At 39.8% G+C, this 72,089-nt stretch overlaps 2 protein-coding genes across 3 annotated transcripts in view; one reads left to right on the top strand and one right to left on the bottom strand.

The window, feature by feature from the left end:
* Positions 1-8,597, bottom strand: part of Ldh (Lactate dehydrogenase) — a 213,609-nt gene extending 205,012 nt beyond the window's left edge. Inside the window, exon 1 of the mRNA XM_069302632.1 lies at positions 8,473-8,597. The gene's annotated coding sequence lies outside the window, so the exon portion shown is untranslated. The remainder of the gene's footprint in view (positions 1-8,472) is intronic.
* A 12,663-nt stretch (positions 8,598-21,260) lies between these two features.
* Positions 21,261-51,476, top strand: LOC138349567 (ADAM 17-like protease). 2 transcript variants are annotated; one of them, XM_069302630.1, is made up of 13 exons: positions 21,261-21,377; positions 22,293-22,446; positions 25,426-25,526; positions 26,551-26,672; positions 26,782-26,911; positions 28,562-28,797; positions 29,607-29,801; positions 33,385-33,523; positions 36,104-36,339; positions 36,630-37,071; positions 38,117-38,232; positions 38,868-39,064; positions 45,479-51,476. In XM_069302630.1, exons 1-13 carry the CDS (start codon positions 21,311-21,313, stop codon positions 45,618-45,620), a joined length of 2,277 nt encoding a protein of 758 aa, XP_069158731.1. In that variant the 5' UTR covers positions 21,261-21,310; the 3' UTR covers positions 45,621-51,476. The 2 variants fall into 2 exon arrangements, with proteins under 2 accessions (XP_069158731.1, XP_069158730.1); XM_069302629.1 differs by lacking the exon at positions 45,479-51,476 and having other exon boundaries at positions 38,868-39,819.
* Positions 51,477-72,089: the final 20,613 nt, after the last annotated feature.

Below are 72,089 nucleotides of genomic sequence, written 5' to 3'. Positions count from 1 at the left end.
CCGACATAAAGGGGTTAGCAAAGAAGACTTGCGACAGAGGCAAGGGGCTTCAGATCTCCACTGGTAATATCCCAGGATCATGAAGAAGACTTTTGGGACTTTAGACCATGTAATGGAAACAAATTGCACCTCATACGCTATGGAGAAACAATAGCGAAATGAAAACCACATAATGAACGCAATCATGTCACATTGTAACATGAAAAAGCAATATAACAAGATTTGCATCATAAGAATGAAGATAACTGCAGGACTATTGGCCCATACGAGGCAGCTGCTATTTATATCCACCCACTCAACATTAATCATGTTAAGAAGACAATAAAGTGGTTTCACAACTGCCAGAAAAATAAGAGATTGGATAACGAGAACATTTTAAACAAGAGATGCCAGACCAATGATGATACTTTTTAAGACATTAGTGATCTCTAGTGTGGATTATTATTGTAAACTGACAGCCCCCATCCAAAGCTGGAGAAAATGCTGACCTGGAGAACATGCAAAGACCTTATACTGCCAGAATCATTTTTATAAAACGTCTAAATTATTGGGAGTACTTAAATAATTTAAATGTATTCCATAGAGCGCAGGCGAGATACATAGTAATTTACACAGGAAATATTAGTGGGCCAGGTGCCAAATCTGCACAAGGAAATAACATCACATAAGACCAGGAGGCATTACAGGATGTCCATAACAGCCGCTTTGAAATGCAGAGGTGCAAGCAGTACGCTGTGCACCTCTTTAGTTTAGTATAAGAGATCATTATATCTAACAACTTTTCAAACTTCTAGCCGACCTTCCATTTTTTCACAAGGGAACTTGATAAACACCTTATAATAATGTTTATTTATGGAAAAGTGCATACATACATATACATAATGATTTACAAAGGGTATCTGATACGTCAGACTGCGAGCAGCTGCATCTAACAACCTGACTGACCAGATCATCAACCAGGAGGGCTTGTCAAGAGACCGAACCGTGAGGCTATTGGTCCTCGGAACCAACAAAAGGTAAAAGGCATGGGTGTATGCCAAGGAAAAGGTACGCGGCGCATACCATCTCTGTGGTTAAGTTTACTGCGGCCCCTATAGGTATCCCGTGGGCAGTGGAGGAGAGGCTACAGTTATATATGGTGGTGGGGTTGTGAACTGGACCCCAATGTTCTGATGGGCGAGTTTCGACTTTACTGATTGATCGAAAGATATATGGTTGCTCTCGCATCGTAGTATGATGATATATGCTTCTAGAAGATTGGATCCTATACCATAAACCGTTGGGGCTCACATTCGAATGGTCCCAGACTCGATTCCTTTGAAGAGAGAAACATTTGGGCACTTTTCCTTGCGCATAACGCCTCTAGACCTTAAGCTATTTAAAATTTAAAATGACGCCTCTCTTCACTTAGTAAATCGGTACCTGGAAGTTAGGCCTAGAGGAGACCTTGACAAGCCTAACGGCGTTCCCTGTTACCGACACAGGGAAACCTTTCCTGCCACAGGAAGAGAGGCGAGGATTTGAGGGAGGCTTGGGGGGGGGAGTAGAGACGAGGAGCGAGACTGAGATCGAGATGAGGAATTTTTTTAACCCTGTTCTTGACGAGTACGGCAACATGTTAAGTTTCATAATTATTCATTTGTTTCTTTGTCTAATTATTAAATTGGAATTAATGGTGTTTGAGTTAGCCAATCCTTCAATCGTTCAATCCCGGACTGTCCAAGTGGTTGGGCACAATTCCTCCCCCCCCCGTTCCATAAACCGTATCTTTACCCCTTCCAAGTGCTATATAGTCGTAACGGCTTGGCGCTTTCCCCCCCTCATAGTTCCCTTCAAGTGAAAATTCACCTACACATGATGCCTCTTTCCCTGGGAGCAAATTGGTACCTGGGAGTTAGGCCCAAGGGGAACCTCGATACGCCTAACGCGGTTCCAGACCCCCAGCAATGGGAAACCGTTTCTACCTTTATTTTTTTTCTATCAGTGGGGGGGGGGGGCAGGGGATTAGTCTTTGTATGGGGATGGGGGAGGGGAGGGGGGGGAGAGACAAGAGCGAGAAGCGGTTTTTTTTTCAATCTTGTTCAAAATTATGTCAACAATTTTAGTAGTTTCATAGATATATTAATTGTCTAATCGTCTAATCTTTAATCAATTTAAATTTAGTCAATTTAAATTATGTAATACGAATTAATGGTGTCCGAGTTAGCCAAGTGCCATAATAATGTGATATTTTGAGAAAGATTCCCCTGGCTGCTGGAACAACAGTTGAGTACACTGTGGTAGAGGGAATGTTCTCGAGTTGATCATTATGTCCTACACACAGACTGCCTGTAGTCACAGTCTGTGTCGTCCGCTCTGTAAGCCCTGGTAATGGCTGTACTGTATGTAGCTTAGTGCTCTGTACCCTGACATATTTCTGATCCAAGCAGGTGATGGGGGGAGGGGGGGAAGGGACGAGTTACAGAGAACTTTTGTGGTCTCTCAGGAAGTTTTGACTGGGATGAGAGAGGTCAGCTGGGAGGGCGCGACCTAGTTACATCTGGGATCAATAACCCAGTTTCTCGCAGAGATCACAAGCCACACACACACACACACACAGCCTACTAACCAAAGACGTCTGTGTTAAGCTGCCACATTCTGTCTCTCCTGTCACTCTGTGTTTACTCTCTGGTCATCCTGTCACTTGTACCCAGACACAGCTGAGACTTGCTCTACTGTCTCAAGTGAACACCTTACCAAACAACAAGACTAAAATTTTCAACTCCTAAAATCTATGTTATCTTCCATTTACGTTATCAAAAAGGGGGGGGGGAAATATTCTTAAAAGATTCCCCCATTTTGCACCCGTAAGATAACGCAAATTTTAATTGACAAATATTATTTTTTTGAGGAGCTGTTCACTTGAGGGAGTTAAGCAAGTCCCAGTTGTGTCTGGGTACAAGTAACAGGACGAACAACCCAGGGGGGGGGGGGTTTCTTCCTATTGGGGGGTGTTGTACACGCTGCTGTGACAGTAGTTCACTCTCAGGGACAACCTGTTCTAACAGATCGTCGCATTTTGACGGGTAATTTACCCAAGTCAAAACTGGAAGCGGTTCGCGAAATTGACACACTCCCGTTTTCTGTTTTGGGTCCTCTGGTAGGTTAGGAAAAGTTAGGCATAATAAATTAAAAAGTGCACGAAAAAATTACCAAAAGAAGGTACCTGGGAGGACTACCATAGGCCTATCGCGCTTCCTGTCCCCGACAATGGGAACCTTTCCCACCAGAGGGAGGAAAGCGAGGAGCCGGTAGAGGTTGGGGGGTGGATAGGGGCGTGGAAGGGGGATGAGGGACGAGGCTGAGAGACGAGCATGTGAGGGATCACCTGGGTCCGCTGGACCTAGTCAGAACACCGATCAATAATCCAGCTTTCCCTAGAAATCAGTCCTCCTCTGTCTTTATCCTTATAGTTTTAGTATCAGCAAACATTGAGAGGAATGAGTCTATGCCTTTTGGAAGATCATTCACGTTTATCAGAAACCAGATGGGGCCGAGTACAGAACCCTGTGGAACTCCACTGGTGACATATCATGCTAGTCTGAGGTCTCACCCCTCACAGTAAATCTGTTTCCTCTTGTTTAGATACTCCATTATCCATTGGAGCACCTTATCACTTATTCCAGCTTGTTTCTGCAACTTATGCAAGTCTCTTGGGTACTGTGTCAAACGCTTCCCGACAGTCCAAGAAAAAGCAGTCTACCCATCCTTCTCTTTCTTGCTTAACGCTTGGTCATAGAATTCTATTAAACCTGTAAGACACGACTTGCCTTCCCTGAACTCATGCCGGTGACGTGTTACGAAGTCCCTTCTCTCCAGATGGGGTACCAGCCTTTTTCTTCTCCATCACCTAGCATGGTATACAAGTTAAGGACACCGGCTTATAGTTTAGGGCCTCCTGCCTATCTCCTATAAAATTTGTGTGAAATTTAGTGTACACCGACGATACCCAACTCACACATTTGTTCTTTTTTTACTGAAGAAACTACAATGTTTCGGTCCGTCCTGGACCATCAAGTGCAATAGAAAGAACATAGAAAAGCCAGTCAATAGGGAAATAAAGCGAGATGAAAAATAGTTCTACTCTTTAGCCACGTTATTGTGACTCATCGTTTGTTTAGTATACATGACTAGCCGAGGTAAAAATGGTTGGGAAAGGTTAAAGAGCGAGGCAGACCACCACCGTCCACACCCGCGTATGTTACACTGAGGACACCTATACTAGCCAGTGTAAGTAATATGGGATCAGTGCCCGAGCTCAACACATCTTGTAACACCTTCCACCGTCGTCACCTGGATGGTCGTATGTATGGCGTTTGATATACAAACTGTATATAAAATATATATGATTCTGTATATCAAATGTATATGATTCTGTAGCATATTAGACTACGTTAATACAGTAGTCTAGGTCCTCCACTCGCAATCTAGGATCCCGGGTTCGTTCCCCAGGCGGAACAGAAATTAGTTGTTCAGTTACCTTTCACCTGATGGGCCCGTTTGCCTAGCAGTATATAGATGCCCAGGAGTTAGACAACCGTTACGGGCTCACCATAGCCCGTGCTACATGGACACTTCGTTCTCAGTAGCTAAATCTGAAACAACAACAACAGACAACCGTGTCCGGGCTATTCATGCCCGTACCACCTCTTGGGTGGCTTAATCTTCATCAATCAATCAGACAACCGTGCTACATGGACATTTCGTTCTGAGTAGCTAAATCTAAAACAATATAGACAACTATTGTGGGTTGTATCATGAGGAAGGTCATGTTCGGAAGTCAGACCGGTTCTATAGTTATTCTGTGAACACTTTCCGCTACTTATCAAGACTTCCAAACTCATTCTGTGGACAAGTTAGGCTAAAGTGCCCACTAAACTAAAACTTCAATGATCTGTACTCTCATAAACCCAATGTACCTTCTTGTATATAAGTAATGAAAAACAATACATGATAAGGGTGCGAGTTTCATATTAACTTGAATATAATAATTTGCGGATGTAGATTTTATCAAATATGAACTAGAAAATTATTTACACACCCCTACACCACTATGTGAAAGAATATGTGCGAAACAAATTATTATGCTTTCCAAAACCAAGCATAATGTCATTTTTACAATTTCTACGATGTCAAGAGTGTTGCAAGCCTAGGACCAGCTCACCGTGACATTGACAATGGAAGGAGTTATTTATTCCTCCCTGCCACACCATGCAGGATAACACTTTTCTTAACTTTGTTTCTTAATATGAACTTGTAAAGAAAGTGGTCACCGTGTAGAGGCGTGAAGATATAGCAAACGAGAATTTAAACTCTCGGGCAAAACCTAACAATTGCTTGCTAGATGTTGGCACCGCCTTGGCAACCTCTCTTGGCCAGAGTTGCCAATGCCAGGAGCAATGGCATTGCAGCACCTGCCGAAGCCAATATTGTATATCTTGCATAAAACGTACAAGTTTGGAACGTGCTCGTATGGCAAATGTAAAATTAGACGATATATAAAATACAAAATAAGCTACAGGTCATTCATTTCACATACATACTCGAACTGTAACCTGCAATCCAAATATTGTCCTTGTTGCCTCTTTAAACCTTTATGACGTCACGCTGCGGGATCAAACGACACAACGTTCGAACTGTCTACAGCATCAGCTAAGAATAATGATCTTCATCCCTGTTTCTAGTGTTGCCAATGACGGGGATGCTGCTGCATGCAGCGTTCGTTTATTGTTGTGACAATCTTTCTTTATCCTACCTCGATATTCCCCGATGCAGATCATTATTTATAAACTGACACTAGGAATAAAACGAACACCATCCATTCCCCTCCACAGGTGGTCTGCTGGCTGGATGTCCATGTATTCCTGGCTCAAAAATATTAACATTTTTGTATTAAGTTAACAGAGGCTTTGCAAGATAAATCATTTGCACGCCAGCACTGATTTATGACCCATTGTTATATCTATACAATTAATAGAAATAATACATAAATTGTCGAAAGCCTTAGCTTATCAATTGTATTTAAACTGGTTAAGTGACTACCTGAAGGACCCAACCCGTCCTCACACTAGGCTGTTTAAAGCAGCGGCCGTGATTCCCAGACGCATTCATTAATTTTAACATACTGTATATTAAAAATTGGTTTGTTCCCTAATAAATTAATATTATTATGCATAAAAACTATGCATAGTTATACGTAGGTTAGGCTTTTAGCTTCTGTTGGCGATTATTTGTATTTGTAGTATAAAAAGTGATTCCACGCACCCACCAAACCCCCTGTTTATGAATGAAAAATGGTTTACACACGACTCTACTGATTTCGTTCGAACACTTCCAGAACAAGTGCTTCACTGACGAATTTTGTTCGAACCACAACGCTGTAAATGTTGCACCTACGTACTACAAATAATCGCCAACAGAACCTAAACACCTAACCTAACCTATGCCTATATATGCACAATATTCAAATATCTTATAATATTAATTTAAATTTGAGAAAATTCCCGTTTTGAAGGAACAGCATGTTAAAATTTATGAATACGTCTGTGGGGTTGACTGCTTGATGTAAGGGACTGAGTCGAGGACGGGTTATGAACCTACCCAAGGGCGCGAGCTCCTACATGTCAATGTTTGCGCAGAGGCACACAAACATGGTAACATCGGTATACAAGACGCTGGCAAACATTACAACGTTGTTTAGAAACTTCAACCAGGACTTTCAAGGCAATCTACACAGCCTTGGTTAGACCAATATTGGAATATGCAGTACCGGCCTGGAATGTGTAACTTGTGAAGTATAAAACTAAAAATGAAAAAGTGCAAAGGATTGCAACAAGATTATTGTCAGAGTTAAGAAGATTATGAGGCTATGTTAAGGGACTTAGACCTCAACTGTGAGGAGAGAAGAAACAGTGGATATGATTGCAACAAGCAGGATAGAAAGGAAAACATTTTTAAAGTATAGAACAAGAGGATATAGGTGGAAAAAAGGGAAAAGCAAAAAGTCAATTAAATATATGGAGATACTCATACTCAGTACGGACGGTCAACAAGTGAAATCCACTGAAAGCTGTGGAATCACCTCTATCGATTAGGTGGCCTGCCCATAACATGCACTCGCAATATAATTAAGAGTGATCTTGCAAATTTTAATGAGGCTAGCCTCATGTGTAATATTATTATATATAAATAAAATTAGTGTGTATTGCTAACCACAATAAACATGGATAATAACACGTCATTCACTTGAGCCTTCAGGGGCCTCAAACCTCAGCCCACAAGGCTGATAAATGCATTTATAATAAGGCTGATACATAATAAACCCGCAGCTCTAACCACTACACTACTGAACACCCACTATATAAAGGAGGATCTCCGAGACACACCACTGGTGTCCAACTGAGTTTAAGACTTCCCTTTGAGTGCCACTTGAGTACGGAGATCTTAGGTCACGTCATATAAATTGCTAACCACACAACAGATTGGGACGTGGATCACCTAATACCTTAATACTCAAATGGCACCTGATTAAATGTAAACTTACAAAGTCATCACATACCTAGCAGGAAGCCTTTTATGCTTACCTTAGTTCCCCTGGCCGACGAATGACCATTCCACGGGATGCAACCCCACAAGTCGACTAACTCCAATTGCAAGTACCTATTCAATTGCAGTAATTTGTTGGCTTTAAACGTGTACGAGTTAGCGATGAACCACGTATGATAACGAGCATTTGTTACCCAAGTAATTATTATATAATTACAGAAGGAAAGTTAAATTATACTTCCAATAAAGTTTTTCATACTTAGTTATCAATGACCTAACACTTGGCATAGCTGTGTACAACCGCTATTCCCTCATTCAATTAGCTATAAAAAACTTTATATATTAGACTGTATATCTATAGCTTATCGAAAAAGTAACTTGCACAGCTAAATGAAACTTTGGGGGTCAGTTCCAGAGCCCATTATGTATTTATGTAACCTTTACATAACCTTATATGTAACCGCGGCCATAGGATATAGGTATATGGGTCCACTGCCACCCACGGCATGGGTATATGGGCTACATAATAAGCACAACCAAAATCAAATAAATTCATTAGAAACCGCTTACTAATAAACTGTGGTAGAGCCGGGTGGTGGGAGAGGAGGCTATAGTAGGCTATATATAAATTAATTCCCATATATATGTTCGTTAATGATTTAAGCCAATTAAATTAACAAATTACATTTATGCTGAACTAGTTACAGAAATGAAATGTAACATATCAAGTGTGTGTGTGTAACGAGCGCTTGTATGACACTAGCTAAGTGTCACGTTTCTTATGATTCACAAACGTCCACAAATGTTTCTGCCCCGCGCGTTTATTTTCGTATTCTTACGTCATGATCGACCTAGCTAGCGGAGGACCAAGTATTTATTTAGTCTTACCTGGTTTGCAGGAGGAGGAGAGAGAGAGAGAGAGGGACACGTCCACCCGTTAACACAGCCGACGTACGTCTGTGCTTGAGAACGAGGGCGTCGGGAGGATGGCGGCCAAGGTCACGCCCAAGGTGACTTTGAACGTTGTGTGTTTGTGTGTTTGTGTGTGTGGCGGTACGACACTCTGGGCTTCCCGCTGTTGGCCCCCTCCTGCCACACACACACTGGACATTTCATATATGTATATTTTAGGGCACGAATTCATTTAATTGCTACTTAATTATTCCACCTTAGAACACTTTGTTGTTGCAAGTCGTAATTGTGAGAGGGTTTGATGAAACGGTGAAACTGAGTCACTGGCCTTGCCACACCCACTTTAATTATAAACCCCGATAAAATGCATATTTGTTTCATTACGAATTAAAATTTTGCCTGTTCATAGACCAACATTATCCTTCGTTAACACTCAGTACATAACCATATGCCTATAAGGAAAACATATATATAATGAAGACAAGTATACCATGCAGAAAATCGATAAGGTGCGCGGTGGTGATGCGCGGCAGCACTTGCGTCAGCTGGGTAGACGATGCCGTCAGCCACCCCGGTATATGCCTCGTGGAGCAGCAGTCTGGCTGACATTTAATCTGTAATGTCCTTGGTGTTGGGCCTAACACCTCTATCAACCCTATATCACCCTCTGGAAAGTCATTTAGGCCAATACAACAGCTTACTGTCTAACCAGAACATATTATTTAGTCCTTAATATATAGATAGAGGAAATAATTTGGTTCATGTACCCCCATGAGTAAAACAGCCTAAATAAAGTTGTATGAGCTATAAGGAGGCGACAGTCTCGATGAACTACTTACATAGTTTGTTAACACACACACACATATATGAGGGGTAACACCTCTGGTGCCATTGTGGGGGACTCATTTCCTCAATAGGAAATAACAGCAGCATTCCCAGAAAATCTTGTCAGAATTCGTATGAGCATTTGCTTGCACCTCATCGTTTTTTATGATATAATTTTCCTCATTATATACTTTTTTGTACAAAGTTACATGGTTACAAAATTTATTGATTAAAAGATAGGAAAATTAATCAGAACAAGTTTATTTTTAAAAAGAAATCTGTAGATTTCTTCGAACTCCTAGGATGCTGGGCAAACACCTCGAAGGCAATGGGTATTTCCCCTTTGGATCGCCACATACTGTTTCCCTGAACGTTGTTAATCATTTGATTGTTCCCTGTATGTGGCAGTGACACCTGCTCGGCCAATAGAGAGGGTAATGTATGTGACTGTAAGGTAATACACAAGCTCACCACAGATGCAAATTGCTCAGTTTATATCTGGAGTGGATTCATACATGGAATGGGTTCTGGGAAAGGAAGGGAACTTTCAGGATAAAAGCACCAAGCCAATACGACTATATAGCTCTATGAAAGAATCAAGATAAGGATTTGGGATGGGATTGGAGGAAAGGTGTGGTTACCAACCACCTGGACCGTTGGGGACTGAACGAGGACCTGCATGGAGTGAGACCGTCGATTTACGTCCAGTCCCAGTGGCTAGGCTCTGGGAGTTCCTCAACTCCCCATCCCCAGCCTAGGCACGGGACCTAAGTCTACCAGTCTACAAGTCTGCCGATCTTGTATTGAATGACCCATAGATGTATATATATATAGTTGCTCTTCCTACATAGCAGTATGATGATAGAATATATGGACAAACCAATTTAAATTTAATTGTATATTATTTAATAAAGATAAAAAAAATTGCCCATCAGGCTACTTAAAGGCCATCCTAGATGGTAATCACTCTTTATAGAAGAGCATTTGCAAAGATTATTCTGTTAATTCTATTTACAATGACGATTAAATTAATCCGTCAACGGAACACACTGCAGAAGCCTATAGTTGTAAGTTTTACAGAAACATCATATTATTCAAACAGACTGTAAGTTGCGGACTAAACTGTCTCACTCAATTCATGTAGAAGGCCCACAAAACAAGCCTAAACTTTTACCTGAATTTACCTGATGGCCACTAACACACTAGTGGCCTCGACGAGTACAGGAAGCCGACGACTTGTCAAAGGTTTCCCCTCCCCTCATTTGCCTTTTCTCATTCCTTCTTCTCTTTTGTGAAATAAAATCTCATAATCACCAGAAATTCTATAGCAGAATCTTGCCAGCAGCCGATGTTGCCAGTGTACAGGTCCTTGAGGACAGCCGTCAAACTCTCCTCTTGAGAATGTGAAAAATGCACACACACACACACACACATAATATACCCATATACTACGCGTGGTTTTGTGTGCGCGTATGTACCTGTGAGTGGGAATATGAAATGTTGCTTCAGTATTCCCCATAACCAGATGTGTTCACAGCCAAGCACTGGTTGGCATTAAATATGTGGTGTGGAGTCGTGATGAAACAGAAGTGTGGCACTGGGCCAAGTAGGCAGGGTGAGCCCTGTGCCAGGGAGGGTATAGCAACACGGTGCAAGGATAACACGGTGCAAGAATAGCAATATGGTTCACGGTGCACAGATTGCAACACATAGGAGCAAGGATAGTACCAACGGTGCAAAGATAGCAACACGGTGCAAAGATGGTAACACGGTACACGGAGCAAGGATAGCAATGCGGTACACGGGATAGCGGAAGGATAGCAATACATTCAGTATACCTTTATATATATATATATATATATATATATATATATATATATATATATATAAATATATATATATATATATATATATATATATATATATATATATATATATATATATATATATATATATATATATATATATATATATATATATATATATATATATATATATATACACACAAGAGTTCTTAAATTCTTGTAAGAATGTAAGTTATACATTTATATACATAAGTATACAACTGTATACTTATACAGTTTGTTGGGTAGCAATATACAGTTCCCGGTGGAAGGGCGGCCGTATACATTGGGCTACAAGTAGCGAATTGGGCTACTTTTGAGAGCCGCCGCGCTCCCAAATTGTTAATTTCGCTACTTGCTACTTTTTGGGCTAATTTAAAAGTAAGATGGGCTAATTTTGGTTATTAATGTTAAGAAACTCGATGATGATTATTTATGGTCAGATGCAACGCAAATAAACACCCCGCGATAGCAGCCACAGACTGACGATTTAAATGCGAGCACAGCACGCAGTATATCCTTTCACGACCAAAGATCACATTCACTCCACAAGAAATCTTCCACTTACGGGCTATTGATGCCCGTGCCACCTCTTGGGTGGCTTAATCTTCATCAATCAATCACAAATAAGCAGGTGTGATTGATTGACCGCTCCTGTGCCAAGTCCACTACGGGCTCACAATAGCTCGTGCTGCTTGGAACTTTTTGTTCAGTGTAGCTGAATCTAAAATAACAACAACACAAACTAGGTTACGGGCTGTTTATGCCCGTAACCTAGTTTAAGTTCTACTGAACTTACTGGGTCCCGTAGCCTCTCCGAGGTACAAACCAGGATTTTACACAACTCCCCCCCTGCACCCGAGCTATGTCAATAGGCCGTTCTCCCTCTTCGCCCTTACATCATTACACACACAGATCACACTACCGTGATGCATCAAATGAACAAATCCACAAGGGCCGTGACTAGGATTTGAACCTGAATCAGGGAGCATCCCAGACAATCGACTGAGCTACGACAGGGTAAAAGATACATCACGTTAGTGTGATCTCTGTGTGTAATGATATAAGGGCGAAGAGGGAGAACGGTTTATTGACAGTTCGGGTGCAGGGGGGAGTCGTGTAAAATCCTGGTTTGTGCCTCTGAGAGGCTACGGGATCCAGTAAGTTCAGTAGAACTTCGGTTTCAACTCTTTTTACTCTATCGTAGCTCAGTCGATTAAGGCAGTGTCTGGGATGCTCCCGGACGTAGGTTCGAATCCTCGTCACGGTCCTTGTGGATATCAGTTCCTTCCTCATGTTTAATAATTTAGTTGTACGGGGACATCCGAGGATAATCCTCATGGCTTCGTTTTGCATCCTTTCCAACCCTCCAAGCATTCTCTCAGGCACTAGAGCAAGCATGGGTGCAGCATAATCAGAGACCTAATATATGAGAGATACATCATTTTGACAATTCTCACATTTGCACCATAGCTTGGATGGTAGCCTGCCACAGCTTTGAGAGCACGGAGCCTCTCTCTACATTGGCGACCCAGTCTGGCTACAACATTGGGGTACAGTGGAACCACAAGACCAAGGTATTTGTATCTGGTTACATAGTCGAGCAGAGAGCCATCATGCAACTGCATTTTGCGAGGCCCCACGCCGTCTGGGTGGGCGTCGGTTCAGGATCTTTGTTTTCTCTACTGAGATGACCAAGCCTAGTTCCTGACATGTGCAATACTGAGTTCAGAACATTTCGGGTGTTGGTATATCCATTGTGACTTTGTGTGACTAATAGTGACAACAGTTGGTTGCCGTTACGATTACTGAACTGCGAATTACCAATATTCCTATGCCTAGCGTTATAATCACCTATAATGATGGTAGGCTCAGTCTGAATACAGATAGGAAGGTCAGCATAATTAAACTTATCACTAGGAGCATACAGGTTAAAGATATTGAGTGCAGAGTTCCCCACGTAGATCCTCCGATTCGGCTAAACTCATTTTCTGTTTTAAAACCGGATGTATTGTTATGCTAGGCTGTATTAGGATATGTTATTAATGTTAGGCTACATTGGGCTCGGTTGGATTAGATTGGTTTGATTTGGGTTACGTTAGGTTGGGTTGAGCTAGGTTAGTCAGGTTTCAAAATACAAAATTCCACTACGCCACACTAGAGCAGTCTCTGTGGCGCAGTGGTAAAGCGCGCGCCCAGTTCTTCGCCAGCGCTTTGACCTGCCGGCCGCGAAGGAATGACCGAACGACAATCCTTAACTGTTCATCCAGCAGAGAATTGGTTGTTTGGCCTATTTGGCGGGTCGTATTCCGGGCAAAAAAAATAGGATTAAGGACTTGCCCAAAACGCTATGCATGCTAGTGGCTTTACAAGAATTTAAGAACTCTTTATATATATATATATATATATATATATATATATATATATATATATATATATATATATATATATATATATATATATATATATATATATATATATATATATATATATATATATATATATAAATAAAAAAAATATAAAAAATCGCTGACGAATCTTCTTAATTGTGTGCGATGAGACTTAATTGTATCTGGCATAATTAAAATATTAACTTAAATAATTCGTTTGTTAGACAATATATGATATTCAGATGTATAAATTACTTTAGAAAGACTTATAATGCATATAAATATTAATTTACACACTCCTGGCGCTATATATACACAAGGAATTTAAATATGGCGTTCAAATAATTTTAGGCAGAGGGTCTCTGGGTCGGTTGGACGCTACGGGGTCATCGCAGTCCAGGTCAGTTGTCAGGAAGCAGCCGCGGCGTGAGGTGCGTCGTTCCCGTGTAGGTAAGACTGATCATTTTTTTTTTTTTTTTGCTATCTGAGCAGTTGGGAGATACTCGTGAATGTATAGTCTACCTCCACCTACAATGCATTATACATTACACAGAGATCATTATACATTTGTTCGCTATTTAACATTGAGTTTTTGTAATGTCTCCGAGACATTGTTTCCGTATTTTTTTTTCATCCGGGTTCTGTAGTACAACTGGTCGAGCTTCGGTTACACAACTGGTCGGGCTCCGGTTACAAAATTGGTCGGGCTTCGGGGGTGTCACTGGGGCTTCGGGTTGTGCATGATCGGGCTTCGGTTCATGCATGGTTGTGCTCCAGGGGTTGTGTGTTAGTGCCTTATGTTTCTTTGCTGGATCATCAGGTTGTTTCTTGACTATGACTAGGTGCATGTTTATTTTCTAGGGCTTCATTGTTGTATTTTTGCAAGAGTTCCAGGTTTCTATTTTTTGTATAGGGCTCAATTAATTGTTTGCTTTGGCTCCAAAGTTAGTTCTTAAGGCAAGGGTGGGGGGTGGGGGGGGTTGTTAGGTAGGGCTAAGGAAGAGTTTGTTTGGTAGACCTAGGGACGGAGTTTGGTTAGGCTCTGGGGCTGTTTGTTTGGCATGGTGTGGATTTGATGAGTTGTTTGCATGCTAGGCTTGCGGTTACACAACTGGTTGGGGTCCGGTTACACAACTGGTCGGGCTTCGGTTACACAACTGGTCGGGCTCCGGTTACAAAACTGGTCGGGCTCCGGGGGTGTCACTGGGGCTTCGGGTTGTGCATGATCGGGCTTTGATTCGTGCATGGTTGTGATCCAGAGGTTGTTTAGTTCGTTCATGCTAGGTTTGCGGTAACACACCTGGTTGGGGTCCGGTTACACAACTGGTCGGGCTTCGGTTACACAACTGGTCGGGCTCCGGTTACAAAACTGGTCGGGCTCCGGGGGTGTCACTGGTGCTTCGGGTTGTGCATGATCGGGCTTTGATTCGTGCATGGTTGTGCTCCAGGGGTTGTGTTAGTGCCTCGTGTTTCTTTGCTAGATCAGGTTGTTTCTTGACTATGTCTAATTGCATGTTTATTTTCTAGGGCTTCATTGTTGTATTTTTGCAAGAATTCCAGGTTTCTTTTTGTGTATAGGGCTCAGTTGTTTGTTTGCTTTGGCTGCAAAGTTAGTTCTTAAAGCTAGGGTGGGGGGGGGGTGTAAGGTAGGGCTAAGGAAGGGCTTGTTTGGTAGACCTAGGGAGGGAGTTTGGTTAGGCTCTGGGGCTGTTTGTTTGGCATGATGTGGATTTGATGAGTTGTTTGCATGCTAGGCTTGCGGTTACACAACTGGTTGGGGTCCGGTTACACAACTGGTCGGGCTTCGGTTACACAACTGGTCGGGCTCCGGTTACAAAACTGGTCGGGCTCCGGGGGTGTCACTGGGGCTTCGGGTTGTGCATGATCGGGCTTTGATTTGTGCATGGTTGTGATCCAGAGGTTGTTTAGTTCGTTCATGCTAGGTTTGCGGTAACACACCTGGTTGGGGTCCGGTTACACAACTGGTCGGGCTTCGGTTACACAACTGGTCGGGCTCCGGTTACAAAACTGGTCGGGCTCCGGGGGTGTCACTGGTGCTTCGGGTTGTGCATGATCGGGCTTTGATTCGTGCATGGTTGTGCTCCAGGGGTTGTTAGTGCCTCGTGTTTCTTTGCTAGATCAGGTTGTTTCTTGACTATGTCTAATTGCATGTTTATTTTCTAGGGCTTCATTGTTGTATTTTTGCAAGAGTTCCAGGTTTCTTTTTTTGCAGAGGGCTCAATTGTTTGTTTGCTTTGGCTCCAAAGTTAGTTCTTAAAGCTAGGGTGGGGGGGGGTTAGGTAGGGCTAAGGAAGAGTTTGTTTGGTAGACCTAGGGAGGGAGTTTGGTTAGGCTCTGGGGCTGTTTGTTTGGCATGGTGTGGGTTTGATGAGTTGTTTGCATGCTAGGCTTACGGTTACACAACTGGTTGGGGTCCGGTTACACAACTGGTCGGGCTTCGGTTACACAACTGGTCGGGCTCCGGTTACAAAACTGGTCGGGCTCCGGGGGTGTCACTGGGGCTTCGGGTTGTGCATGATCGGGCTTTGATTCGTGCATGGTTGTAATCTAGAGGTTGTTTGGTTCGTTCATGCTAGGTTTGCGGTTACACAACTGGTCGGGGTCCGGTTACACAACTAGTGGGGCTTCGGTTACACAACTGGTCGGGCTCCGGTTAAATAACTGGTCGGGCTCCGGTTACGCAACTGGTCGGGCTCCGGTTATCTTAACTGGTCGGGCTCCGGGGGTGTCGCTGGGGCTTAGGGTTGTGCATGATCGGGCTTCGGTTCATGCATGGTTGTGCTCCAGGGGTTGTGTGTTAGTGCCTTATGTTTCTTTGCTAGATCATCAGGTTGTTTCTTGACTATGACTAGGTGCATGTTTATTTTCTAGGGCTTCATTGTTGTATTTTTGCAAGAGTTCCAGGTTTCTATTTTTTGTATAGGGCTCAATTAATTGTTTGCTTTGGCTCCAAAGTTAGTTCATAAGGCAAGAATGGGGGGGGGGATGTTAGGTAGGGCTAAGGAAGGGTTTGTTTGGTAGACCTAGGGAGGGAATTTGATTAGGCTCTGGGGCTGTTTGTTTGGCATGGTGTGGGTTTGATGAGTTGTTTGCATGCTAGGCTTACGGTTACACAACTGGTTGGGGTCCGGTTACACAACTGGTCGGGCTTCGGTTACACAACTGGTCGGGCTCCGGTTACAAAACTGGTCGGGCTCCGGGGGTGTCACTGGGGCTTCGGGTTGTGCATGATCGGGCTTTGATTCGTGCATGGTTGTGATCCAGGGGTTGTTTAGTTCGTTCATTCTAGGTTTGCGGTTACACAACTGGTCGGGGTCCGGTTACACAACTAGTGGGGCTTCGGTTACACAACTGGTCGGGCTCCGGTTAAATAACTGGTCGGGCTCCGGTTACACAACTGGTCGGGCTCCGGTTATCTTAACTGGTCGGGCTCCGGGGGTGTCGCTGGGGCTTAGGGTTGTGCATGATCGGGCTTCGGTTCATGCATGGTTGTGCTCCAGGGGTTGTGTGTTAGTGCCTTATGTTTCTTTGCTAGATCAGGTTGTTTCTTGACTATGACTAGGTGCATGTTTATTTTCTAGGGCTTCATTGTTGTATTTTTGCAAGAGTTCCAGGTTTCTTTTTTTGTATAGGGCTCAATTAATTTGTTGCTTTGGCTCCAAAGTTAGTTCTTAAGGCAAGGGGTGGGGGGGGGAGGGGTTGTTAGGGCTAAGGAAGGGTTTGCTTGGTAGACCTAGGAAGGGAGTTTGGTTAGGCTCTGGGGCTGTTTGTTTGGCATGGTGTGGGTTTGATGAGTTGTTTGCATGCTAGGCTTACGGTTACACAACTGGTTGGGGTCCGGTTACACAACTGGTCGGGCTTCGGTTACACAACTGGTCGGGCTCCGGTTACAAAACTGGTCGGGCTCCGGGGGTGTCACTGGGGCTTCGGGTTGTGCATGATCGAGCTTTGATTCGTGCATGGTTGTGATCTAGAGGTTGTTTGGTTCGTTCATGCTAGGTTTGCGGTTACACAACTGGTCGGGGTCCGGTTACACAACTAGTGGGGCTTCGGTTACACAACTGGTCGGGCTCCGGTTAAATAACTGGTCGGGCTCCGGTTACGCAACTGGTCGGGCTCCGGTTATCTTAACTGGTCGGGCTCCGGGGGTGTCGCTGGGGCTTAGGGTTGTGCATGATCGGGCTTCGGTTCATGCATGGTTGTGCTCCAGGGGTTGTGTGTTAGTGCCTTATGTTTCTTTGCTATATCATCAGGTTGTTTCTTGACTATGACTAGGTGCATGTTTATTTTCTAGGGCTTCATTGTTGTATTTTTGCAAGAGTTCCAGGTTTCTATTTTTTGTATAGGGCTCAATTAATTGTTTGCTTTGGCTCCAAAGTTAGTTCATAAGGCAAGAATGGGGGGGGGGTTGTTAGGTAGGGCTAAGGAAGGGTTTGTTTGGTAGACCTAGGGAGGGAATTTGATTAGGCTCTGGGGCTGTTTGTTTGGCATGGTGTGGGTTTGATGAGTTGTTTGCATGCTAGGCTTACGGTTACACAACTGGTTGGGGTCCGGTTACACAACTGGTCGGGCTTCGGTTACACAACTGGTCGGGCTCCGGTTACAAAACTGGTCGGGCTCCGGGGGTGTCACTGGGGCTTCGGGTTGTGCATGATCGGGCTTTGATTCGTGCATGGTTGTGATCCAGAGGTTGTTTAGTTCGTTCATGCTAGGTTTGCGGTTACACAACTGGTCGGGGTCCGGTTACACAACTAGTGGGGCTTCGGTTACACAACTGGTCGGGCTCCGGTTAAATAACTGGTCGGGCTCCGGTTACACAACTGGTCGGGCTCCGGTTATCTTAACTGGTCGGGCTCCGGGGGTGTCGCTGGGGCTTAGGGTTGTGCATGATCGGGCTTCGGTTCATGCATGGTTGTGCTCCAGGGGTTGTGTGTTAGTGCCTTATGTTTCTTTGCTAGATCAGGTTGTTTCTTGACTATGACTAGGTGCATGTTTATTTTCTAGGGCTTCATTGTTGTATTTTTGCAAGAGTTCCAGGGTTCTTTTTTTGTATAGGGCTCAATTAATTGTTTGCTTTGGCTCCAAAGTTAGTTCTTAAGGCAAGGGGTGGGGGGGGGGGAGGGGTTGTTAGGGCTAAGGAAGGGTTTGCTTGGTAGACCTAGGGAGGGAGTTTGGTTAGGCTCTGGGGCTGTTTGTTTGGCATGGTGTGGGTTTGATAAGTTGTTTGCATACTAGGCTTACGGTTACACAACTGGTTGGGGTCCGGTTACACAACTGGTCGGGCTTCGGTTACACAACTGGTCGGGCTCCGGTTACAAAACTGGTCGGGCTCCGGGGGTGTCACTGGGGCTTCGGGTTGTGCATGATCGGGCTTTGATTCGTGCATGGTTGTGATCCAGAGGTTGTTTGGTTCGTTCATGCTAGGTTTGCGGTTACACAACTGGTCGGGGTCCGGTTACACAACTAGTGGGGCTTCGGTTACACAACTGGTCGGGCTCCGGTTAAATAACTGGTCGGGCTCCGGTTACACAACTGGTCGGGCTCCGGTTATCTTAACTGGTCGGGCTCCGGGGGTGTCGCTGGGGCTTAGGGTTGTGCATGATCGGGCTTCGGTTCATGCATGGTTGTGCTCCAGGGGTTGTGTGTTAGTGCCTTATGTTTCTTTGCTAGATCATCAGGTTGTTTCTTGACTATGACTAGGTGCATGTTTATTTTCTAGGGCTTCATTGTTGTATTTTTGCAAGAGTTCCAGGTTTCTTTTTTTGTATAGGGCTCAATTAATTGTTTGCTTTGGCTCCAAAGTTAGTTCTTAAGGCAAGGGGTGGGGGGGGGGGAGGGGTTGTTAGGGCTAAGGAAGGGTTTGCTTGGTAGACCTAGGGAGGGAGTTTGGTTAGGCTCTGGGGCTGTTTGTTTGGCATGGTGTGGGTTTGATGAGTTGTTTGCATGCTAGGCTTACGGTTACACAACTGGTTGGGGTCCGGTTACACAACTGGTCGGGCTTCGGTTACACAACTGGTCGGGCTCCGGTTACAAAACTGGTCGGGCTCCGGGGGTGTCACTGGGGCTTCGGGTTGTGCATGATCGGGCTTTGATTCGTGCATGGTTGTGATCCAGAGGTTGTTTGGTTCGTTCATGCTAGGTTTGCGGTTACACAACTGGTCGGGGTCCGGTTACACAACTAGTGGGGCTTCGGTTACACAACTGGTCGGGCTCCGGTTAAATAACTGGTCGGGCTCCGGTTACACAACTGGTCGGGCTCCGGTTATCTTAACTGGTCGGGCTCCGGGGGTGTCGCTGGGGCTTAGGGTTGTGCATGATCGGGCTTCGGTTCATGCATGGTTGTGCTCCAGGGGTTGTGTGTTAGTGCCTTATGTTTCTTTGCTAGATCATCAGGTTGTTTCTTGACTATGACTAGGTGCATGTTTATTTTCTAGGGCTTCATTGTTGTATTTTTGCAAGAGTTCCGGGTTTCTATTTTTTGTATAGGGCTCAATTAATTGTTTGCTTTGGCTCCAAAGTTAGTTCTTAAGGAAGGGTGGGGGGGCAGGTTGTTAGGTAGGGCTAAGGAAGGGTTTGTTTGGTAGACCTAGGGAGGGAGTTTGATTAGGCTCTGGGGCTGTTTGTTTGACATGGTGTGGGTTTGATGAGTTGTTTGCATGCTAGGCTTGCGGTTACACAACTGGTTGGGGTTCGGTTACACAACTAACGGGGCTTCGGTTACACAACTGGTCGGGCTCCGGTTAAATAACTGGTCGGGCTCCGGTTACACAACTGGTCGGGCTCCGGTTATCATAACTGGTCGGGCTCCGGGGGTGTCTCTGGGGCTTAGGGTTGTGCATGATCGGGCTTCGGTTCGTGCATGGTTGTGCTCCAGGGGTTGTGTTAGTGCCTTATGTTTCTTTGCTAGATCATCAGGTTGTTTCTAGACTATGACTAATTGCATGTTTGTTTTCTAGGGCTTCATTGTTGTATTTTTGCAAGAGTTCCAGGTTTCTATTTTTTGTATAGGGCTCAATTAATTGCTTGCTTTGGCTCCAAAGTTAGTTCTTAAGGAAGGGTGGGGGGGCAGGTTGTTAGGTAGGGCTAAGGAAGGGTTTGTTTGGTAGACCTAGGGAGGGAGTTTGGTTAGGCTCTGGGGCTGTTTGTTTGGCATGGTGTGGGTTTGATGAGTTGTTTGCATGCTAGGCTTGCGGGTACACAACTGGTTGGGATCCGATTACACAACTGGTTGGGATCCGATTATACAACTGGTTGGGATCCGATTACACAACTGGTCGCGCTCCGGGGGTGTCACTGGGGCTTCGGTTCGTGCATGGTTGTGCTTCAGAGGTTGTTTGTTCGGTTCGTTCATGCTAGGCTTAAGTTTACACTAATATATATATATATATATATATATATATATATATATATATATATATATATATATATATATATATATATATAGATAGATAGATAGATAGATAGATAGATAGATAGATAGATAGATAGATAGATATAAAATATGCAGAAATAATAAAATAGTATTAATAAAACAATTAACATCGCATAATGTACTCTATATATATAAATATATATTACCTTGAAACCCGTATCAGTCACATAACAAAAAATTGGGCTACTCTTAGTACAAAATCGCTACTTTTAGAGCATCAGTTCGCTACTTTGAGCGATTTGGATGTGGCAACACTGCGTGTGTCATCAGTGGCCCGAGATGTAAACAAAGAGGAGGGGAGGATGGGGCCTCTAGTCTACATTTGCCTCTGTTCCCTCTCTACGGTCTCCTCTATTGACATTACTGGCGGTAAGGGGGCAGATGTAGATACTCAAGATGACGTATTTATTAAATAATTTTGGATTGAGATTGATTGGGACCGAATTAGAGGCATTCTCAAGTTGATGTTGGGCCATTGACCCGGGGTACGTCAATGTCAAGGTCTTATCTAATTGTTAATAGTGGATGCATAGTTGGGAAAGGTTTGGGTAGGATAGGTTGTGTGAGGTTTGGGTATGGTAGGTTGTCTTGTGTTAGGTAGATTTTATATTATCTCGGGAAGTATCATGCGTTCGAGTGACCTGAATCACACTGGCCTACGAGGCTCCAACGTGAAATTATAATTGTAATTGGTAATTCAAAGTTTTGTGATTTTGTGCTTGCAAAAAAATTATTCAGAGAGTTGCCACTTAAATTTTTTATGAACATTAGTGCCAAAATTTAATAAAAAAGTGGTCCTTTTAAACAAGTGGTTCAGTTTGGGGCCCCTATTTGTAGCTTGTCTTAAACTCTCTAATTATATATTAATATTAAATCAATACAATTTTGGGTCCTGAATGGGTTTAAGGTTTCTAGCAGTATTTCATTGAAAATAATTGAACTATCACATGTCCCTCGGTCCAGATTAGGTTTGTGTGACCCAAACTCAAATAAAAAAATCCCAAGTCTGTTAGTTATGTTTTGTGAATAAAATTATCAACAAATCAGTGTTTCTGGGAAGCCTTCTTCCATGAAGATACTGTAAATACTTTATCATATAGGTATCCAGTAAATGACACAGGCACTAGTCATACTAAAGCATAAAATATGACAAAATAATATAAAATATATTTTGTCAGTCCTAGCTAATATCATGTTGGACTCATTTGCACCCATTTAATTTCTTGTGTAAACATTGAAATTTTCTAGATGTGTTTTTTATGTAATTATATTATTCCATTGCAGGCTTCTTCAAACCTCGACCATACCATCCCGATCTTCGCTACTATGAATTTATCGATTCTTCTGCATTCAAGCACCACATTGTCAAGAGGGGAACAAAAGAGAGTACTCACCGTTTTAATAAGATCAAAGAAGTACAGTTCAGTGCTTTAGGACGGTAAGAAATTGCTGATTTGCATGACTATGACAGTGTTTATTTTATTTGATTAGCTCTTCTCTGGCATTACAACTTTTTACTGATACCACAGGATTAGAAAGATGATTTGTACTGATTAACGAGGATGTTAAGTATAATAGATATGACTGGGGACTTATGATTTCCTAAATATTATACAGTATAGCTCTGATCTCTTAAAGATGCAAAATAATATTGTTATGGTTGAATTTGCATAATTAATTTTTCCTATATGTACTGTAAAGTACAATTCAATATTGTCCCTTGAAAGTGTGAAGGAATCTAATAAGACTTGTTCTGATGAACTACCCTATACACACACTTATGAAGTTGTTGTAGTTATTACAGACCATCATCATGTTTTATACAATTCTGTATTATACGTCACTGTACTGTATATATAACAAAATATTTACTAAACAAAATTCAGTATTATATCAAAGTATGTTGTACTAGACAGGTATAGAATTTGTATATTAGCCACCCAAGCATTATTCATATTGATACCCAAACACTGTACAGTGTTTAGCCAGTACATTGTGGCGGTAATGTATACAACTTCAAATCGATTAAAACCTAAACAGACAATTTAACTGCTGTTGTGGCGCTACTGTATTAGATGCCATAAAAGATAGCATATGCAGTCAGGTAGTTTTATTTATAGTGGGTGCAAAATAGAGCTACTGTACTACATTCTACAATAAAAATTGAATGGCTGATTTAAACAGTTTCTGAGCTACACCATATTGCCACTCCAGACGGTAAATCCTAGTGATTGTCTACAGTGTCAGGTTTCACAACCTAGTCAGGCAAGACGCATACAGCACTGATGCTACAAGATCATAGGGTATAATTAGTGTACCAGTCACTCCAAGCAAAATGGAACTTCAATACCAAAGCTGTAGCATAAAAGAAAACACTGAATCTCATAAATTGATTAACTTTGCATGTGTAAATATAGATACCTTAAACAAAACAAAATTTAATATGTCAGGTCAAGGAAAATTGCCAGTCCCTGAATTACATAAAAACTATTATGTGGGATTAAGATAGGACAGGATGCCTATATATTTGATAATCTTAATCACAAGATCAACTGATCTCACTCACAAATTGACCTTTATGGTTTGTATTAATTATTTTCCCGATATTGTTAATCAGTGGCTTGGCACTGGTTTGTAGTGTAGAGGAATACTGCAACACATTTAAAGATATTATGAAGTAGGGTGATAAAAAAATATACATACAGCACTGTATTTATTTTGGTGAAGTTCATATGAAAATGGTGATATTACTGTACCTGGCGAACTATTGGCACCAATGTCGTAGATTTTTTTAACCTAGCTGAATTTTTTACCAACATAGTTTGGTTAATATCTGATAAATGTCTTTCTAATAAACTATTAAACATAATGTATTTTCTAGGCAGCTACTCGATGGCTTCCCACGCTTAGTGCATTGACATTTCCAGGACACTAGTTTCAAGGGGCATTAGGTGCCTTTTTTTTCTTTTTTACCCATGAGGGCAAGTATCTTTTCAATTTCTGTTCTGACTATTCAAAGTTGTGGGGAGCGTATAGAGGTCAGAGATTGATCATGCAACTGAGGCACACAGCCTGCTATAACACACATGCCTTGCAAAAGCTAAATTTCTCTCTGAAAGATATGCTTGTAAACAACCAGGTGTCCCAAGCATGGTAGGGTGGAGAGGAGTCCATTAGTCAACTTTATTTTGTTGGTTAGAGACCAATCATCTTTACATCCAAGTAACCTAGGTTATTTTTTGCCCAATTCAGTATTTCTTATGTTTGGGATCCATCCTGATGCGTGCTTTGTATGGTTGCCAGGTTCATACTCTCCAGATTCCACATTGACTTTGTTTCTGGGTTTCATTCCCTGGCCTGGCATAGTGTGATGACCAATGATAATAATGTGTTGCATTCTTATGCAGATCCTTGTAATTATTTATGGGCTTCTCAAGGCTCCTGTTGAACTTAATGTCTTCAATATCCTATTTTAAGGCTCAAGTTTTGCAACTCTTCTTGCAGACTGTCTAGGAAACCTCAGGCTTATACTTGGGCTCATAATCTGAGGAATTTTAGCCTACAGGGTGTTCTTTGCAGAACAGTCTTCTGAAAAGATTTGATTATGCAGGTTCTGGAGATTAAAAAGTGACATTTGTTCATTGCTTCCTGCATAAGGGTACATTGACTGAGGCCTTAGACCAATTGGTCATTGCTGCAGGAATGGGCTGTTGTGAACACTAGGCACTCGGATATAGTTTGTATCATTGTGCAATGGCATTGAATGCTGAGCCTACAGCTGCGGGGATCTTCACTTTAGCATTAGTAAGCTCCTACATCAAAATTTCTTTTAGGTGACATTGTCATGTGAGGCATATCTTTGACAGCAGTATCATTGCAATTCTGTGAGTAGTCCCATTTTGAACAAAGTTTAGCTGCTGCTGCTGCTTGCTAGCCCTTTCTTTTCTTTATCTATTCCATTGCTTCCTTTGGGTCAGAATGTATGATGTCGCTGGCGCCGGGCCTGCCTTGTAGTGGTGCTGTCACAAGACGGGGAATAGGGTACTAAGCAGGTATTTTCATTGCTAGTTAGGGTTGTTTAGGCTTTCGAAGTCATGTGCATAATACCGCTGGAATATATTTGCCCTGGACTTATGAACATAATCTGCTAAATATCCAATGTCCTGCCAAGGTTATTATATTCAGTGGTGACTCCCATCTTCTTTGCATGGTCCTGTAAGGGTGCTTTAGGGTATAGTGTACTTTCATGTGGCCTTGTAGCATTGTTGCTGTGTGTGTGTGTTCCTGCCCGACTGCCATGAACCCAAAATGCCAGAGGATTGCTATACCGTTACGAGTAGCAGCTGACATTCACATGGTAAGGGACTTTTCTCAAACTCAAAGCATGCTATTTATTAATTTTTATTACATATTTCAGAGACTTTCGGTTAATTTTAAATCCTCGGAAAGGACTGCTTCATCCTCAGTTCAAAGCTTATGCAGTTGATGGTGCTGGAAATGAACAGATTATTCATGTTGGTAAGTGCTGTTAATTTTTATTAAATTTATAGGGTGCACCTTAGGACTGTGTTGCGGTGGGGGTTTTATTGGATCCCAAGTTTGATTAAGTGCTCAGGGGCATTGTTAGTTAATAACTTGATTTAAGCTATATTATATAATGCTGCCTTCCCTTTCCCTTTCTACTTATCATTAGAACCTCGACTGGCTAAATAATATCCAGCTAAACAGGGAAGCAGAGCTTTCCTGTCTTAGTGTGTAATAGGGAGCCCAGAGCCCTTGAAAGAGTAGACTTATAAACACCTCATTTCAGGCTCTGCACCATAAGTGGACATCTCTTCCCTTGCTAGTGAACAAGGGAAAAGGCACATTATAGTTGGGTGTTATAGGAAATCTAATTCAAAGTAGACTGTTTACAATTCTTGAGTAAAGCTTTGAATCTTAAATCTTGTTGCAAGCCTTGTGGCTCTACATAAGTAGAGGAACCTATCAGTGGTTCAGTCTGTTGCTTTTTAGATACAATGTAGATATTAAATAGATTACTGGCATTTTAGCATTCTAACACAGGTCTAGATAGAACCTGGCCTCAAGCTGGGCTCGGGGAATAGAAGAACTCCCGAAACCCTCTCCAGGTATGCTCCAGGTACCTGTACACTCCAGATAGATCAAGCACTTGATGACTAATTTTAAGTTTGTATAAATGTTTATTGTAATATTATTGTTTTATAGATGTACATGTTAGAATTTTGTGCATGCTGTCTGTGGCATAAAGTAATTGGACAATGAATCTCTCTTCAGTAATTTTTCTTCTACAGAATTTTGCTGTAGAATTTGGCATTAATTGTGTTAATGTAAAATTTAAAAAACAAAGAAGGCTTGATGAGATGGTAGAAAAATTGATTGGAAGTATAATAGTAAGCATTTGTAGATGTATTGTGCCAATTATTTTTATTTACTATTAACTGCTATTCTTAATGTTATTTTACTAATCCTTCATTGTTACACATCATGAAAACTTGTCTGATAGTGTAACAAATTGTTACAGATAATGAAAACTTCTATGAAGGTCGGGTGTTTGGGGAGAAAATATCTGAGGTTTCAGCACACTTAGAAGATGGCATTATGACAGCCACGATACACACCCCAGAAGATACATACCATGTAGAGGTAATGTGGTTTTTTTATTAATGATATTCTGAATACTATATAGTAAATCCATTTTGTAAAGATAACCTTTGTCATTTTAAACATGGAGTAATATTTATTGTATTGGCAGCCATCGTGGAGGCATGCACCAGACACCAGTGAGGACTCTATGATTGTGTATCGTGGATCAGATGTAAAGTATAGCTGGGAAGACAAACGTCCAATGTGTGATTACGTCAAGGAGGGTAATGAAACTACAGGTAGATATGCACCAATAATGTAACTTAGTTTTATCTCTCGTATCTAAGAAATTAGGACTGTTTGTCTCTTTGGATCACAGTAGCTCATAAAATGTGTGTTATGTGCAGCAATGTAATATTGGAACATCAGTAGAAAATACAAAATTCCATTTGGCAATATTTAACATTATAATTATTATTGATAATTTAAATTAAATTGCAAAAACTCATCCTTGAATATAGAGTAACTTGGAAATATGGCATAGAATAAATATGAAAAGCACCTTTGTGAACATTTGGTTGTTCTCGTTTCCTTTTGCTTTTTACCTTTCTCGTGTTTGCAGCATGATTGTATGTGTATTGGTGGTGGCTGGGAGGATACTAAGTTGCTTTTCATTTTTATCCCGAGTTATAGCATCACTATAACCTTTTTAAATGAAAGTTTTTTTGTGCTTGGTAGCTCTCCAGTAACACTGCAGTGCATAACTAGCCTCATCTTGACTAGTATAAAAATACATAAGCAGTGTTCATTAAAATCAGAAGTAATATCTGCAAAGCAACAAAGGACTATATAGAGAAAGTGTTTTAGCTGACAACTAAAGAAGTGTATTAATGTATTAAAAGTGTAAAACAAAAGTGGTAATACTTTCAACAATAGTAGTAGTCGTAATAGTAATAGTAAACTTTTACAATAGCTAGATCAACTTTATCTTTGTAAACTGTCTGATCTAATTCATCAAAATTTATCCCACGGATTATTTTCCTCTCAAATTATTTTCCACCAGAACACACTCAGCAATAATACTGTATCTAAAACCTGTACATTCTTCTGTTAAATTTTGGTAATCCTGTTAGTGTAAACACCAAACACTTCTGCCAGTCTCACTTTTCCTCACCCTAGAGCACTTTTCCACATTGTCTTTGTCTCTGTCTGTCTGTCTCTCTTTCGCAGAGGTAAAGATCACTGTATCCAGTGTTGGTAGCACTGGACCTTCCACAGAAAAGTCACACAGATTAATATATTGTATCATTTATAGTACAGAGCAGGTAGGCAACTGTAAAATAATTAGTTTTTTATCATATTTATTTTTGTGCAAAAATGAGTGCAAAAATGGAAAAAATCTATGGACAGGTAGTAGGCATCCATCAGTCTCGGGAGACTATGGAGTTGCCCTCTGGTCTGGAGTTGCCTCTCCAGGGTGCAAAGCCCTGGAAAGGGTTGTTCTCCAGGGTTGTTCTAATAGATAATATTATTAATAATAATATTATCATAGTAATAATTTCATACAAATATCATGGTTTTGGTGCCTATTATAGTTCCCTATATAGTTAGTTTTCAACTATAGTTCTAGTAGCAAAAAAATTTCTGATTTGTAAGATTTCCTTCAAAATGTGATCTTGATTTCTTTAGATTGCATTGTAATGTACTACCGCAGCATAGGCCTCTTGCTCTACTTCCTACTGTAATCTTAACTCATATCTTATTATTTTCCATTTTAAGTTCTTTTTACAGTGATCCAAATTAAGATTGGATTCCTTGAAGACAAATAGGTTTGATAGTATCCTAAATTCATTATTTTTATGAATTAAATAATTAACTTTAAAATATTTTATTACTGTAATATTATAATGTAATTATTGAAATTGGATGATTTTGTTTACAACTTTCAGAAAGTAATGATGAAGAGGACGAGTGGGTGGAAGGATACGAGCCGCCTGATGGTGTCTTGCTAGATACGCCTACTGATGACCTCCTCATGGGACCTAGGCGCAGAGTAAAGCGACAGCAGGCAGAAGCGTATAATTTCAATGGTGAAAAAACGCGTTGTCCATTGCTTTTAGTAGCTGACTATCGGTTCTTCAAGGAGATGGGAGGGTCTAACTACAAGACTACTGTGAATTATCTGGTTGGTATTTAATGATCATTTTCTAACCAGGATTTTGGAGGGAGCAATATTTTTTGTATGGCTTGTAGGGATTTTCAGATGCAATGCAAAGATAATTACTCCACTACGATTCATTATAATTGCACTACTTAGAATCTCTTAATGTACAAAGTTTACACAGTGAACTTTAAGTGGTAAGTCATGTGATCACTAGAATGCTTTAAGAATAAGTTAGAGATATAAATGTATATATGAATGAGTTTGGATGGATATAAATAGGAGCTGCCTTATTTGGGTCAATAGGCTTTCTGTAATTTTCTTTATTCTTGTTATGAAATTATTTGAATTTATAAATAAAAAATTAGAATCATTAAATTGATCATCTTGAGAAAGAGGCTGAAATTAAATTAAGTCTTTGCTATAATGTATGTTTCGCTGATATCATCATGAACAAAGAATAAATAGTGCCCAATATTTGTTCATACAGTGACTTATTACAGCATTTCAGCAAGACAGTAAAGTTTCAGATATTCCAGCTCAAAACTGACTTAAGTCACATGACCCAGCATTTTAAAGGATTGAGTATTGGATTTTTGAATAACTTAAATACCAATTTTTTATTTGTATAATTATATATATATAATAATATAATATATATATATAACATTGGAGGTTATTGTAGGTTACAGACCTACATTGGATTAGACAGCCTTGATCAGGGAATATTCAACATGGTAATGTTTATCTAAATGTTGTCTCCTGTTTTCTAAATATTAAAATACTATGATTATACTAAATAATTACAAGGTAACTTCCATTTTTTCCTACAGATCAGTCTTATTGATCGCGTTGACAAGATCTATGAGAACACAGTTTGGCGGGATGCGACGGATAATGGAGGTTTTTCAGGTATGGGGTTTGTAATCAAGAAGATTCTTGTGCACCAAGAGTGGACACCCATAGGCTCCAATCAGGTGCATTACAATATGGAGAGGAACTCTTGGGATGTACGTAACCTTCTTGAGGTAAGAAGTGGGTTATTTCCGCATTTTGAGTCTACTAAATGTAATGGAAAAGTTAATCTGTGTGTTATACTTCAACAATAATGTAACTTGCTATATATAGGGGTATTTAATAATGTTTAATTATAATTTTAATTTTGAAATTTCTTTAAAAAGTATGTTAAGATACAGTACACTAAATTTACATCTGACCATAAATGCACTGATGAGAAAAACAAAAGGGAAAAAGAATAGTTGTATACAGTATTGCAGTTAACTGTATGAGTTGAACGGGTGGAAGGTGAAAACTATTAAATATTGAAGAAATAGGTAAAGATAATATAAATTGGAAGTTAGATAGAAAAGGACACGTGAGATAACCAAAAAAATGAAGTTACTATAGAGTTAAGTAAATAAGTTAATAAGCTAGTTGATGAAAGAATAGTTCTAAATAAAGACAATAGAGAAAAAAATTAGATTTAATTATGTACAAAATGTGGATGTGAAAAGAACAAAAACTAAATGGCAATGAATAACTTCGTGGAATGTCAAGATAAAAAAAAATAATCATTTTTGGCCAGTCATAAATATTGCTACTGAAGATGTTGCTGATCTGGAACGATCTGCAGGAAATATGCTTTTGTTCCAACATTATTTATATGTAGCTGGTTCAAAAATGTCGACCTCTAACACTGATGGTGACATGCTCTTGGTGACGTGTCTGCCTTTCGTTAGTGCTGTCATGCTTTTCCTGCCAGTCTTCTCACTCCAGTGTGCTCTTCTTTCAGTATGAAGATAAGAAATCTTTTGTGTATAATTTTAAATGTGCAGATTATGAGAACTGTCAAGTCTATATTCTGGAGAATATAATCCAGTTGCTTCAAAAGTGTTACAACCGTTCAGATGGTTGACCGAGTCTAAATTATCTTTGAAGGTTTTGGTGTAATTATGACTTGCATACCTCTTCACCTTAGACATTTTGTAGTGCAGAACAGTATAGTAAAGTTATATACAGAGAGTTGCAGGGAAAGATAGGAAAGTGTGTGAAAACAGAATGAGGTGAAAAAACTTGACCCTGATGTATGGTTTCCCTTCTAAAGATAATGAAGTACTATGATGGTGGAAAATATCTTTTAAGAGTTACTGTAATATTATAAAATTATGAGATGAGCTATTTATTTATTTATTTATTTATTTATTTATTTATTTATTTATTTATATACAAGAAGGTACATTGGGTTTGTGAGAATACATCAGTTATGTTATGTTAGTTACAGTTATTATATATTGTACACCAAATGGAAGGAAGTGGTGAGAAAATTCCAAGTAATAATTTAAAATTCAAGGGGAAATTAGTGGTCATTATTAGGTTAAATAATATTAAATATGATAAAAGGTGGTGTTTAAATACTGTACTGTATATGTGGATTGACTGCATAAAATATGCATGCATCCTTAAAGAATAGACTAGATGCCGCATAATTAGACAGAAATAGTGCCCTGGTACAGGGACAAGGGCACAAATTATGAAGGAATTAGGCGAGGACATTGAGAGTGCAGAAAATGTGATAAACAATGTTTTAGAAAAGGTTGAAACGTACATTAGGCTTTTCTCATTAATAAATAATGAAGATGATGGTTCCATCATGCCATAATATTCATACATTTATTTTTTATATTTTCACATTTTGCAATTTCTACAAGACGGAACACAATCCTTTTTCCACATTACTGTATTCATTTTGAACTATGAATAGAGATCTGGACGTTATACTCGGCAGCTGTTTTTTTTTTTCTAATCTTTTCTGGAGTTATCTTGTATAATCTTGAGTTATCTTTCTATATTTCTTGAGTTATCTTGTATAATATTTTGAATTTTAATAATTTTTATCAATCTTACACTTCAATTACAGTAGTCAGTCCATGCTTAATCATAATGAGGAAAAGCTACCTGTGGCATTCATGGATTAAGGAAACTGGTACTACTTCCTCATGGAGATTTTACCTTTGGATCAATAGATTGTCATTCATATTGTGTTAAACACTGCTACTGGATGGAAATGCCAAAGGAATCTTGGCAGTATCCATTATACTGAACATGTGTAAATTTTTCTGTAAGTTGGAGAGGGGTGTAATTTCAGTATTGTATTATAGCTGAATTAAACGCTGTTTGTCCTGCATAGTTTTCCCACACTAATAGTTATACTCCCAATGTGTTTAATTTTTTCTTATAAGATAATGCACCTCTGCATCTCTTATATCTATTGTTTGACCAGTACTTCATGGAACACTCTTCTCTATGCCAATGCATTTTCAGAGCCACTAGACATGCTTCCTTACATCATGAGTTAACTCATGTTATGAGTAACATGAGTTACTTACTTAACTTGAGATTTACCTTGAGATGGTTTCGGGGCTTAGAAAATTACTTGGAACAATGCATATAAATTCTCTTACACTTGTTTCATTTTGATGGCTCTAGGCGTTTACTTCAAAAATTCATTTCTTTCTCCATTTTGGAATTAAATTTTTTTTTTAATAATGCAAAGAGCCACTTTATAAACCCCAGAATGAAAATATTTAATAAAATTGAAGTATCACCTTTTTTCTTGTCTGATTATTGCTGCTTTATAAGTGTAATTATTTTCAACAAAGCATCTGGAATCTTTAGAAATTTTTGGCTTATTGTTTCACATGAACAAATTTTATACTTTGTATACATATGCGGGTTAGTGTAGAGATAGTGTGCTTCAATCATTGCAGTTATTTTTGCTTCTGATAGTGTGTTTTTCATAAATGAAGCAGGGACTAGACTTTCTATGGTCTAATACTCAACTTGTTTGCATGAATTACTAACTTGGTTAAGGATGTGGAATATATTGTGAGATGGTTGCATGTTATATGGTTTATTCTTGAAAATTTAAAGTGGTGTTTAATAATGGTGAAACTAGTTTTAGCATGGAATATGGCATTTAAACACGCATATGTATAAATGAATGAAGTGCCACTGATATATGGGTGACATAAACTATATCTTAATTTGAGGGTAACTCGTTACGTTGAAATGTTCGATTTAACAGATTTGTTGTACATTATACATTGTGCTCCCAACTATAAGAAGCATATTTTTTTTACCATAAAAATTGTGGTACAATACTTCAGCCCCTTGCTTTTTGTGCCTAAATGAGGCTGAAGAATCAAATATAATGCTTGCATTTTTTAACGTTATAGTAAGATGGTGATCTTCTTAGTGAAAGCTTTAAAGTGTGAAAGGTTATTTGTATGTATTACTTATAAATCATGCTTGAAATTTTGTTTTGATGTATAGGGAATAGTTAGAGTGGTACTTTCAAACTTTACAAGGAATTCCCTGACAAGTGGTGGGATTTGGTGGAAAATATTACTGTATACTACTTTACACTTTTACTTTGTTTATTCCAATACCATTTATTTTCATAGATTTATAAAAGCTTTGAGATAAATTGAAGAAATTTAAATGTTTCTTTCCACCAAATTTGCATTGCTGCTTATTATTTCTCTCTGCTTAAAAATGTTGCCATTTCCTTTCTATCTTAAATGCAGTGTTGCCGTTCCCTCTCTTCTCAAGGTGTTTAGCCGTGAATACTCTCATAAGGATTACTGCTTGGCACATCTCTTCACCGACATTAAGTTTGAAGGGGGTATCCTGGGTCTAGCTTATGTAGGGTCCCCCCGCAGGAATTCCGTTGGGGGGATCTGCACACCAGGTGGGTTTTCTTGCACTTACAGTAATGTGAATGATCTTTATATTCTTAATGATATTTGCCATTGTTTAACAATCATATAATAAGCAAGGAAGCTGATCAAAACTTGATTTACTGACTTTTATGTACACTTTATTAATAATTACTGTAGTGCTAAACTCTTCTTTACTGGCCTCTGCTTCTATTAATAGCCTATCATATTTATTTATAACTGAAAGAATTTGAGCAGCTTATTGCATTTTTTTTTTACATAGTTTTGTACTAATGCATAAAATTTGTATTACATGCTATTAATAAAGCTGTGCCGTAGTACAATTTTGTTCATAAGTAGCATCTAACATTGGCATGATATAAAACAACTTCCTCTTTTGTTCTTTATAGCTTTGATAAAAACAATCATATTCTGACATTTTACAAAACCCTGACCTTGATATTAACGACATTGTGACCAAAAACATTGTACAGTATTTCTAGTTATGAGCCAGACAAAGCAATTTTAATGATAAATTTTTGCCAGGTATTAAGTGATGTATAAATAAATTCATTATCAGATATATACTGTATTTGGTAAACATCACAAGTTATCAAGGTATGAATTTTCCATTTAAACGATTAAATTAAGAAAAGTTAGTTGATCTTAATTTCTCACTAATCTTTGCCAAAATTATTTTAGGTTCTGTTCTGTATAGTGTACAGTACTGTTGGGTAATGCCGACAGTCGTCAGCATCTGGCAAAAAAATTAATATAAAATTATCATCTAACGTAACATGGTATAAAACTAAACCAATAAAATATCAAACCCTTTTAGCTTATATGTGCAAATATGAAAAATGACTAAAGAAAAAACAGGTTTAAAAATGTTAAACATATTAGGTTAGAGAAAACTGGGTGACCAAAATTTTTATCAAGCTACTTGAGGGATTAAGGAAGTAACTACCGTGTGGAATCTGGACAACCTATACGTTGAATGATGGATAGTTCCTGGTTGCTGCTATCTAGCCTTAGTGATATATATGGAATATTATGTTCTTGAACCTTAAATAAGAGTCTTTAAAACATCTTTAAAAGATGTTTTAATGTTCATCTATAGTAAGAAGCAGTATAGTTACCTAGTGTTAACATGTTACTCGACACTTGATTATAATGTTTATGAAATTATAATCCAGTGTTAACAGATGACCTGACACTTGATTACAATAAATATGAATATTAAAACATATGTTTAACAGTAACCTGTACTATAAAGAAAGAGGGGTATAATATAGATATAATATACTTATACAGTACTTGTAAAACATTTACAAGGGATTATATAACTACAGTACCAATGGCAGAAATATGAATCTCTTCAATTGGCCTGAAACTTCAGGTTACTGATATACAGTACTGTGCTGTAATTTGGTTAATATCTCAATAGGTATTGCATCTAAAGACTTGATTGTAATGCTGTTTTATAGATACAGAACAGTACATTTATCTTTAAATGTATACTATAGGATTTCCAAAAGAAACTTTAAGTTTATTTTGTTTTTCCCCTTAGAAACCAAAGAGTGGTTGAGGTTCTACAACTTTACCCTTTTCTCTAGGTGTGAACTAAATATAAGATATAAAACTTTTGTATGCAATAACTCAATTACGTCATTAGAGCACTTAACAAACCAATATTATTGAGAAGTCTAGGAGATTTAATAATTTTCAGTAAAGTGTAATGCTACTATCTTCATATTATGAGTCAAAATCAAATCAAACATTACTTGAATACTTCAACTCTACCAAGATTACACACGTCGACTTCTTCTGTAAGATTTGGTCGTTAATGTATTCCAGGACCTTAATAGTTCTGCCCAAGTCTTACATGACCAACCATTTCCTTCTTTTTGTTCTACTGTACAGTACTATTAACATATTTTTACCTTATATCATTTTAATATCTGGATTTTTGAGCATATTGCTTTTAGTGACTTTTTTGTTCTATATATTTTCAGATTTTTGTCCTCTGCTCACAAATGAGCTCGAGCTCCCTTGATAATGTATAATTCATTCTTATGTTTCACTGTTCTTGAGCAACTTATAGCTTTCCATCCCTAACAGATGACTTAAAAGTTTCCTTCAGATGTCATTTATGTTTCACACTTGGCATCCTACGCTATCTCACCAGGCTGCTCGCTGAGCTAAATTTGTGCCAATTTGGTAGGAACAATAACATGCAGTCAGGTGCAGTGACATTCTGGTATCAGCACCATAAGGAACTTTTTAAGTGGTCCCTGGAGGGTCATAATGGTACAAAGGAGGATTGGAGGATATCACTAGTTAGGGATCATTAGAAAGGTAAAGTCAAATCAAACTATCAAATTTAAGACTCAAACTACAACCCATTCTTAGATTTTTTTTTATATATGCCTATTTAATGAAGTTTTGATTGTGTTACCTTTTAAGAAAAACTGTCTTTAATTAAACAACAATGACATTCCAAAAAATAAGTCGCGTTTATTTATTATTGATAACTAAGTTATTTTCTGCAAACTTATGACATGTAAATATTTGACAGTACAGTATAATACATTAATGCAACTTATCTTCAGAATATTTTAAGAATGGTCACACTCTCTACCTGAATTCGGGCCTCAGCTCATCGAGAAATCATTATGGTCAGCGGGTGATCACACGAGAAGCTGATTTAGTAACAGCTCACGAGTTTGGTCATAACTGGGGCTCGGAACATGACCCTGACAGGCCAGAGTGCAGTCCAAGTGCTAGCCAAGGGGGATCCTATCTCATGTATACCTACTCTGTGTCTGGATATGATATCAATAATAAGGTATAGTACTCTATTTTATTTACAACTGTTTCTTTTGAAAATGTCTTCAAATAATAGAATGTACAGTATTACCACAATATGTCAGTAATAAAAGGCATCATATGTGCCAACTTTTCATTTTGCTATGCTGTAGTTTAATTGGCTTTGTTCTCAACTTGTTCTCAACAAAAATAAAGTATTATTTTCTGTAGCAAATAATGGGCAGCTGTATAAACAGTGCACAAGTTTACAAAGCCTCTCCTCATTCACATGAAAAAAAATACAGAATTAAATTGTTTATTTCTTTTCAGAGATTTTCTCCATGCAGTCTTCGAGCAATTCGCGCAGTATTAGTAGCCAAATCTTCTCGATGCTTTACTGAACCAGAAGAATCTTATTGTGGAAACCAAAGAGTAGAAGGACAGGAAGAATGTGATGCTGGATTGGTGGGCCAAGATGACATTGACATGTGCTGTGATAAACACTGTAAGCTTCGACCACAGGCTACCTGTAGTGATCGCAACTCTCCATGCTGCCAGAGCTGTCAGTTCATGAGTCACGGAGTGAAGTGTCGTGAGAAGCAGCCTGCCACTTGTGAAAATGAGTCTAGATGCCTGGGCACAAAGGCTGAATGCCCCAAAGCCAAGCCCATGGATGATGGCACACCATGCATTGAGAAAGGGCAATGTCATCAGGGCAACTGTCTGCCATATTGCGAGACACAAGACATGCAGAGCTGCATGTGTGACACAAGTAAGAAAATAATTATACAGTACTTTATTTTGATATTGACACGTGTGTATAGTATGTATGTGAAAGTAGTCCAGGTTTTCTGAATTTAGTTTGTCCTTGGAGGTACTGTAATAAAAAAAGATTGGAATTACTGTATGGAAATAATAATTTTAAATATTTACTAAGGAAAAGGAAGGCAATTGAGATATCAAAAGTAAGAATAGGAAATGTGTGAGTGGCTTAAGTAACCTTCTATCACTATATTGCTCTTCTTTTTGTGTATGGTTTAATGCCTTCCCACCACATGAAAGTTGGAAATGGGGTAATGGTGTTGGTGGTGAATGATGAGTGGCAAATACAATGAAGAGTTCATTGTGTATGTCCATGTAGGGACAATCTTCAATTGATTAAATTTTTTCCAGCATTATCTCCATTACCATTCTCCCTCTCTACTATCCCAGCCCATCCCTCCAAAACATGTACAACTCAAACACAATAAACAATCTTTGTTTCACTTTCAGTATCGCCAAGTTGCTCTTATTTATGGCATATTTCTGCCAGTTAAGATTTCCTTGGCTTTCTGGATGAGCTTGATGATGCTTAGGTTAAAGCTTAGTTAGCTAGTTTGTATGCTAGACAAGGTGGGTTATTTAAGGTTCAGTACTGTATATGTAAAACTTGAGGCAACTCGGTATACAATCTTCTAACCAAACTATCATAACCTAACTTAATTTGAACACAGTCCAGGGAAAGCTAAGCAATCAACCTGTCCACTCAAGTACAGTGTAATACACCTTATTTTCACATCAATTTCTCCAACAGATAAATAAAAGTGGGTACTTTATAAAAATAAGGAAACTGCAGAAGTTCTATTGTCCTATATGAGGCAGTTCCTATTTACAGTATATCCACCCAAACTCATTCACATGTCTCAACCTGATTTTAGTATTTTTCTTATATTAGGCTATGCAGTATATTTAAAATATTTGATTTGTGTATATTTTATAGGTCAAGGAAACCCCTTATGATGATTATTTATATCAGCACTGGATTTGTTTGTCCCCAGTTGATGATGCTTGTAAAAGATGCTGCCGCAAGACGCTAAATGACACCTGTTTTCCTGTGATGCCTGTTGATATTCTTCCTGACGGCACTCCTTGTATCCATGGCTTCTGCAACAAGGTAATGAATTAGGCAATGATAAATGGGAAAGTTTTAAAGAGTAATGAGTTTTAAAATGATGAGTTAATTTTTCGGCTGGGTAACTTTTGTATTTTCATGTTCAAAAAAATTATATTGTATATTTTTTAAGGATAGGTTAGATTTGCTTAGGGAATTCATTAGAAGCAAGTTAGTAATGAATTATAATAATAATAATAATAATAATAATAATAATATAATGAGAAAATCCACTTGGGCAGTGAGGTGGGCGTGAACCTGTGACTTTGGCATCGCCAAGCCACATACTCTACCACTAGACCACCGCTGACTTGTTAAAGTCATACAACCAGATTTCTATTAAAATCACAGGTAGTCTGGAAGCCCCTATTGAAGCCAGTCCAAGTTTTTATGTTTCTCTCATTGATGTATATCATGTTAATGTGATTTCTGTGTTTCGGAAGTTGGGACATAAGGTGTAGGACCACTCTGCCCTTCCACTCGAGTGCTTGTGGGTCTTACAAATCAAGAGGTGCAAGATGAACAAATCCACAAGGGCTGTGACGAGGATTCGAACCTCCGTCCAAGAACAAATATTTTTGTGGATAGTGATAGTTATTATTTCCTTCATGCATAAACGTCAAAACTTTTATTTACAGGGAAAATGTGAGAAGACAGTGCAAGATGTTGTGGAGCGCTTCTGGGATATTATTGAGGACATAAATATCAATACTGTTTTGATGTTCCTTCGTGACAACATTGTGGGGACAGTCATCATTGTTTCCGTCATAATTTGGGTGCCAGCTTCCTGCATATTTAGCTACGTTGACCGTCGACGTCAGGATGAATATCGCAAGTATGTACGCTGGTATTATAGCAATGAGCTTGTCCATCCTACAGATAGTGTACGTATTATTGACAGTAAACGGAGACGTGTACATGAGCCTGGTCGCGTACAGGAGGCATCTAATCGTGTATTAGACACAGGAGGGCGTTCACATGACCAAGGGACAAGAGCTCATGATACCCGAGACCCTCCCGAAGGGGCCGAGACGCGTCAGACTCTGAACACCTCACAGTGTCCTCCTGTTTCTCAGCACTATACTAGTGCCATGTAAACTAGATATATTTTTGTAACTATAAAGTGTATACCAGGTATTGTATTCTGTGTTTAGCTGTTCATAATTGTCTTAATAATTGTCTAATTATTCTGTTAAAAAAATTGCTTTTATTTTTTCTTTATTAGACCAGCAGTAGTTATTATTATTAATTATATTCATAGTAATTTTGGTATACTGATTATTTTCTCAAGTTCAAGTTTTTTTTATAGTATTGTTTCAAAAACAATAATTGCCTCATCTTATCACCTTAATATTTACTTTATTCACAATTTATTGCTAACTTTCATGATAATTTTAAAATTAACTTTTCTTTGGCGAGCTAATACATGCAGCTCATCAAAAGAACATATAAAAAATGCACAATGTATTTAAGATTTTAATGTAATTAAAATGAAAATGCAGTACGTTTATGCTTGATAAGTACAGCAGTATAAAAAATACAGCAATTTACAATTTTGTGCAACAGGTCGACCCTAACCCCCTTAAGTGTGGCTATCTTAAAAGTTTTTGCCTGGCCTATGTGCAAAACAAAAAAAAATAAAAATAATAATAATAATAATAATAATAATAATAATATTATTGTTATTGAGAAAATTCATAGGAGCCATAATGAGTCTCTCATCTATGTGAAGGGTGTTCCCATGCACAAGCTCTAGACGACTAGGCCACGACATGGTAATGAGGATTTCAACCTAGGGTTCTACTGAACACATGAGGGTTTCCCGAGGCTTCCCATGAAGCTAGACCAGGATTTTCACATAAATCCCCCATGCACTCTGCCTCTGTCTTCTAGGAATGTTTTACCTCTGATGCTTCTTTCAATACACTTTCAATATATCAAATCAATGTGCATACCAGTTACTCTTTAATATAACAGACCTACTCCTTCATTTGGCTAATTACTCAATCATATCTAAATAGATTTAAGTTTGAGATCCAGATTTCACTATTCATGTAATCTTTCGTATGGGTTTTTGTGAATGCTCCAAATATTAAATTTGAGTATTAGAAGGCCATTTATGAACTTAACTTTACTTTTTAATTTTCACTTTAGGTCCTGTATGTTTACAAATAATGTAAGATAATTTCCCACATTGTGTTATCTTTGGTAGGTTTTGAGAGTTCTTTTTCTCCATTCTGATCCAAGGTGTGCAGTTTTGGCAATGATTCGTCGAGTTTTGATAGTAGTACTGGTGCTGAGGAGTGTGGTAGTTTTTGTGGTGTTAGGGGGGGGGTGCAGTATGTGTGTACCCTACTAATTGTAGTCCAGTCCTGTGCATTTCTCCCTCCCCATCCATCCTCTTGCAATATGTCTGTCTGCCTGTTCCTCTCTTACATGTTTTACTGTTTGTGCCTGTCTCTAAAAACTTTGTTATAATATTGGTCCTTATCTTGTCTATAGTGCTGTGTACCTCTCACATGGAAATCTGGGCACTGATGATCATAGCATTTTCTCTCATTAATTGAAAATTTGCATTGTTTAGGATGGAAGTATCTGTTCCAAAATGGCATGCATCCTTTCCCATTATGTTCCAGTATTTTTGGAGATGCATGAAACTGCATTTTGTTCCTTCAGGCCCCATATTTGATTATTCTCTTTGCATAATATTTGCTAATGTTTAAATTTGTGCAATTTTCTGGTTGTTTATACATGTGCTTGCTTTGGCCACCTCTGTTTTGGGGCTGTTTTTTTTCCTAATGTCTTCATTTCTACATTCATTCTTACAATTGCTCTCATTATTAATATTGCCAGTTGGCTCTTCAATTTTGCCATTGTTTTTGTGTACCTTTACACACTGTCCTTCCACATAGCTATTGTGGATGCAGCAACATTTTGAATAACATGTATAATAGTGTAATATTATGCAGAAAATGGTGTGTGATGGTGCAACATCATGCCGAGTATGGTGCATGGTTTTGTAGCATCACCTTTTGCTATCTCAAGAAACTGTTATACTGTATTTAGGTTTCACGTGTGTGCGCGCACAGCTCAACTTTTGACAGCATATTTGTCTCAAATCTCCAAAGTGCTATATAATGTAGTCACAATGGCATAGTACTTTCTCCTGATAATTGCCTCGTCACAAATCTGCCATGTTTGTGTTATAATACTGTATATGGAGCATATATGAAAACCATACGTCATGTCGCGTATTACCGATGAGTTTTTATTTGTACAGTATTTAAAATTTCCGTGTTGTTAGGAAGCACGTTACTGTATCTGTTTTCTGTATCTCTATAAAAAAAAAAATTAATATCTGTACAGTTTTACACTCCATTTTTTTAATCAAATAAGTACAGGTATCTACTTAATATTCTGAACTGCCACAGACACCAACAGCAATTGGAAGAATAACGTGGTAAAAGAAATCGTAGGCTAGCCCCAAATATGTTTATTTTTACATAAAAATTCCAGATTACATACGTAAGAGTGATCTGTTTCTGTGAACATATAAAAATAAAAATAAATGCAAAGCACTAGAATGCTGGATTATTTGCAGTTATAAAAGTTATTGGCACCGGAGAAAATCTTACCATAAATGTTCTTGGAAACGGTTTACTTTTGCCTGAGGGAGTAGTATTGACGGTACATAATTTTTGGTCTAGATTATATGTACTGTATAGTGTGAAAAATCTTTATTCAAAAGTACCTGATAATGCATTACGTTAGATTTTGTTTGTATTTATTGTACGCTAGTTTTCTATGAATGCGATGTATCATTTTGTGCTGTGATGGAAATGGGTGAGTATATGGGTGAATGTCGTATACTTCTCACTTTCCAGTTTTTTTACGCTCAATTTATGTATTAATGGAGACATTTATTAGTTTTCCTTTGTCATGTTTCATCCAATTAAAATAACTTTGTATGTTTATTACAATTATGGCTGGATCTGTTTGTGATCCCCAAGCACAGAGCCTGGATAGTCTTAGTGTATACAGTACTTAATTCCCAAAACTAACACATGCCTAGTTCCCAAACCCCATTTCCATCACTGATTTTGTTAGTACTATTACTGAATTAGTTCAAGTGCTGTATGATCTCATTCATCCCTTCCATTATTTGCAGTAGGCAAATTTGTAACCAATTTAATGTAAATTTGTATTAATATTTTAAGATAATGCATCTTTTGCTTCAAAGAATTTGTTCTGAATGTGTTAAGTATGCAAGAATTCATTCTTAGCTGCACATTTTAGAAATAGTCACAACTTTTTGAAAGCCCACACCCCCCTACAAAAAAAAAATACTGAAGCTATTAAAGACTCCCAGTAGCAAGATTTCTTTCAGTTAGGTATTGTAAATTGAGACAAGTGGCATTCTTTGTAATCTTACATTGAAATATCAGTGTATAAAATTTCAGCTTGGAGAATTAAAGTTTAAATCCTTTTTCTTAAAATGGTAAAAGTTATTAATTTTCTTAAGTATCAGTTTTGTAACAGGATGTTGTGCAGAAAAAAATACAAAATTGGTATTGGAGTTAAATAAGAGTTTATTAGGCATCTTTTGATGCTAGGTAATGGTTTGTTTCTTGCTGAATCTCAAGTCAAGTCTGTTATGAAAGATATGTGGAGGCTGTGCATTATATCAGTCTTGCTGTAATCTTCAGTTCCTAAGGGAAGACCTCAAGGTATACCAAGGTATATAGCTGTAGCCTAGCACACTCGGTTGACAAACTTGTTTGTGGACCACGAATGGAACCCAAAGCTGAGACCACGCCCAAACTGAGAGGTCAGAGGAGAGGAAGCACCTCTAACAGCATGGGCAAACATGTCCACTAATACAAAAGAAATGGGTGATAAAATACATGTTAAGGATCAGACCCTGAACTCCCAGGAAACTATACTGAAGATACATGCACCAAAGCTGCTTTCTGCAGTCCCTCAGGCACTTATTGGCCTTTGAGTTTAGATAGTTTTGCAGTGTTAATCAGTAATTGGGGCTAGAAGGCTAGATGAGAAGAGGATGAAGCACCATAAGATTCTCCGGGAGGAAGTGCGAGAGAAAGCCTTGACATGGCCCTAGTAGCCAAAATCATCTTGGATCGTCATAAAAAATATATATGGAGGAAGAACCTGCCATGAGGGCCCATAAACTAGCAACAACCTGGTAAGCCCCACGGCCATGAAGAAGGCTCGGCCAAAATAGAGGGCCGACACTAAATGTCGCACACGTGTGAAAAACTCCCTGGACACAACAGGCAGAGTGCTGGAAGCAACAGTCTTGTTCATTGGTACAACAAAACAGTACTGTCCCTAAGAACAGCCCTGTGAAACTGCAAGCAATAAAGTCGAAGTTGGTGCTGGTAGGGTGGATACATCATAACAAAGGCAGCAGCAGAAATGAGGTAAACAAATCTCCCTGATGCTTGGGAAGGAGAAATGCCTTGTCATACAAATTGGTAGGAAAACAAGCCCCCAAAGTAGAAGTACAAAGTGAACAGACACCACAGCCCATCCAACAGACTAAGTAACCTGGAAAGTTCAGGCAATGTCACTCAACTGTATTAACTCAGGAAAATGGTGCTGTACTCCACCATGCCAATGAGCCAGAACACACAAAACATGCCACCTCCACATAGCCAATTATACCACTTCTGCACAAGAGCCTCACCCATCAACCAACTGTTTGAACATTGTCCCTGGAGGGCCAACTCAAAAGGGGGGGTTTGCATCAAATAACAATTCTTAGGTGGAAATCTATCATTGCAATGCCATGGGGGGTGGGAGACTGAAATAAAGCCAGGGTGGAAGTAAAAGCAAGAGCATGCAAAGGAACTGGCATCCACACAAACACACTCGCCTCCATTGCCAGGTGTGTGTGTGAAAAACCTGGCTTACCCCAGTTATCTTATTGTGCCACCTGTTCAGAGTAGTTAGCTAAGTTAGGATTAGCTAGTTTAGAGACTTGTCATATGGTGATTTCAAACATACAGTATTGTCTTTGAGAAGTTGGAGTTTTATTTTAAGTTCTGTATATTTCCTATCTTGGTATGGTAAGCAGTGTACTAAGGAGTGCTCTGAAGTGTAACCCAGAAAGAGGCATTTCATTACACTTAATTTTTTCTTTTAATGACATAATTAAAAATGGTAAGTAATTTCTTGGTAAAAATAAAAACAATATATGAAATCAAATTATAGTTTTTAGTAATATTTAGACCCAAGTAAGATGGGAATCGGGCCAACAGTGAGGTGTCACAGAAAGGGATAGTGATATTTGCTCTTACTCTCCTTTTAAGAAAAACATGACCACAATACTTTTACTTGAAAAATTTAATTACTCATAATTCAATTTCCTTGTTTGTTTTGAATATTCAAAGTCTGGATGTGAGAATCAGTGAAGTTTATATACCTGGATTTCATATCCAAGTTGTCACTGCAGTTTGGCAAGGTGATAAGTCATAAACTGAATAAACATACAGAATGTTCTTATGCCCTCTTTATTTAGTTGATAGCATTAGTGGTGGAACCATGGTACCCTTAATAATAAAAATAAACATAAACATTAATGGTAATAAATAACTTAATTGGGATAAAGCACATTTTTTTTTATCTGAATTTTAGCTATAGTAAATATTTAGGAAATTTGTCAAATTAGAAAACATGCAGCATCAAGATTAAGAGAGTAATACACATTGTATATGTGTCAGAATTTTTACATGTTTGTTTTAAGTTTGCGTAATGAACTGGAAGTTTGTCTTAATTTTGAGATGTTCAGAATTGAGTTATGCTTAAGAGTTGATATACTAGACAGTACTTGCTGCATGATAAGATGTTTCTTTTGAAGTAGATTGGGCATAATCTTATTCAGTACAGTTCCTGATATTGCATGATCAAAGGTCTTTTGTTGTGTATCATGCTTGTAGATATGTGGCTATTCTCTCTTCTGTTTTAGTTTGAATTATTTGAATTACTTTTACTTACTTTTTCTTTGTGTATATTTTTTATTAATGTCTACTTATTTAGTTTAAAGGGAAAATCTAAGACAAATAAATTTATTTTATTAGATTTATATAAAATAGGCCTCCCAGGTGTTGGTCATATTATGTATTTATTTTGTTTGTTAGTGAAATTCTTTGTAGTATCTTTAGTAGTGCATGATACCATTTTTGTATCCCTCTTTTTTAAATTATCTTCCCTCTTGCATCCTCAGGGAATGTGAACAATATAGAGAATTTTTAGAGCGCTGGAAGAGGAGGGCTGAAAGTCATGGCTTTCCTAGACCCCCAAAACCTACATTTGCAGATGTTGTGGACGAAGCTTCTACCCACCTTCTAGGCGACACCTCAACCTAGTTGTTCCCTTGTGCACATTTTCTTTTTCTAGCAAATGCAGACATAGTCTTATGCACATCACGCACCTAGTATCTCTAATGAAGTACCTCAATTGCTTGAATTATAATTCTAGTTTAGTTTCTCATTTTTGCTCTCTGCCCATAATTAGTTGTAGTAGTAAACTGGTTAGTACATACACTGCTGCATTTTATAATAACTTGACCAAAGATTGTTACTACAAACTGCTAGTCATTGCGCTTTCTTTTTTCTTATATGTTCTTAAGTGGTTATGATGTTGAAATTTGACTCAACTTGCCTTAAAAATGAAGTAATGCTAGATTCATCTTCATCAAATTTCTTATTTATTAAAGCAGGTGATGATCCAACATGATGTAATAGAAATTGAGATAATTGCCGTCATCTCATACTTCGTTTTAAAATGTTCAGTCTGCTCCCATAATATTATTTTCCTTTTTTATATATTTATTATATTTAGTTTACCTTTATATATTCATCCTTTGATTATTTGTTTAGTAAGCCAGTTTGCAGATTGTGATGCTTTAGTTTTTGGCATGATTTTGTTTTTAATGTTCTAAATTATGATCAGCAAATCTTGTTGAACTATTACTATTCCTTCAAGAGTTTTAATTTTTACCTTTTAATCCAGCTTTATAGAATGGATTGTTCATTTAGTATATAATTCACTTTCAGTAAGGAACTTATGAACCCCTTTCTTGTAAGGCATGCAAGGGTTTATATTTCTACCTGTCATTGTCTGTTGAGAAAAAGTACTGTTCTTAATAAATGGGTTTTATTATTGTTTATTGAACATCACTACGTGTTGAATAAGATATTAATTTAAATAATTTCTTTAAGGAAGTGGGTCACAGGTCAAAGTTAACTCTCATTGCATGTACAGCATTACACTGGGTAGCCTGATTTTATTTAAGCTTGGCAAGTAACCTGGCAAAGTGGGTCAGCATAAAATATCATAGTTCAAGGTCAGTGATTTTTTTTATGTATTTAAATAGTAATAGTTGGACTCATTTGAATGAGACTTGCCATACAAGAATTCATGAAAATTTGGAAAACGAGTTAAAGATCTCTTGAGTTGTGTGTTATGTATGAGTTTTTGCATGATTGCTGCTATAGTTTTTATTGCATATGTAATCACATTGCAAACACCAAGGGTTAGCAACTGGTAAACTGGAAACAGATAATGTTCTGATTTATGGAACTGTGTTATATAACTTGATAATGATTGATTTTGAATTTGGTATAATTAATTTTAACGCATGGTGTAGAATTTTTTGTTTTTATTAAATTGATAGAAATTGTATAATTTGAATTATGTAGTCGTACATACATGTTAATACATATGGTCACACATACTCTCCATTACAGATTTCAATTTAATGTTATAAGTTAAGGCTCACAATTTTTGTATGAATTTAATGCTACTTTATTCTGTGAATTGTTTATTGGATTGAGTAGTATCTCAAAAGAGTGTGAAAATACAAGCTGACTGCATTCCTCCTATCTTACATTGCAGCGGAAAACTCAGGATTTATTTTAATTTTGTGAATGTATTATTTATGACTGATAAGAAAAGTTGGTGTTAAATAATGAGGAACCAAGAGGTAGTAACCAATATAGATGTACATTACAAACATAATACAAGATTGTCTAATATGTTTGATGTGGCCAATACTACAATCTCTTGGAAGTTATGTTTTTCCAAGTTATAATGTGATGATTCCAGTCTGAATTTTGTAGAAAATATTGATTAAATATTAATTGAAAATAGGCTTTGTATTGACGATGCCTCTGTACTGTATGTGCAAAATAAAAACCTGTATAACTTGAAGTTCTATTTGTAATATGTTATCACTTGCCTCACTGCTGTATGGGAGGACACTACCAAGAGAGAAGTTTGGGTGCTATCCAAAAATATATATGCAGCTAAATTAGTTCTACTTGCATGAATTTTTTAAGTCATTTTCCATTAAAAGCTTTGTTTACCCAAGGTCTCTGCCTCTTAATTTAATGCTCAATGCTGCTCTCTTACTTTTGATGATTTGTACAGTTTCTTGGAATTTGATTCATTTGTGATTTTTTATTTTATCATTTCTGCTCACAGGATGGGTATCAGTGTAGTTACTCATGGGAAATATTAGTTTATCTCGTACATAAGCAGTGTCTGACCATTCCTCAGGAAGCAACCTACATTGGTCTACTAACAGCCATGTGTCTATTTAGTGCTAGGTGAATGGAAGTAATGGTGGCCAGCTGACTTGATACCTTCAGTGGTTTAAATGTTTTCAGTCATGTAATAATGGATGATGGCTGTGATGATTTTTCTTTTGCATTATTTAGAATGTTTTATGGTGTGAAATGTTTTAAAAGATACTATTTAACATTTGAATTCTTAGTAATTAATTCATTGGGTTAGGTTACATATGTGTAATTGTTGATACACACCTCTAAAGGTGGCCGAATGTTTTTGCAAGAATACCAGTACTGTCTACAGTATTCACAGATATTAAAGGATACATATGCATGTAAAAAAAAGTTTGCAATTTAAGTTCTCTTTTTTTTTTAAGCAAAGTTTACTGTTGCCCTTTGTTATTTTCAGAAGCCAGGGATATCCTGGAAAAAGTAGGAGTGTTCTATCCTTTACAGGTACAGTACTTATGTTTGGCTTCATGAATTAGTCTAAACCATAAATAGTCTTCACCATTAGTCTAAATTTATCTCATCTCGAAAGTATTTTGCATTTACTGTAGTGTATACTATATACACAGTACTTTTTACTTTTACCCATTTTTCTTTACTTCCTAAACCAGATTCCTACCTTTTACCTTCCCAAATTTTGTATATATGCCAATGATAATTTCATACTATTTATATAAAGTACTCTTATTTAAAAAGGCTGTCAATTGCTGTAGATACTCAATAACCAAACTGTTATATGGTACAGGACTTTCAAGGAGCTGTTGCAAGTCTTTCTGCGAGTACATGACTTATGGTCATTTGATGAAACAAACTTGCACCTTACGGTCAAAACTGTAGTGTCCTGTTTACAGCTGCTCGCCTCCTTGTATAATGTTCTGATTTTTCAGGAACATAAATTTTGCTTTCCCACAATTCCCGATTCCCTTGATACAATCCTCAATGAATCCAATTCCTTTGACTTTGACCATTTTATGTTTTTCTGATGTTGTATTAACATCTTGAATGATGTTTAGGAACGTTTTAATATTCTTTAACTCTCATGGTGCTCTGTAACCTTCCAGACTTGTCACTTTTCATAATTATGGACTTCCTGCAGGTACTTAATGATTATATCAAATTGGGAAATGTTTAGTAGGATTAATTTTAATTTACAGTAATTTAAATAACCACAATGCAGAGATGGACAATGTAATAGAATTTTGTATTAAAGAATTTTTTGGTTTGTGAAAGTGCTACACATAGTAAACATACCTAAAGGGATTCTGTATCTCCCTAATAGTTAACAATTTTAAATGGAATTTCAGTATTTTCCATTAATTACCATCACATTAAGGAATTTCCTCTGCGGGTAAATGTCACAAACTACCATTTCAAACATTTTAATATATACTGTATTAATTTGTTTTGTAAACATATTCAACGATTTAATTATAGTACATTTGCCAAGCGATCCATGCTTTAACAACTCAATTTCATGGAGGTGTGACAATGTTGACATAAACATTCATGGTGTAATTTTGTTCAGTAATTTTATCACTTGGTTTCTGCAGTCCTGTATACAGTACCTAAAATGTTTAGTGTTCATAACTTAATTCATGCCATATACTGAATTTTATTACCCTATTGTGTTATATTTATTACATAAATTGATTGTAAAATGAATGACTTGAGAACTTGTATGCAGTTTTTAAATATAAAACTAATGCAGTACTATTAAAGTAATAATGTATGAAGCAAAATTCTTACTGAAGGTCTGCACCTTCTGACCAAAAAAATTGGAAATAAACTTATTCGCAAGTAAAGCTTATTACAGATTTAGTTTTGTAGATTATATTTGACCATTTGATAGGTGTATTGTTAGCTAAGAAAAATAATTGTCATTCTTATATACCAGCATCAGGGCATCAGAAGGAATATTAATGTTAAATACAGTAGTGGTAATGTTTTGGGTAGTGATACCTTTAATGCCGCTTTTCAAAATTGGTTACAGAACTCATGCTATTTTTTTTTCTGTCTGATCTTGTGCTCATGACATTCTTTGAAAGGCACATACAGTACTGATATTATTTGAAAATAATATAATGTAGCTGTACAACTACTGTACATAGTGTATGAGATAGGATAACTATTAGCTCAGACACACAAACAGATAAATAAGGTATTAATAAATCACATGACAGAGCCTGTTAGTTTTTGTATTAACATAGTGCCTGCCACCCGGGGGGATTGGACGGTGTGGCAGATATTTGAATAGTATCGACAATTTTGTTTTTGTCAACTCCTAATAGTGGTTTCCTAAAGTGTTTTGCCGATAAAAATTTGTATCTGGCAGATTATTTGGAAAACAAATACAAAACATTGATGGATTTATAGATAGAGCTAGTACATACAATGCCTAAAGCCACTATTAGTTACAGGTTGGCAATAATTTCAGGTGGTCACAATAGCTGCGTGCTCTCCAGTTGGTGCCTGATATGACTAATTAAAAGTAGTGATAGTAGTACAACAGATTATGATCAGTAACAACTTTACTCTTGTTAAGTAGGAATAAGGGAGTCACTTGTCTAGGTCTTGTTAAATCACTATGTCCAACTAAAGAAATAAACTATACATATTTTGATGAACTGTTCAACATTGACTAAATAGTCAGGATCTCGTTAGTCTTCCTGGCCCAGCACCATCTTTTGATAAATACTTGGTCAGGATCTCGGCTCCTGTACAGCAGTCAAGAAAATATCTTGATTACTAGATGTACAGTATTTAAATTTAAAAACATTGAGTATGATTTATATAAATTAATCTTCACTTTTGTAACCAAGGAGATGTATTATATATATTATATATATATATACATACATACACCCACCCACCTTTCCATGATGTAGTTTTTTTTTTTTATAATGAATATACTTACTTTTTTAGGCCATACTGTGTGTGTGTACTCACCTAGTTGAGCTCTGGCTCTTCGGTCCCGCCTCTCAACTGTCAATCAAATGATGTACAGATTCCTGAGCATACTGGGCTCTATCATATCTACATTTGAAACTGTGTGTGGAGTCTGCCTTCTCCACATCACTGCCTAATGCATTCCATCTATTAATTACTCTGACACTGAAAAAGTTCTTTCTAATGTCCATGTCACTCATTTGGGTACTCGGTTTCCACCTGTTTCCCATTGTTCATGTACCACCCATTGTGTATGTGCATTTATATATTTACTATTTGTTTCTGCAGAATCGAGCTATTAGCTCTTGGACACAGAGGTGTGTGTGTGTGTCCTGAAAGTAATCTACAGTATTTACTTCTCAAATTCTATGAAGCACAGCAGCATAATATATTGATTAGCTGTGGCCTAATCCTTTAAAAAAAATGGAACCATGCATCAAACTTTTTCCAAAATTGTGACCTGCAGACAGCCAAATATGTTTGTGGGGTGAACCATACCACCACATCTCTTATTTCTTCAAAAAATAAATGGTATGAGTCAGATTTTGAAATGTCCGATTCATTCAAGATAAGACATGAGTGTCATTCAAGGTAAGACATGAGTGTAATCTGTCTTATTTTGTTTTGTTTAGGATTTCTAAGCAGAAATATACAATACTGTAAAATGTTTTCACAATAAAGATTAAGATAAATTCATTTTATTTTATATTCTATAAAGCATCTTGTGGTATTTACCTTTTAAAATATATGTACATCTGTGGTAGATAACCCCTCATTCCTTGTACTGTACTAGTCATAAATCTGGTTAATGTTCACATGTAAAAGTATAAACTGTAAAATGTGTGTAATACTGAAAATGCTCTTTTTAATAACCTATCCTAAATTATTTTTTTTCTGTGGGGAACCCTGTCTACTCTCTGAAGCTATCCCATTGATATAATGCTGTTCTGTTTGGGGATCATTAGTCATAAGAGTTCTTGTTGCCTACTGGGAACCAGAGCCAGAACCTGGCCCCCGCAGGGAGCAATGGCCTATGAACACTTTACATTTAAGGTTCTGAGTTTCAACTCTGAACCCAAAGTGTAATAGTCAACAACGTAACTAATGAATTATCCACCGTGAAAAGCTCAGTCCCCCTAGGTACCGTACTTGCCCCAGTACTCTTCCTCATTTCAGACATAGACAAGAATACAAATTACAGCACTATCATCATTTGCAGATGACTAGGATTTTCATGAGAGCAAACAATATAGAGGACACAGCAAACCTCCAATTTGATGTTAATCAGGTCTTTCAATGTGACACAGAAAACAGCATGATTTTCAATGAGGATAAGTTCCAGCTTCTGCACTATGGAAAAATGGAAACCACATAGAAAATGCAGTTAAACCACACTATTGAAAGAGAAAGCAATTTGGGAGTAATCATTCTGGAAGACACTTTTAGGGAGCACAATATAATAGCCGTCACAACTGCAAGAAAAATGAGATACTATTGATGTATGGCATAAATAATGCCATACTATTTATGTATGGCATAAATAATGCCATACTATTGATGATACTTTTTAGGATACTAGTGCTCTCCAGGAAAGAGAGAATAAGGGGAAAGCGCCAAGCCATTACGACTATTGCCCTTGGAAGAGGTCAGGATAAGGATTTGGGATGGGACGGGGAAAAGGAATGGTGCACAATAACAGCTTCATTCAAAGCTGGAGAAATTGCTGACCTAGAGAACGTGCAAAGATCTCCAATTGCCCGAATCCACTCAATAAGTTATCTAAATTATTGAGACTGTTTGTATTTACTGATTATAAACAAAAAATGCTTTCTCTCGTAATAAATGCTCAATAACTATATCGATTATCGTAATTGGTCGTTGTGTAATGGATTTGGGAAGTTCCGATAGTTACGGCTTGTGGCACGCGCGTCCTAGTTTTCTTTTATCAAGGTTTGGAATGTAAGCAACAGTCAACTTTCCGTCCGTTGTGGGGGAGGATTATCCCTTATTTATCTATACTTGTGTTATTGTAAACAGCCAAGATATATTGTACAAATATACTGAGAAGTACACATACACAGAGAGGTGTACCCCGCTTCTCGGTGTAGAATATACTTCAGGCGGACTATAATAGGACTAAAGTCAACTTGCTGGTTGGTCAGTAACACCATTTGGTCACCATTGGTCCGGGGGACATCTCCCGTCACGCAGGGTGCAGTCGCGCCTCCACAGATCTCCAGTATTATCTCTTGATACTGGTAATGGCTCAAAAGGGCCACCACTTACGGGCTATTCATGCCCGTGCCACCTTTTGGGTGGCTTAATCTTCATCAATCTGGTCAGTAAGCTCTTGTAAACCATCACTTTACCAACCCTCCATCCAGTGGACACAATATGCAAGACTAAATCAACGTTGAGTCGACGGTATCAACCTGGAATTAAAGTTGGTATCGACGAGCAATCTTCGAACCAAAGGGCACTCTTAGAAAATGTACACAATAAGTAAGGGTTGATGAGCCTTAAGCCCTACGGCAAACCCGACCATCAGCTCCCGTGAGTGCCGTCACCAATGATTATGATGAGCTACATGGAGGATTGATCAGCATACAACATCAGCTCATTCTTCCATTTAACAGAAAAGTAAGTTGTAGATTGCTAAAAATTACGATTAGCGCTTTGTTTAAATATGGATGTAGTTGGACTAACTCACTAGCTCCAAGGTCAGGCTTCTACTTTTTACAGAATATTTACTAATTCATTTTGTGATGGACATTGTGTTAATTTATTAGAAAGAATTTTTTTAGCGTTCACACGCCGGTAATATGTACCTAAGCTCTATTGTTCCTAAGGATTTCTTTCCAACTGGATCTTGAACGATATATTTAAGTTAAGGAATTGTTTTATGTTAATTGGTTGCAATATGCGATTTTTTTATTATAAAATAGTCTTGCGGTGATAATTCGGGTCGAGTTTGATCACAACTGTACCTGGCAACTGGCAGTAAAGTTCTTGTAGAACAGCGAGAGTCGTCACCACCACAGTAGTGACATTATTAGGATTCATCTTCGTTATAACGTTTATACTCTCTGGTTGGGTTTGGCTTCTTGATCTTGCCTCTCACAACCTCGTAGACACTGAATCTATTTTCTCAGTATGTTGAACTTGTATGTGACTTGGTGGGCTTTGACCCACAACTCTGCAGGCATGCCTAGTTATGCCTGTTAAAGTGGTCAGAGTTGATGCTGTCAAACCTGCCGAATATACAAAAAATTCTTACCGTGGGAGAGAGATGTCATCCTCTCCTCCTCCGCCAACTATCTCCCAGCACATGATGTAATATTAGCTTTAGCTCTGGATTTGTACGAAGATAATAAGAGGGTCAGTGAAGGTGCTGGAGAGGATGCTTGGGCAGCCCCCAGCACTCCAGGCTGTCCGACACCACCACCGCTGTCATTACCTCGCTAATGACGCTCCAACATAAAGAACGAGGTACCTCTGAGCACAGGGTATATCCCCTTTAGTCTTTCCTCGTAACTATTGTTCTTGGACTTGTTTCTTGCGTACCTCCGGCCTTTCTCCGGCTTCGTTTTGCGTTTAACTCAATGTTTATGCCTCTTATTTTAGAATTGGTTTGACATGTGTGGAATAGGAGCTCTTGCACGACTCATTGTCTAGATTTATGCAGTTCTTACGTGTGTGTGCGCGCGTGTACTCGCCTAATTGCACTCGCCTAGTTTTGCTTGTGGGGGTTGAACCCAGCCACTTGGGCTGGACGGTTGAGCGACGGTCTCGCTTCTTGCAGGTCGGCGTTCAATCCCCAACCGTGCAAGTGGTTTGGCACCATTCCTTCCCCCCGTCCCATCCCAAATCCTTATCCTAACCCCTTCTCAGTGCTATAAAGTCGTAATGGCTTGGCGCTTTCCCCTGATAACTAAAAAAAATGCGGGAGTTGAGCTTTGGGTCTTTGGTCCCGCGCCTCAACTGTCAATCAACCAGTGAACAGATTCCTGAGCCTATTAGGCTCTATCATATCTGCATTTGAAACTGTGAATGGACTCTAGTTGCCTCCACTACATCACTGCCTAGCGCATTCCATTTTAATTCTTTTTCCCAATATTGGGTTACGTGGGATAGGCCACTTTACCTCTCGGGAGCTCGTAAATATTCAAGGTTTCAAGGGTCAAAATTTCGACCCTTGAAACAAAATTTCGCACAAATAGCATTGTTCATTGCCAACGAGAAAATATTAATTTATTTTAAATTTATGGCCAAGCTTGGGTTTACTCGGCAATGTACTGTTACCCTTCTCTACATGAAGGATTGCATAATATAGATCAAGAGTTTATTTAATATCCTCATATCGCACGATGGTTAGCTATACACGGAACCAGGGAGAAAACACGGGATGTGAGTGTTGTCTATTAGGCTGCACTAGCACACTCTGGGTAGAGCAAAAATATGTCTTCCAATACTGTATTTATGACGGGCATTAAGTTACAATATATATATATATATATATATATATATATATATATATATATATATATATATATATATATATATATATATATATATATATATATATATATATATAATGTGTGTAAATCACGAAAATTAACGTGATGAAAAATGTGAGTCATATATATATTATATAATATATATATTATATTTGTATCTAGCATTGAACCATGAAATGTGAACATGACGTGTGTGCTTATATGCATGTATGCTCGCGAGACTTTCTGACGTAAAGCACAAGTTTTCCATGGCGCCGCAATAAACTAGAGGAAGCTATTGCCATCTCCGGACCTGGTTGTCTACGCTACTCCATACGAGGGTTGCTGGACCTGCACAGCGGAGCATCCACCTCATTTATTTCGTCCACACCACCGAAAACACAACTTTCATCACCTGACTCCCACTACCCATACCAACCTTTTCCTTCCCAGCTCCAACCCTGACGTCCAATACCCACCGTTCCTTTACCCATCCCATTCAAGTGTCCACAACTAGTATTCACTCTGCCCTATGCCCACTCTATCCACCTTACTCAGGGCTCCCTCACCCTATGTGAAACTGTCCCTGAACACACCAGACTCCGTTTCCATTGTACCCAATGCCCCCTCTACCCAGTGGCCACCCAACTTGAGCCACCCTTGTACAGACTGAAGCATGTTTCATTCAGCGACGCTTGAGCCAGGAATAAATGAAACTGTCAGGGAGTAAAACTCTCTTGCTCGACGTGTAATCAAGATAAGTCATGGAAAAATATTCTTCATTTCCTAAGGAGCTGACGTTGAGGGCTAGCTGGTTTAGGGTGCATCAGGCTCTTCAGTATCATTGTGCAATCCGGTAGGAGCCTGCGTCCGGTCCTTATAGTCATACTATAATATACCAAATATAACTGCTATATGATAATATTGTAGATATTTATATAAATAGTTTTGTTTGTGAAGATTCTTAGTCGTCTTCCTGTTTAAGATTATAGAGACTTATAGATAGTAATCACAATAATTATACATAATGATTGGATATAAAATATTATTGGCCATAATGATTATAAATTAATATTGACGTCGATTATAGATTATGGCTGACGATTATAAATAGATACTACAGATATTGATAATAGATGAGAACATGATGGCACAACTCTCCTCGTGAATGCCTCCACCATCAACACAGCTCATCACTCGTGACTAAAGTTGTAAGCTCAAATTCAGAGGCTGACCTGGCCATGAATACACTAAGAGAGAGGAGCACATGGCGCCGCATCATGGGGCCCACAAGCTTGAAAATTTAAGACTGGTTTATATACTTTCCACTTAAAAAACAAATGTATCGAGTCAGCTACTGACAACTCCATCGATCGTAAGTTGCTTCAATATCGTCAGGAAATATTTAGTATTAAAGGAGGAGCCTAATGTTCAATATTAGTTCCAAGAGGCAAGAAAGACCTTAGCTTGCTCATTGGTGAGGTTTATGAGGCTTCAGTGAGAGTTCTTCAAGCGTGGGCGAGAACTCATCTAGGGTGGGTGTGAACTCATCTAGCGTGGGTGAAGGCCCAGGGCGTCGACATGTATGTGTTGACGCCTCATGTCTCTTATTTACCACCGGAACACCATTAACTTGTACAGGTGACAATACAGGAAATTAGAATCCTCATATTTATGAAAGAAGATCCTTCCGCGCCCTACATCCTCAGAGGATCGTACACGCTGGTAAATCTTCAGCATGTGCTGACTGCGAGTTCACAGGGTAATATTTAGGTGTCTTTGCCTCGACATATGGCCACACCTACCTACTATTAAGGCTGGCTTTCTGCACCACCATTACCAGGACATTTGGTCCTATCACCACACCTCTCTCACCAGCACTTCCTCGGCAAAACTGCTGCTGGTATGGCACAATGTTTTGTATGAAGAGGTTTTGTTGGCACTGAATGCGGCAATATACCATCACTTGCAGTATTCCGAGCTCAATACACATGCTCTTCTCATATGCACGAACACTACTCAATAACCAAATATTTTCCATGAGTGTAAACATCGATACAACACGACGCATTTGATGCTGTTTTTGTCACAATGTCCGTTTTCTCTATCACTTACGCCAAGGTTTGTCTGCCAGAAAGTGCAAGAAAGCATTAGACTACAAAGGCGTCCTCATAACATTTTATAACGTCCATCAACAGTCATCAGCGTCCCGTGACAAGAACCAGGACGTGACACAAGGAATAGTCTGACAAGTTAGGTCTACTGTCTCAAATTAGGTCTACTTTTTTAGCTCTACTGTGTTGGAAGGCGTTAAATTATCCGGAAAGAGAGGTAAGCCAGTATGACTATATAGCACTTGGAAGGAGTAAGTAATGGTAATATCTTCTCACAGGCATAATAACATGGGATAAAAACCCACACTTATGTATTTGTGAGATTTATGTAAAGAATTATACCAAGTCTTTCGCACTCTCCTGAGTGCTTTATCAAGGTCTGAGTGTGTGGTGAGGACAACTCAACGACTAATGACGCTGCTACCCGTTGTTGTTTTAGATTCAGCTCCTCGGAACAGAGTTCCAAGTAGCACGGGCTATGGTGAGCCCATAGTGGACTTACCTGGCACGTGAACGGGGCTGTAACTCTTAATGCACGCATAGCTGTTGTTGTTTTAGATTTAGCTACTCAAAACGAAACGTCCAAGTAGCACGGGCTATGGTGAGCCCGTAACACGCATAGCGTATCGTTTTCCTCTTATCCTTCTTGACCTCCTGACCATGTTGCCTCTATTGCCGACTGCCGATGCACATGAGGTGGTGTCTTCTATGGAATTATGGTCAGGTGTTCTTTCTGTAATCCTGATATTCCGAGAACTGGAATTGTTATTAAGAGAGGTGTTCATCTGGATGCTATCCCTCGTAATCCTCTCTATACCCCAAGGAACGTGGTTAATGGGACTACTTACATTCATCCATTTATTGAGATCTAATTTTGATTCACTTAGAATCATCTTTCCAGTAAAGTTATCCTCCGAAGTAAAGTTTTTGTTACCAGCAAAACTGTTCAGAGTATTAAATACTCTGGATACTCATATAAACAGGAGATAAAATATATAAATACAATAGTGATGAAGCAATATTTTTGACCAAAAAAAACGAATATTAAAACACATGGCCAAGCGGTTGTCAACTAAATACAACTCGATAAAGTTAAATTAGATTTTAACACGTTCTCTAAACAGTCTACTTGCGATAAGAACTTGGGGAAAAAAGGCCGTCTTGGGGCTGATGATATCAACTTGGCGGAGCCTGAATGGGGGCCAGAAACACCTGCAGAGCGTGATAACACAGGAATCAGAAGCACATTAGGAAGCGGTGACACGTGTAAATCTGAAACACCTACAACATGGATTTGTATAAACGGTGATAAATACTGGCAAGATGAGGCCATATGGAGACCACAGGTGCTTGCGTGGCGGTGCTATGTGCCGGCTGAACAGGCGTCTATGATGCCATAAGAGGACCATACATATTAACAAAAGGAGGCCATAATGGGCTGGAAACACGTACGGAATGAAGTCTTTTGCAGATCATAAAAATATAATAGGGCCATCTAAGGATCAGAAACACTTGCATAATGGGGGGTAAATGGGAGTCAAAACAGTTGTAGGATGTGGTCATTATCACTACAATAACTTTTTAAGAGGGTAAGATCTGCAGGTTACAAACTTGCAATAGTGCGGGTATTTTGGGGCCGAAACGTCTTACATAACAGGGTTCTGACGAGGCCTTCTGGGGGACAAACTTTCTTACACGAAGTGATAATTTTGTGTCCAAAAACATCTGCGATAACTAGCCTAATAAACTACGATTCGTGACGTTTATATACAGGGTTAAAAAAAACATCTCGGACCGATATGGGATCCTAGAACCATTGAGACTGAACGAACTGGTTGTCAAAATATTTATATAGCGAAAATTGGCCATCAGCCCAATAAACGGAGACAGTTACGATTCAGGAGAACTCTGTAATTTCTTAGGATAACAAAGAGACGAGGGAGAGAGGGAGAGTAGAATATCAAACACACACGTTATATGTCTGGTCATGCGGACCACATCATAGAAGGGCTTTGTGGGTGACCTTGGCCCTGGAGGCACAGTGCCACTCATGCTTCAGTCGCTGGGATCTTCAAGGTGAGTCTCGGCATTGTAGACCTTAAGGGGGTCGGGGTCTACAAGATAGGGTCATAAACGTCTCCATTTTGTCCCTGTAGGTCACTGCTTCATCTGTAATCTACGACAAGAACATCCCCAGCGGTTCCAAGATTGCTGATGCAGTACCTATCAACTAACCTTTATTGATACGATATGCTAATCTGACGTTCCGATGCTGCATCGAAGCAGCAGTAAGACTTGTTCTTTCACAAAAGAACAGCATAATTCTAAACAAATATTGTAACATATGTTATACCATTTATTTGTTATGATCACCGGGTAGAAAGTTTCTGACGCAGTTGGTGCCGGGAAAGTTTCAATATTGAGGGAGAGGACGGTACTGGTGAGGCGCTTGGCGCCCGTCCCAACACCGGCCAACTCCAGGAGATGATGTTGATGGCTGGTGGGCGCCGGCTGGTGGGTGGTGGCGGGGGAGGAGCAGTGGGCGGCGGGTGTAGCTCTTTGGACTGTGGTGGGCAGTGTTACTGTTTGGGTGTAACTGTTTGGGCGGTGGTGGGAGAGGACCAGGTTGAGGTGTGGGCGGTGGGTGTAGCTTTTAGGTTGCTATTGATCAGTAGCAAGCAGGCGCGAGTGCCGGTTGGTCTACTGCAGTGCGTCACCCAGCACTGGCAACCCTGCCTCGCCCGGCCAGGGGCCACCGTGCCCTACACCTGCTCGGCCTCGCGCGGCCAGGGGCCACCGTGCCCTCCACCTGCCGGGCCAGGAACAACCGTGCCCTACACCTGCCCGGCCTCGCTCGGCCAGGGACCACCGTGCCCTACACCTGCTCGGCCTCGCGCGGCCAGGGGCCACCGTGCCCTCCACCTGCCGGGCCAGGAACAATCGTGCCCTACACCTGCCTGGCCTCGCGCGGCCAGGGACCACCGTGCCCTACACCTGCTCGGCCTCGCGCGGCCAGGGGCCACCGTGCCCTCCACCTGCTCGGCCTCGCGCGGCCAGGGGCCACCGTGCCCTCCACCTGCCGGGCCAGGAACAACCGTGCCCTACACCTACCCGGCCTCGCGCGGCCAGGGACCACCGTGCCCTCCACCGGCTCGGCCTCGCGCGGCCAGGGGCCACCGTGCCCTCCACCGGCTCGGCCTCGCGCGGCCAGGGGCCACTGTGTCCCTGGGCTTTTGTACGTTAACGTCACTCTGACACAAGAGAAATCGACACTCCAAGTTTTTTGTCATCGCCTTTCATCCTGTGGGGGATGAAACGTGATTGAATTTTGTGCTGCTCCATTTCCCGGCCATATCAGCGCTAGTTTAAAAGATAAAGTACTCATACATTCACGCACCAATTTACGAAACCTGTGCATCTTTCCCTAACTATGGTGTCCTTGTTTACATTTATTAAACGGTTTATGAGTTTGGAAATCCCACAATCCAAAGTTATTGTTATAAATTACCTCAGAGTGCTTCGGAGCTCATAAACTGTTTAATATATATATTTAAATAAAGTAGACATGATCGAGGAAAGATGTACAGGTTTCGTAAGTGTAAATGCTTGATGACTCCTCGTCTTGACACTATGGCCAATAGCCTCACAAACCCGGCGATCTTGTAAAATTCAAAACTCACATAACCGGTCCGCTTTGGCAGGTTGGCCAGGTTCGTACGCTTCCGGTCCAGCAAAACCACTTGGAATGCGACGTTCGTTAACTGGTGACAACTATTGTAGAGTCCGATGCTGATTAATCTCCGGTCAACCTGTCTTCTCAACTAGTAGGTCGCGTTTTGTACGTTATGGGGTAACGGACGTTACACATGCAACCTATTGTGAGAAATATTGGCTTACAAATATCTACGTTTTCTATGCATCGGACTCGACAGGTTAGGTTAGGTTGCTTCGGTTTGCACTTTTGTGGTTCGGCCAGGAGGATGGATTTTTGACGGAGTGGCAGTTCAAGAATTTCGGACTGGAGCACTACGGAGCTTATGGTGTATAGCTGATTGGATAAGGGGAGGGGTTAGAGGGGGGCAGTATGCCCCCCTGTTACTGCCCCCCTGTAACAGCCCGCTGAGGGGGGGGGGGGTGTAATAACTTGTTTCTCTCCCTGGGACAGTAAGTGCAATTTTCCTGATTGTTTATGCCTCCAAATTATAGAAAACTTGTTATTCCTCCCTCAAACTTTGCTTCTTCCCTCAGACAACTAAGGGAAGACATCTTGAAGGTGCCTGAAGGCTGGTGGTGACTTAGGAAACAATGTGTCAGCTGTAGATAAGGAGTCAGCAGCCTTCAAGTAACCTTTAAGACGTCTTCTCTAAGCTGAGGCAAAGGTCACAAAGTTTAAGAATAACAACCATTTTCTATAATTTTGTGGCATAAATAATCAGAAAATAACACTTAATACATGGGATACAAAATTGTGTTACATTGTTTTTATTGAAAAAATAAAACAACTCTTCTATAATGAGTTTCCGGCCACACCAGAAAAGTTCCCAGGCATGAGATTTGCATTTCTCCAATTTGCATATTCGAAGCAAATCTGGAAACGCTTTATCAGAAAAAAATTTGTATTGATTTCCCATGGGAAGTCATCGGTCGGTAATATGTACAAACAGTGAAATCCTGTAAGTGGAATGTGGCGCTCAACTTTCTATAGGCAGACACTGTGTCTTGTAGTGGAATGAGCACTAGTGATGGGTGATGTGAGGTAGGAGGTCAGAGCACTACGTAGAGCCGTAAATGATGTTAAGAAGAACATGCTGAAGACAGTGTCTTGCCCACGTTCTGTACATGTCTCGGTCCCACCGGGCAAGTACCAGATGGTCGACTTTTCCTTCAACAAGTGGAACGTCTGCTTGGAACTATCCCACTTAACCCCCCCCCCCCCTCTCCCCTTCCTTCTAAAGGGGCACCACTTTTCCAAGGTGGGGTGTATTGTGCGCTCCAACGACGCGGCTAGTACGTGAGTGTGGCTTGTGAATCCCCGTCTCCTGTCCGGAAGGATGGGCTACAAGCAGTGCACCATCCTTCAGGATGAGAATCACAGCTTTCTTCCCTCCGGTTTGACTCTTCCTGATCGTCGAGCAGACATTATAAACCTAAATCTAAGATTAGATAAACATTTCATTTATACGGCGCCAGTGGCCTCGTTCTTTTGGCGCCAATGGCCTCGTTCTTTCGGCGCCAGTGGCCTCGTTCTTTCGGCGCCAGTGGCCTCGTTCTTTCGGCGCCAATGGCCTCGTTCTTTCGGCGCCAGTGGCCTCGTTCTTTCGGCGCCAATGGCCTCGTTCTTTCGGCGCCAGTGGCCTCGTTCTTTCGGCGCCAGTGGTCTCGTTCTTTCAGCGCCAGTGGCCTCGTTCTTTCGGCGCCAATGGCCTCGTTCTTTCGGCGCCAGTGGCCTCGTTCTTTCGGCGCCAGTGGCCTCGTTCTTTCGGCGCCAGTGGCCTCGTTCTTTCGGCGCCAGTGGCCTCGTTCTTTCGGCTCCAGTGGCCTCGTTCTTTCGGCGCCAGTGGCCTCGTTCTTTCGGCGCCAGTGGCCTCGTTCTTTCGGCGCCAATGGCCTCGTTCTTTCGGCGCCAGTGGCCTCGTTCTTTCGGCGCCAGTGGCCTCGTTCTTTCGGCTCCAGTGGCCTCGTTCTTTCGGCGCCAGTGGCCTCGTTCTTTCGGCGCCAGTGGCCTCGTTCTTTCGGCGCCAGTGGCCTCGTTCTTTTGGCGCCAGATCAATTGTAAATAAATCTGACAAGTCTCCTTGTACACCTTACCAAGCAGCGAGGTATTTGTCCTTTGCTTCAGCGAGGGGACATTAAAGCATGAACATTAAGTAAGGCAAGAGAGAGAGCTGTGAGGAGCAGGTAAGAGGAGGTAGTTCCTAGAGGAAGGTAAGAACAAGGCGAATGGCAAGAACAACAAAAAAAGGTACGGATGGGATGGGTGTAAGAATGGGTTCTAAGATGGGTGTAAGAATGGGAACGTAAGAATAACAGGAGAAAAAAAGAGGGGGTTTGTTTATGTCAGGTCACGTTTGTTAGAAAGGTTAGAACATTTAAATATGTATTGTAAAAGGGAAAGAGCCAACAGCAACAAAGCCAGGACTAAGGTTCATGTTGGGTATGTTGTGTTTCAGAGCAGATTCGATAAGATGGCGTCTGTGAAGAGTAGAGGCAGGAAAGGCACCACAGGTCTCAAAAGGTGAGGATTGTGGTGAAGATGGTAGTCCTTCCGGGTCCCAGACCACGGGCCGAAGGATTGAGGTATCGATGGCAGCAACTGGGCTGCCATCGCCATATCACCCAAGGCCTGACCTACCGCCACAGAACAGAGTAGACATTACATTTTGTGTGTTGCAATTTCAGTTTATTCTCTAAGAGATATATATAAGATTAAGTCTAGGAACATCTACCGTTTTCTTTCAAAGACATTTTCGAAAATAATGCAACAGCAGCAAGGGAAGGGAGGCAGCTAATCCTCTTGAGTCGTCACAAAAATGATGTACTTAATTTCCAGAACTTATCCTAACCGATGGACCCACGAATAAAAAGCGTACCATCCCGTCAATTTTGTGAGTCGCTATGAGTCATAGTAAACCATATTTTGACGTCCAAATACGATGTATTATTCGAGAGGGCAGATTGGGAAGGAGGGAGAGAGTGAAGCAAGGAAAAGGGAAGGAGGGAGGAAGGGAAGGAGTGAGTGTAAAGGAGGCAGCCGCCAGGCAGAAAGAGCAAATGAGTTGCAGAAAGGCAAAGAATGCTCCATAGGAGAACATGTTCTATACAACTAAACAATATCGAAGCGACCAAAACCCAATCCATTACACGTAGGGGGCCGGGAACCCCTAAACCCCCATTGTGAGGTACATGTAAACATTTATCCTGCCAGTAATGAGGACACGGAACACCGCCCTAATTTGTATCTCGCCTTTGCCACAATTATTTTTAATTTCTCGTGGGATCACGGGTTCGTCAGGTCCAGCCAGAAATGCGTGGTAGGCCGGATATACAGTAGACCTCGACTACCACACACCACTTACACTAGAAATACCAGAACCCGATTCACCAGGACTTCCATAGACCAGTTATAGTACAGCTGAAAAGTATTACTACAGAATTTACCACCAATCATTACAGAATTACCATAATACCACTGCAGAACACCCAGCTTCACTAAATACAATTACCATCAACGGCTGCAGAACTTCCACAACCCTTTACAGAATTACTGACGTGTACTACACAACTACCATCAGTCATTAAACCATATTAAAAGACGCGGCGAAATGCTGACGGTCGGGAAAATGATGAATTATCTGAGATAATTTATTACTCGCAGTTGAAAACAAGATTAAAACGGTGTAAACGATGATGGGAACTGGTGTAAGTGATGATGGGAACTGGTGTAAGTGATGATGGGAACTGGTGTAGGTGATGATGGGAACTGGTGTTATACCAATGGGTGCGCTCGGTCACTCAAACCCAAAGTTGAGTAAAGACGGTATACAGGAGTTGAGGCGGCGGACCAGGATCAGTAGTGTGGCGAGGCGTTGAAGGTCCCAGAGCGCACGCCCAGATCAACAGGTGGAGGGGTTGCCAGCCTTTGCCAGCGGGTGCCAGCCGTTGCCAGCGGATGCCAGCCGTTGCCAGCGGGTGCCACCAAGTACCAGCCGTTGCCAGCGGGTGCCAGCCGTTGCCAGCGGGTGCCAGCCGTTGCCAGCGGGTGCCAGCAGGTACCAGCCGTTGCCAGCCGGAGTATGGCCTCTCTTACAGTCTGGGTGGTGCCTTTCCTAGGGGTAATCATAGAGGTTTTTTTTATCATGGTGAGGGGTTATTTACTGAGGCTGACGGCTTCGCCCCATATACAGCCCCGCTCCTGTGCCAGATAAGTCCACTACGGGCTCACCATAGCCCGTGCTATTTGGAACTTTTTGTTCCCAGTAACTGAATCTAAAACAACAACAACAATGGCTTCGTCCCATCACACCACACCCCGTCGTCCAATCATTAGGAGCCTCGAGCGTCGGTGCCAATGTTTGGCCAACGTACGTTAGTCTAATTCAGGGAATTAGACTAACGAATGAAAATGTAAATGAAATATCTGGGGCGTAAAACTGAGGATGTACTGTAGTGAGATTGGTGGCAATATTGTACGAACAGATAACACTCATGAAGAGAGTGTATTCAAAACAAATTTAAGGGTAGGAGGAAAAGAGAGGATATATGCTGGACATTGATGATGAGTGTGCGATGATCAAGTGTGGACAATGCAGGAGAATTGGGTTATATAGCTCATGATTCAGAGGCTAATTGTAGCAGTTTATGTAAGAAGGCCGTTGGCGGGATTGTGAATATCATGTAAAATTATGGATTGGCTGCACGAAAGATAATTAAGCTGTTTAAGCTATGGCTTATTACATACAGTCGGCTACACATACTGGGTTATATTGTGTGGGAAATTATGAGTTTTGCAACTGTTTGTTTTATATATTTAAATAGGTTATACACAGAGGAAGGAAACCCTACGTGCCGTGCTAGCCCGGGGCTGTGGCAGTAGAAGATGCTTGGCGGAGGAGAGTAAAGAGTAGCAGGGAGGAGGAAGAGAGAGAGAGAGAGGAGGAGGAGGCAGTAGTGGTGGAGGGCGTGAGTAAGGTCAGTAGGGCTGGTGAACTCGGCCTGCGTGTACCGTGAGGCAGCGTGTGGTCGTGTGTGTGTGTGAGTGTGAGGGCCGGAGCACGTGGCTGGACTCACACCTCCTGTAGGTCTCCTCTCAGGGCCTAGGAACGTTTATACATGCTGTCACAGTTCCGGTAAATTGCAGGACCTGAGAGTCGCTGGTATGTGAGAATGACGTGTGCTGATGATAGTAGTTTTTTAGTATTAGTTCTGCAATGTTTTACAGACAGGTTTATCTTGTGTGTGTATATATTAGCAATATGCACTATATGATACGTACGTTGTTAGCTATATTTGATTAATGTGGTCAGTGCGTCCATTCTGTGGAGGCTGGGTCGCTGTTACCAGCCATATATAATGGGGCCAGGAACTTTACCTCAATAGTCTTTAACCGTGTTCATTTATGGAAAATTCATTACATGCAGATTTCACTTGGCTGTCATGTACCATATATACAAAGGTGACAATGGCAAGTTTTTTCCGCATATCCACTTCCTAAAGTAGGAACACTTATTAAAGATTTGGAGATACCTGGAATTTCGAATAAACAATTAAAATATTACTTGAATATTTTTAATGTTTATTGTATATTATCATGAATCTAAGGGCGTTAACTTATATATGAAGAATGAAAACATGAACTTGCTTGTAAAATATATATATATATATATATATATAAGCCTCAAAACACTTTTCCTTCCTCTTTGAAGCCTAACGTTGAGTGAAAATAATAGCAGAATCATTTCATAATATTTGATAATGTCTCCTTTACAAGTATAATGTTGGAACTTGTTAGCTATATGTTATGGATATCTGATGTTAAATAATGCAGGTTTTAAGTCCTTGTATGTCCAACCGTAACTCACCTTGTTGCAATCTTTAAATTTTTTCAGGTGCACATTGACAAATTCCTTCCCAAATATATTTCTGTAACGGAAAATGCACTGAATTTTGCCTACGGAATAAGAGTTATTATTGTGACAATCTCCTTTGTGCTTAGTGACAATTGTCTGAAGAATCTGTTACTTTAGGCTACTTTCAAAGCCTTGGTGAAGAACCCGGCGCTGTTGTATATTGTACTACATTATTTCTTACTGAGGCTTTGAAAGATGTAGTGTGGTGATGGTGGCTGTAATGTAGTGGTGAGAGCTGTAGTATGGTGATGGTGATGATGGCTGTAATGTAGGGATGGTGGCTGTAGTGTCTGGTGATGGTGGATGCAGTGTGGTGATGATAGCTGTATTGTGGTAATGGTGGCTGTAGTGTGGTGATGGTGGCTGTTATGTAGTGGTGAGGGCTGTAGTATGATGATGATGGCTGTAATGTAGGGATGGTGGCTGTAGCGTTAAAATGGTGTAGTGATGGTTACAGTGACGCCGTCAAACATTTGACGGGTCGTTTAGCGCCGTCTATTGAGCCGCAATGACCAGGAAATGCTCCCCCTTAGTAAATACACCAATATCTAGTGCTGACAGACAAGTTTGTTATCGAGAGTCCCTTAACACGAGCCTGAGAGAGACTATCCAGTTAAAACCTCGTATTGTCGTGCATTGGCTGCTCTTTATTATCACATTATATTAGCTCCTGTTTCCTATATTACCCTTTGTGATGCGCCGGACATTTCCCTGTGCTATTAAATATTGTTTTAGCAATATTACTATTATGAGTATTTATATCTTATGTGGTATTGTCGTTTGTAATGTAACGATTGTTTACAGTGGTGGGAATATTATGATAATGTTTGACAGATGAAGACAGGTGTCTTGGGTGTACTACTGAAGAACTTGTACATGGGTTTCTTGCGTAATATTGAAGTACTTGTACACGGTTTCTGAGTGTAATATTGAAGCACTTGTAGACGGGGGTTTTGAGTGGGATATTACAGGCAGTTCACGGGTTCACTATTATACCTGTGAGAAGGGAAATAATTGTTTACAGCGCGTAAGATATTGAAGTATTCAAGTCCCTAGTTTGAGAGGAAAGTAGAAGACGCTGGTCATATATTTTCGTAAAGGTCACAATATGTTGTGTGTGTCTTAGAAATGCTGCGAAGGAGAAATAAGTCCACCTTTTTATAAATCTATCGAATATTACAGTAAATTTCTTAAAGTTTATACTGATTGTCTTATGAAATATTCACTTGGAAATCTTAAACACAGCCAACCACACCAACACCTTGAGAAACACTGCCAACCACAACAACCAGTGTTGCTACCTGACGGTACAACTGGACGAAAACTGGACAATATAAAGCTCTAAGTACTGTGGCTCTACATTATGCAAAAAATCCTTTTTATGTACATTTTTTTCTGTACCACAGGGGAATTTACGGTGTACCTCGACATTAAGAAATTGTGCATTTTAAACACCCTAACAAATGAAATGAAAAAAGTGATTGCGAACTATTAGTTATTAGGCTACACGTCATAAGGGATTTGAGTTAAACTTACTTATAAATCACAATGCAAGAACGGCATTCCGCGAACTTCGTTAAGTTAACATTTCAGTGTTTATAGCATAATGACAAAACTTTATATCGTAATTTTCGAAACGACGTTTCCAACGTTCCCCCTCCCCTCCGTCCCCCATCCCAAATTCTTATCCTTACTCCTTCCAAGTGCCATATAGTCGTAATGACTTGGTGCTTTCTCCTGATAGTTTATCTTCCCTTCCTCCAACGTCTCAAAATGGAAGGATTGGGCGGGTTTAGGGAGATCTCTTCGAAGTATACAATTTATAATATTAACTTTAAATGAAATAGGTTATGTTAGGGACCTATTTTCTTAAAAATACCATTAACATTTTCCTTAAGATACAGTGTATTTTAAGCAAGTGGTTCATTACAGAAAATGTTTCGCTTTATGAGTTCAGGGTTGTTAATAACAAGTAACAAGTATAACAAGTATTCTGCAGTATAAACTGGTACTCTGTGTACAGTGTAAACAGGTGTTCTGTGTACAGTGTAAACAGGTACTATGTGCACAGTGTAAACAGACATTGTACATAGGTGTGAACAAGTATGAACTGGTAGTGAACAGGTTATGCCATGATTGCGGGTGGGGCTGATTCTCCTGCCTGTGACCAATCGTCGGCGGGTAGTGTTGACAAGTTATTTGAATGAAAAAAGATCGGTTCGTTGACTAGACCACACACTAGAAGATGAAGGGACGACGACGTTTCGGTCCGTCTTGGACCATTCTCAAGTCGATTGTCGACTTGAGAATGGCAACACTGTGCAAGATAGGTTCATTTGAAGTATTTCCCGGTACACTTTGATCTGTACCGGTACACCTCAACTGTACCTCACGTTGAGGTACAGTTTTATATGTGAGGTGGCAACACTGACACCTACCCTTTCTTGACAAGCACCACCAACCACACTGTGAGAAAGTCAAGCGTCACATTTATTAAGAAGGTCTCCACACCTGACTTCCTTGCACGAGTAGCACCTCCAGGCTTCACTTCGTGATCCTAATGAATTAATATTTTTGTTGGTCTGGCAGAACACGAAGTTGTTTGCACGCAATTATGTCTCGCTCACCCCTCCCTCTCTCACTCCCTCCCTCCCTTCCCTCATCCTCGTACCTCAACCTCTTTCCTCCCCCCTGCCCACCAATTCCCTCCCACTACCTAACCTCCACCCTCCTACGTGTCCAACGCACATGAACGCTTTCTGGTGTTTGTTGACAATACCGAAGCTTGAAGTTGCAACGTGAATAGGATCTTTTATAAATGCTAAAAGTCGGTGAAGAGTTGCTTGTAACTAGGCGATTTTCACCCCTCCCATCAAGCGTCAACAGGAGCACACAAATATTATCATTTATCCCTACTGATTTGTTGATTTTGGAAATGATGTTCGATATTGGGGCTGACTTTTGGTAGAGCAGCAGCGGTCGTTCCCTCGGGGAGTGGGAGCAGCACTGTGTGTGTTTGTGGCTTTGCTAGAAGGTAAAAAAACGTAATTTAATCAATGAAATCTGTACATTCACAGGCCATTGTACCGCCTTGTGTATGAATGTTACCAGAATTTACCTGAGGGCCAACAAATCTCTAGTGGTCTCGACAGGGACAGGAAGACGGCGATTATCAAAGATTGACCATTTGTCCTGATGATTTTAACATAATAATTGGTGCTGGCCGGTGAGAACATAAAAGTAGAATTCATTTGAGTTTACAGGTGTTTAATAAAATTAGCTCAGAGGGAGAGAGAGAGAGGCCGAGGGAGAGAGAGAGAGGCCGAGGAAAAGAGAGAGGGAGAGAGAGAGCAGGACATAAGGGTGAATGGATGGGATGATCAAGGGTGATAACAGAACAGCAACGCTTGAACCAAAATATTATAATAAAATACAGTTTTACTGGCGCTCGTCTTCATTCCTTAAATATAAACTTATATAAAAGTGTTAACATTTGCTCAATGTACCCAAATAACCTCCCCGGACCGGGTTAGGTAGCCTCCATGATAATATTTTGTATACAAATATGCAACGATAATTTAGGTTAGTAACTGTCAAGCATCTACATGCAAGTAAATAAACGCTGTTAAATTAAGTTTCGCTATTTAACTTGGGAACAAGTTTAACAGGACTTTTACTTAGGATTAAATACAAGAAAAATTAGGTTTAGGAAGCAGCCTAAAATAAAAGCAAGCTATCCCGGATTATAATTTTAAAGGCACAATTTCTGGGAAAAATTGTATAGAGACATCAACTACTGATAGTTTTAAGATTGCAATTGAGTACATTTATAAAGAAGGCGGCACAGAAGAAGCATAATTTTCTTCCTGTAACTACGATTTGGTGATTCCAATTAGGAGATTATAAACACACACACACACACGTTAAATAATAAAATATATTAATGGAAACATTAGGTTGCAGGCGCAAAACTCCTTATCTGAGTGCTTACGCAGTGTTGTCCCAAATGCTCACATGGTCGGCGTTCAATCCCCGACCGCCTAAGTCCAGAATATAGACTTTTGGTATTACTGATATTTTGGGTTGTATTTCGGTTACCGTCTGCTAACAAGCCTCATCCACCTGTTTAGTCCACCTGTCTGTACATATTTAAGACGGCTCCAAGTTTGCCAAGTATGTTTGACAGGAAGCAGAAAGCCCAAAATTTTAATTTTGTTTAGTTTTTAAGTTGATGCAAGGAGAAAGCAGCCTAGGCTTTAGTTCAAAATGGTGGGCACCAACGGTCTTTGCTCAGAGAAGGATTGGCGCCTGAAGTTGTTAAACACATGGAACAAAATCTTACTGAAGCGATCATACGAGCCATACGTATGAAGCGATCATACCAGCCATTGGTGCACTGTCCGTACAATAGACGGGAAGGTACCATAAGTGGTGTCTATATCTACTTCTTCCCAGCGCTTCCCAGCTGGCCCTTCCCTGCCACCATTATCAGTAGATGAGAGATTTTTGAGGATGTGGGGCGAGGGGCGGTTCCGGAGTAATCAGAGTGAAGTATACGACAGCAGGGGTGAGGGTGGTGATGGTTCTTACCTACCACTGGTTACCTATCAGTGGTTACGGGGAAGTGAGGTATAGTTGGTTGCCTTGGTTTAGGCTTCTAAACGACGTTCTGATGTTTGCCAGCGTCCCATATGCTGCTGCCGATGTTACTTTATTTGTGTCTGTGTTAGTGTTGGAATTATATCCACTCCCAAATCTTCATCTCTTTCCGACTCCTGTAGTTGCCTTCCCTTTTAGTATAGATACCTTCTGGTCTCCTTTCTCCCTTTTCCATCTTCATTAACTTACACTTGTTGGGATTGAATTCCAGGAACCATTTGTTTGACCACTCCTGGAGTTTATGGAGTGGGCAAACTCCAGAGCTAATTTCATGAGCTCTGCGTCGTCTGAAAACATTGACATGTACGAGCTCACTCCCTCGGGTAGGTCATTCACACCTTCACATGGATGTGAAATAGTACGGGGGTCCCAGGACCGACCCTTGGGTAACTCCACTTTTCACCTTCCTTCAAC

The sequence above is a fragment of the Procambarus clarkii genome, chromosome 48 (genome assembly GCF_040958095.1).
Source record: "Procambarus clarkii isolate CNS0578487 chromosome 48, FALCON_Pclarkii_2.0, whole genome shotgun sequence".
In the NCBI taxonomy this organism is placed as follows: Eukaryota; Metazoa; Arthropoda; class Malacostraca; order Decapoda; family Cambaridae; genus Procambarus; species Procambarus clarkii.
Note: the sequence above shows the minus strand (reverse complement) of the source record. Positions and strands in the feature narration are given on the sequence as shown.

Excerpts from the sequence above, each read along its gene's own strand:
- LOC138349567 (XM_069302629.1), top strand. The coding sequence starts at position 21,311 with ATGGGGCCTCTAGTCTACATTTGCCTCTGTTCCCTCTCTACGGTCTCC. Across the intron at positions 25,527-26,550 it reads TGAACAGATTATTCATGTTG|ATAATGAAAACTTCTATGAA; the intron begins GTAAGTGCTGTT and ends AAATTGTTACAG. Across the intron at positions 38,233-38,867 it reads TCCATGGCTTCTGCAACAAG|GGAAAATGTGAGAAGACAGT; the intron begins GTAATGAATTAG and ends TTTTATTTACAG.